General features: G+C 44.5%; 2 protein-coding genes across 2 annotated transcripts in view; both read left to right on the top strand.

Moving 5' to 3' along the window:
• Nucleotides 1-5,995, top strand: part of LOC132869057 (proline-rich transmembrane protein 2) — an 8,002-nt gene extending 2,007 nt beyond the window's left edge. Inside the window, exon 4 of the mRNA XM_060902411.1 lies at nt 5,895-5,995. Within this exon, the coding sequence (XP_060758394.1) occupies nt 5,895-5,995 (101 nt within the window). The remainder of the gene's footprint in view (nt 1-5,894) is intronic.
• A 21,395-nt stretch (nt 5,996-27,390) lies between these two features.
• Nucleotides 27,391-58,976, top strand: zgc:66443 (uncharacterized protein LOC406856 homolog). The gene is made up of 2 exons (XM_060902645.1): nt 27,391-27,662; nt 57,614-58,976. The coding sequence occupies exons 1-2, from the start codon at nt 27,485-27,487 to the stop codon at nt 58,612-58,614; spliced, it is 1,179 nt and encodes a 392-aa protein (XP_060758628.1). The 5' UTR covers nt 27,391-27,484; the 3' UTR covers nt 58,615-58,976.
• Nucleotides 58,977-63,566: the final 4,590 nt, after the last annotated feature.

The following is a 63,566-nucleotide window of genomic DNA, read 5'->3' on the forward strand; positions in this document are numbered from 1 at the left end:
CATTTCAGCCGCTTGTATCCGCGATCTTGTTCTTTCTGTCATTACCCAAAGCTCATGACCATAGGTGAGAGTTGGAACGTAGATCGACCGGTAAATTGAGAGCTTCGCCTTTTGGCTCAGCTCCTTCTTCACCACGACGGACCGGTAAAGCGACCGCATCACTGCGGAGGCTGCACCGATCCGCCTGTCGATCTCACGCTCCATCCTTCCCTCACTCGTGAACAAGATCCCGAGATACTTAAACTCCTCCACTTGAGGCAGGACTTCTCCACCAACCTGGAGAGGGCAAGCCACCCTTTTCCGGTCGAGAACCATGGCCTCGGACTTGGAGGTGCTGATTCTCATCCCAGCCGCTTCACACTCGACTGCAAACCGCCCCAGTGCATGCTGAAGGTCCTGGTTTGAAGAAGCCAACAGGACAACATCATCCGCAAAAAGCAGAGATGAAATCCTGTGGTTCCCAAACAGGATTCCTTCCGGCCCCTGGCTGCGCCTAGAAATTCTGTCCATAAAAATTATGAACAGAACCGGTGACAAAGGGCAGCCCTGACGGAGTCCAACATGCACTGGGAACAGGTCTGACTTACTGCCGGCAATGCGAACCAGACTCCTGCTCCGTTCGTACAGGGACCGGACAGCCCTTAGCAAAGAGCCCCGAACCCCATACTCCCGAAGCACCCCCCACAGAATACCATGGGGGACACGGTCGAATGCCTTCTCCAGATCCACAAAGCACATGTGGACTGGTTGGGCAAACTCCCATGAACCCTCGAGCACCCTATGAAGGGTATAGAGCTGGTCCAGTGTTCCGCGACCAGGACGAAAACCGCATTGTTCCTCCTGGATCCGAGGTTCGACTATTGGTCGAATTCTCCTCTCCAGTACCCTGGAGTAAACTTTCCCTGGGAGGCTGAGAAGTGTGATTCCCCTATAATTGGAGCACACTCTCCGGTCCCCTTTCTTAAAAAGAGGGACCACCACCCCAGTCTGCCACTCCAGAGGCACTGTCCCCGACCGCCACGCGATGTTGCAGAGGCGTGTCAACCAAGACAGCCCCACAACATCCAGAGACTTGAGATACTCAGGGCGGATCTCATCCACCCCCGGTGCCTTGCCACCGAGGAGCTTGCAAACCACCTCAGTGACTTCGGCTTGGGTAATGGACGAGTCCACCTCTGAGTCATCAGCCTCAGTCTCCTCAGTGGAAGACATGACGGTGGGATTGAGGAGATCCTCAAAGTATTCCTTCCACCGCCCGACAATGTCCCCAGTCGAGGTCAACAGCTCCCCACCCGCACTGTAAACAGTGTTGGCAGAGTACTGCTTCCCCCTCCTGAGGCGCCGGACGGTTTGCCAGAATTTCTTCGAGGCCGACCGATAGTCCTTCTCCATGGCCTCCCCGAACTCCTCCCAGTTCCGAGTTTTTGCCTCTGCAACTGCCCGAGCTGCAGCACGCCTGGCCTGCCGATACCCGTCGGCTGCCTCAGGAGTCCCGGAGGTCAACATGGCCCGATAGGACTCCTTCTTCAGCTTGACGGCATCCCTTACTTCCGGTGTCCACCACCGGGTTCGGGGATTGCCGCCACGACAGGCACCGGAGACCTTGCGGCCACAGCTCCGAACAGCTGCGTCCACAATGGAGGTAGAGAACATGGTCCACTCAGACTCAATGTCCCCCGCCTCCCTCGGAAGCTGGGAAAAGCTCTCCCGGAGGTGGGAGTTAAAGACCTCCCCAACAGAGTGCTCGGCCAGACGTTCCCAGCAGACCCTCACCATACGTTTGGGCCTGCCAGGTCTGTCCAGCTTCCTCCTCCGCCAGCGGATCCAACTCACCACCAGGTGGTGATCAGTTGACAACTCAGCCCCTCTCTTCACCCGAGTGTCCAAGACATAGGGTCGGAGATCAGATGACACGACTACAAAGTCGATCATCGACCTCCGACCTAAGGTGTCCTGGTGCCACGTGCACTTATGGACACCCCTATGCTCGAACATGGTGTTTGTTATGGACAAACTGTGACTAGCACAGAAGTCCAATAACAAAACACCACTCGGGTTCAGATCGGGGAGGCCGTTCCTCCCAACCACGCCCCTCCAGGTGTCACTGTCGTCGCCCACGTGAGCATTGAAGTCCCCCAGTAGCACAATGGAGTCCCCAGTCTGAGCACCCCTCAGTACCTCTCCCAGGGACTCCAAGAAGGCCGGATACTCTATACTGCTATTTGGCCCGTAGGCACAAACAACAGCAAGAGCCCTCTCCCCAATCCGAAGGCGCAGAGAGGCGACCCTCTCGTTCACTGGGGTAAACTCCAACACATGGCGGCTGAGCTGGGGAGCTATAAGGAAGCCCACACCAGCCCACCGCCGCTCACCACGGGCGACTCCAGAGAAGTGGAAAGTCCAGCCCCTCTCGAGGAGCTGGGTTCCAGAGCCCAAGCTGTGCGTGGAGGTGAGCCCGACTATCTCTAGCCGGTACCTCTCAACCTCCCGCACAAGCTCAGGCTCCTTCCCCCCCAGCGAAGTGACATTCCATGTCCCAACAGCCAGCCGCTGTGTCCGGGGATCAGGTCGTCGAGGCCCCTGCCTTCGACTGCCACCCAATCCACACTGCACCAAACCCCTACTGCTACCTCTGTGGGTGGTGAACCCACAGGAGGTCGGGCCCACGTCACCTCTTCGGGCTGAGCCCGGCCGGGCCCCATGGGCAAAGGCCCGGCCACCAAGCGCTCGCATACGAGCCCCAACCCCAGGCCTGGCTCCAGGGTGGGGCCCCGGCTGCGTCCTACCGGGCGACGTCACGGTCCTGGATTTTTTCTCCATAGGGGTTTTTTGGTGAACTGCTCTTGGTCTGGCCTGTCACCTAGGACCTGTCTGCCTTGGGAAACCCTAACAGGGGCATAATGCCCCCGACAACATAGCTCCTAGGATCATTCAAGCACACAAACCCCTCCACCACAATAAGGTGGCAGTTCTAGGAGGGGGTGAGCAAATGTGTTATTATTAATGAATGTATTAATCATATTCTTGCCATTTAGTCTTGCTTTGAGTTTTGTGCTGCTAGTGCCATATCTAACAAACCTCCTTCCATCTGTTCCAGTGATATTAAAGTCCTGAGGGTTGCCATGACAATCAGACCAAGGAGGAATTTCTGACCAACCAACTGATCCATGACCATCATCCTCCTCTCACCCTGCATTCCCACATATTACTAAAGCACCTCAAAATTTATTTTTCACTTCTTTTCTACTCTATATCAAGTTACCAAGATCAGACAACCCCCTTTTCATCTGTAGAAACTAAATCAGCAAAATCAGGAGTGAAGACTTCCCCAGCATTTTGAATAGAGGTATAAATGACTGAAGCCAGCGGAATTGTAACATGCATGTTTTATGTTTTGTTTTTGTTTTTTTTCCAGCAAAAAGGACTGATTGCTTTTTAAATGATGTCAGCTAAGAGGCATTCAGTATGATCTCATTTCCTGTTTAAAGTCCTTTGTGTGTGTGTGTGTGTGTGTGTGTGAGAGAGAGAGAGAGAGAGAGAGAGAGAGAGAGAGATGCTTGATGAAGGCACACTTTATGAATAATGGCATCAGACTCAGATAAAGAGAATAGCTAATATTAAACCTAATGTAGATTAATGGCAGGAAAGGTAAAGTAGATGAACTGTGGATGATGAAGCAGGAATAGTGAAAACGAAATGGGATGAGCATCTGATAAAACCAGCAAGCAGAATCTCCATCCAGCATTCTCTACTAGACACGATCGAAATCCCAAAGGAGCAAGACAATAAAAGAAAATAGTATGCACACTCCTACAGTGCATCTCTTGTGTGAGAGAAACAAATGCAGGTGAACACACACCACGCAAACAGACAGCACAGACATGACCTTCCTAATCGGTTGACAGTAACTAAAGCACATTGATAGTGTGGAGAAGGGAGATGTGTGTGTGTGTGTGTGTGTGTGTGTGTATGGGGGGGTGAACTGGGCTGCAGTCCTTTGTTTCACACAGATGGAGAGATGAGAGTGGGAGAAAGGATGGGAGGGAAGGTGGCAAACTGCTTATGAAAAGATACTCTAGAGATGGAAAGATGCAAGGAATTGCAGTAGAGAAGGACACAAACACGCCTTCTGATTGGTCTTGTATTGTATGTGTGTGAGAAAGTGTGTGAGTGTGTACAAGGGAGGGGGTTATGCGGTATTCCTTCTGCACCCTTTCCCCCTCTCACCATTCCTATCGAGCCAGACCACCAGTGTAATCATGTGCAGAGGAATTAGTGCTAAGGTAGCATTATTGTCTTTTTTTGTTTGTTTGTTTGTTTGTGCAGTAGATCTTAATGTTCACAAGACCAGGCCTGCACAATCACATCCCATAAACGCAAACCCAACACAGCTGAATCTATTCCCTTGATTTTATGTCACTCAACAGTGTGATACCTGATTCACTTCTGTTTGGGTAGCTTTGCCAAAACAGAATTTGTGCCAAGTCTCTGAAAGCTAGTTTTTTTTTTTTCTTTTCTTCGGATCAGAAGATATTTCTGTGTGCGTGTGTGTGTGTGTGTGTGTGTGTGAGAGAGAGAGAGAGAGAGAGAGAGAGAGGAAGACGCAACTGATGACACTCCTGAATTACTCAGAATATCTAAATTCCCAAAATGTGGTATTTCAACATTGCTTATCACTTCATATACTTCTTATGATGTATTATTATATATGGGAGAGTCTAAATGTACCTCCTTGTTTAATTGTTGAAGAAATAATATTACAAACTGCTCATAGACCCCCTGTTTTACATGGTTGATGTTTACAGTGGAATGGGTTTTTGACGAAAGACAAAAGGAAGTGGCGTGTTTTTTGATCTTTTGTGAAAGTTTTCAGAAGGCAAGTCCTTCATTTTGTAGCACTTTGTAAATACATGATATTAAAAACAAACCTCTGTACAAGATTTACAGCATTGTTAAGCACCACATGCTGGGTCCAGTGGCATGCAGGTTGCAGAGCCTGTTATGTATTTGAGGTTTTAAAGCTGCACAAATGAGGTTTTGTCCACTAGAGGGCAAGGGGGCACTAGAGTAAGCACCTGGAAAACTGAAGTGTGCAAAGGCAAGTATTCTGGACTTTTGTCTTTCAGAACCAATGAACTGGGTCTAAGACTGGACTTGAATGCAACTGGAGGTCAGTTGAGAGATGAATACTTGATACATTAGCACACAATGTTCAGGGACCCTTTTTTGTTCTGTATTATTGGTGGACAAAATCTATAAACGTGCATGTTTTGGGAATGAATGAATGAATGAATGAATGAATTAGCAGAAATTGTGTTGAACTGAAATTCTTGCTGCATTTGACCTAACAATGACAACTTCTATTATGAGTTGAATTGTGCACCATTTTTGTTCAGTTATTTTGCTTCTCTCAAATATTAATAACCTGTAGCATGCATATTTTTTAATTAGCATTAATCCAAAACATAGCCTACTGTGCAGCAATGTGAGAACCTTGGTTTTGTTTTTGTTCTCTTGAAATGCTTTAAGTGGCTGAAGATATTTACTCTGCCTGCACTGCTAGCTTTCTCAATGTATATACTAATGTACATATTTATATGTATATATTTATACTGCTACCTTCTGCCTAAGCGTTATTCTTTGATGAATATTAGACTATTAGTAATGCAATTTCTTGACTGTTATCAGTACAGTGATTTCACGCATTCTGTTGTTTATTATATTTATCGTTAAACATATTTTTATGGTTATGTACTTCAGAATTATTGCCTCTGAGTGTATACATACATATATACTGAATATATGCACCATAGCTTTGCAGTCAATTGTTTGGCTGTCAGGTTTTACTGGTACAGTTTCCGAGGTGTGAGCTTTGACCTCACGTGTTTACACAGTTTATTACAGAATCCACATGCTGCTTAGTGACATTCAGAAGGAGGACTCATTCAATGTTTCAGTGACACCAGCAGAGTATCAGTCTCTGGGTTGCATTTGAGTTTCACCAGTTCTCCAAATCCATTCACTTCTAGCTCACCAAAATATGTATTTTTAATGACCCGGGGGGGCACAGCACTCTATGCCAGTTTTTTGTTCTTCTTGTTCAGTGAATGTACTTTCCTTCACTGCATAATCTCACCCTTATGTTGGGTAAGCCACCAGTGCCAGAGGCTGATGCTTTTTTCTGTATGAAATTAATATTTCTTGCATTATGACGAGCCCTACTGCTTCTATAATCCTGACTTTGTGCAGACTTGCCTGTGCATGCCTTAATGGATTGCTTTGAACCGACAATATGTGATGTACACTGTATGTAGAATAAGGGCCTTTGATAAAGCCCTGTGTATTGATCTTGCTTCAGACCTGACTGATACTAATAATGAGCATTGTGAATAAACACTTCCTCATTAGTGGCACTTCTGTGTTGTCTGAAATACAAACACCCTATGAGATGGTATACATGTACACAGCTACGCAAACTTTTTTTTCCATTCTCCACTCTGTCAACAACCAGAGAAAAAGAAAAAAAACCTCCTTACTGAACCGCGAGCTGGCTTAGTGGTTCGCATGTCTACCTCTTGACCAGGAGATTGCAAGTTTTACTCACGGTCGGGTCATACCAAAGACCATCATATAAATGGTACCTACTGCCATCTGGCAAGGCACGCTGCAATACAGATGCGAGTGGGGAGTCAAACTCTTGCGGTTACCAGAGGACTATCCCCCCACTGTAACCCTAGCTATATGAGAGGCTGAGGGCTACTGAAACAGAGATCAGTGCTACACCTGAAGAGCCGGGTAGTAATGGGATAGGAGACTGTCTGAGAAGACCAGATCCTGGCATGGGAGGGGGACTCCTTATTGATTTTGCAAAACATAACCTTTCATTTGACATGTTTGTTTAAACAAACCACCACTGTGCTGTGGCCTGTGCGACTCTGTTATTTGCTGGACCCCATGATCTATTGATGCAGAATAGTTTTAAAAAAACTACAGTATTTCTACGAGATGAATTAATTAGCATGGCAAAATGCATGACTGTCAAAATCAGGAACACAAAGGGATGTGGAAAGAATGACACCTGAGAAAAATACTGTACAGTATGCACAAAAACAGTTCTACAATGAGGGGAAATAAGTATTCAGACAATATTGTCCTTGTTTTATTTAATATACGTCCAGTGCATGGTACTGTGTAACCACTTCAAATTTACATCCATAATGTCTTTTGACTTATAATGAAATGAAAAAAGTCTGTATTCCTAAACATAAACAAAGATAGAATGCTGCTAAAACGTTTGTGAACCCTTTAAAATTTTCTGTATTTCTGCATAAATTTGATCCGAAATGTGATCAGACATTCATCTTAATCCTAAAACTAGATGAAGAGAACCCAATTAAACAAATTATGCAAAACAGTATCGTTTTTACATTTATTTATTGAACAAAAATCAACCAAATCTTTGTTGGAAAAAGTATGTGAACCTCTAGGAGTGTGAGTTAATTTAAAGGGGTAATTGAACTCAGGTGTTCTGGTCCAGTGGTTAGCACTGTCACCTCACAGCAAGAAGGTTCCAGGTTCGAAGCTGACGGGGGCCTTTCTGTGTAGAGTTTGCATGTTCTCCCCGTGTCTGTGTGGGTTTCCTCCGGGTGCTCTGGTTTCCTCCCACAGTAAAATACCCAGCCACTGGAATTGCACAAGCCAGTGCATACTTCATGCCAGTCCCAAGCCCAGGTAGATTGGGGAGGGTTGCATCAGGAAAGGCATCAATCAAGGGGATGGTAATCAGCCATGAGTTTAGCAGGCCATCCCATGTTTCAAGAACATAAACTTGTGGTCTTCACTATCAAAGTCTGGTCTTGACCACACAGGTTTATGGAAGTGTACCATATTTTGATCAAAGGAGAATCTTTCTTTCATCTCAGAAATATTGCTCAGATAAGAAATTTAATGTCACTACATGACGCGGAAAAACTAGTTCATGCTTTTCTTACCTCCAGGTTGGATTATTGTAATGCCTTACTGTCTGGATGTTTTAATAAGTGCATAAACAAGCTCCAGTTAGTTCAAAATGCAGTAGCAAGAGTCCTTACTAGAACTAGAAAATATGACCACATCACCCCTGTCTTATCCACACTGCACTGGCTCCCAATCAAATTTCGTATTGATTATAAAATATTGCTATTGACCTTTAAAGCACTGAATGGTCTCGCTCCACAGTACCTGAGTGAACTTCTGGTCCTCTATGACCCGTCACGCCTACTTCGATCAAAAGGTGCAGGCTATCTGCTGGTACCTCGTATAGTGAAGGCTACATCAGGGGGCAGAGCCTTTTCTTACAAAGCCCCACAGTTATGGAACACCCTTCCAAGTAATGTTTGGGAATCAGACACAGTCTCAGCGTTTAAGTCTAGGCTGAAAACATATCTGTTTAGTCAAGCCTTTTGTTAATGGTGTTTATGAGGTAAGGGTGTAGATCTGGAGGGTCCTCAGACATAGAGTGTTTTGGTAAACTGGGATGTATGGATGCTGTCAGTCCCCCACTCACTTGTTCCCTCGAGTTTGTTGATGGTGTAGTGGCTGGCTGCTTTATGTCCCGGGGCTCCCTCATGACTGTGTTACCTTCTGGCTCTCCCCTTTTAGTTATGCTGTCATAGTTAGTTTTGCCTGAGTCCCTGCTTGTACTCAGTGCAATATGTATACTGTTCCTACTTATTCAGGTGACATTGGCCATACCTAACAACCTTTGTTTTCTCCCCCCCCCCCAATCTGTCTCTTTGAGTTACATGTCAGTCCTGGGATCGAGATGCTGACCTCTTCTACTCCTTGGACCTGCCTGATCCATCCTGGTGCCCTGTGTCTGGTTGGAGTGTCATCGCATCGCTCCTGTGGAGGATGGCCCCATGTGGACAGTTGAAAGTCACACTTGGAGGACGCTCTGAACACTTACAGTAAAGCTTTTATGGCTGAGGACTACAGTTGACTTGCTAACTTTAGGACTGCAGTTGTCATGAACAGTTTTGCACTCAAGTTTCCATCAATGAAGAGTTTATAACATCAACAAAACAGACTTCATGTTAAAACTGTTAATGTTATAGTCATGTTGTCTGTTGTTGCCCAAATGAGGATGGGTTCCCTTTTGAGTCTGGTTCCTCTCGAGGTTTCTTCCTCATGTTGTTTGAGGGAGTTTTTCCTTGCCACCGTCGCCACAGGTTTGCTCATTAGGGATAAATTAGGAATAAAATTAGCTCGTGTTTTAAGTCGTTCAAATTCTGTAAAGCTGCTTTGCGACAATGTTTATTGTTAAAAGCGCTATACAAATAAACTTGACTTGACTATTGGGGGCCCCCCAGTTTGGCACACTAACATCGGATTTCTCCCCAGTAAATGAAAGGACTGTTTCCCTGTGCCTTCAGGTCGGGGAACGGTCTCTGACTGTCATTTGCGCTTATGCGCCAAATGGTAGTTCAGAGTACCTGGCCTTACTTGGAGTCCTTAAGTGGGGTACTAGACAGTGCACCATGAGGGGACTCCATTGTTTTACTTGGGGACTTCAATGCTCACGTGGGCAATGACAGTGAGACCTGGAGGGGTGTGATTGGGAGGAACAGCCTGCCCGATCTGAACCTGAGTGGTGTTCTGTTGTTGGACTTCTGTGCCATGCACAGTTTGGCCATAATGAACACCATGTAGGAGCATAAGGGTGTCCATAAGTGTACGTTGCACGAGGACACCCTAGGCAGTAGATCAATAATTGACTTTGTAGTCATTTCATCTGATCTGCCACCATATGTCTTGGACACTCAGGTGAAGAGAGGAGCAGAGCTGCTAACTGATCACTACCTGGTGGCGAGCTGGATCAGATGACGGGGGAGGAGGCCGGACAGACCTGGTAGGCCCAAACGTGTAGTGACGTTATGCTGGGAACGTCTGGCAGAAGCCCCCATCTGTCGGGGTCTTCAACTGCATACCGGGGGAGGATAGGGACATTGCATCTGAGTGGACCATGTTCTGTACCTCCATTGCTGAGTTGGCCATGCGGAGCTGCGGCTGCAAGGTTGTTGGTGCCTGTCATGGTAGTAATCCCCAAACCTGGTGGTGGACACCTGCAGTGAGGGGAGCCGTCAAGCTGAAGAAGGAGTCATATCGGGCTTGGTTAGCCTGTGGGTCTCCAGAGGCAGCTGACAGATATCAATGGATCAAGCGGAATGTGGTTCTGGCGATCGCTGAAGCAAAAAATCGGGTGTGGGAGGAGTTCGATGAGGCCATGGAAAGCGACTTTTGGTTAGCCTCGAAGAGATTCTGGCAAACTGTCTGGCGGCTCAGGAAGGGGAAGCAGTGCTCTGTCCCGACTGTTTACAGTGGGGATGCAGTGCTGTCGACCTCAACTGGGGACATCACCTGGCGGTGGAAGGAATACTTCGAGGATCTCCTCAATCCCACCTTCATGTCATCCGAGGAGGACACAGAGTCTGAGGGTGCTTGGAAGGACTCATCCATCACAGGGGCTGAGGTTGCCGAGGTGGTTAAAAAGCTCTTCGGTGGCCAGGCTCCAGGGGTGGATGAGATTCGTCCTGAGTTCCTGAAGGCGCTGGATGTTGTTGGGCTGTCTTGGCTGACACGCCTCTTCAACATTGTGTGGAGGTCGGGGACAGTGCCTCTGGATTGGCAGACTGGGGTGGTGGTCCCCCTTTTTAAAAAGGGGGACCAGAGAGTGTGTTTCAACTATAGGGGGATCACACTTCTCAGCCTCCCCGGGAAAGCTGGGGTGCTGGAGAGGAGAGTCTGGTTGATAGTTGAACCTTGGATTCAGGAGAAACAATGTGGTTTTCATCCTAGTCGTGGAACACTGGGCCAGCTCTTTACCCTTGCAAGGGTACTGGAAGGTGCATGGGAGTTTGCCCAACCGGTCTACATGTGTTTGTGGACCTGGAGAAGGCTTACAACCGTGTCCCTCGGGATGCCCTGTGGGGGGTGCTTCAGGAGTACGGGGTTTGGGGCCCACTGCTGTGGGCCATTCGGACCCTGTATGACCAGAGCAGGAGTTTTGTTCGCATTGCCGGAAGTAAGTTGGACTTGTTCCCAGTGCATGTGGGATGGCTACCCTTTGTCACCAGTTCTGTTCATAACTTTTATGGACAGAATTTCTAGGTGCAGACAAGGAGCGGAGGGTGTCCGGTTTGGTGGCATCAGGATTGTGTCTCTTCTTTTTGTGGATGATGTGGTCCTGTTGGCTTCATCAACCTGTGACCTACAGCATGCATTGAGACAGTTTGCAGCCAAGTGTGAAGTGGCTGGGATGAGGATCAGCACCTCCAAGTCTGTGGCCATGGTGCTCAGCCAGAAATGGGTGGAGTGCCTACTTTGGGTCGGGGGGAGTTGCTACCTCAAGTGGAGGAGTTTAAGTATCTCGGGGTCTTGTTCATGAGTGAGGGTAGGGGGGAGCGGGAGTTGGACAGACAGATAGGGGCAGCATCAGCAGTGACGTGGATGCTAAACTGGTCTGTTGTGATAAAGAGAGAACTGAGCCAAAAGGCAAAGCTCTCAATTTACTGGTCCATCTACATTCCCACCCTCACCTATGGTCACGAGCTGTGGGTAGTGACCAAAGTAATGAGGTCGTGGATACAAGCAGTCAAAATTAGTTTTCTCCACAGGGTGGCTGGGCTCTCCCTTAGAGACAGGGTGAGAAGCTTGGTCATTCAGGAGAGACTCCAAGCAGAACCGCTGCTCCTCCACATCGAAAGGAGTCAGTTGAGGTGGTTTGGGCACCTTGTTAGGATGCCCCCTGGACATCTCCCAGGGGAGGTTCTCTGCACTGTAAAAAAAGAATAGTCGAGAATACTTGAAATTTCAAGGCAACAGTCTGCATTAATAATTTTATGTTTTGCCAACGATGTATGCCCATGATAATCCAAATAATGATAACACTGTTATCTTTATTAAGAATTCTTAATTAAGTCAATTTTCAATTCCTCATTCTGCCAACATAGATTTCTCTTTTTGCTGAACAGTGGCATTCACAGTAGTACAAAAAGGCAATTGAGGTTCTCACAATTTTTGGGGGGGCTTTTTTTTACCTTTACTTGGATAGGACAGTGTAGAGACAGGAAATGAGCGGGAGAGAGAGACGGAGAGGGAAATGACCTCAGGTCGGAATTGAACCCGGGTCCCCGGACTTATGGTATGGCGCCTTATCCACCTGAGCCACGACAACATGAGCTTCAACCGGAGAGAGAACCACATTGCCCAGCCCTTGCATTTGGGAGAGGAAACCCCGTGTCTTGGTCATTAAGAGCATGTGCTGAATAAACACCTGTGGCAATTATGTATTTTCAATTCAGATTATTCACTATTGCATATTTACACATCATTGAGGTGCACCCTATCAGTTTGATGTGGATTTTTCTGTTCGTTAATAATTATTCATATTTTCTTGTCCATTCAATTGTGAATATGGAATTACTTGAACAAAGCATAATTCTATTTTTTAGAATTATCCACATCAAGAAAAATCCACGGCGGCACGGTGGTGTAGTGGTTAGTGCTGTCGCCTCACAGCAAGAAGGTCCTGGGTTCAAGCCCCGGGGCCGGCGAGGGCCTTTCTGTGTGGAGTTTGCATGTTCTCCCCGTGTCTGCGTGGGTTTCCTCCGGGTGCTCCGGTTTCCCCCACAGTCCAAAGACATGCAGGTTAGGTTAACTGGTGACTCTAAATTGACTGTAGGTGTGAATGGTTGTCTGTGTCTATGTGTCAGCCCTGTGATGACCTGGCGACTTGTCCAGGGTGTACCCCGCCTTTCGCCCGTAGTCAGCTGGGATAGGCTCCAGCTTGCCTGCGACCCTGTAGAAGGATAAAGCGGCTAGAGATAATGAGAATGAGAAGAAAAATCCACATCAAACTGATAGGGTGCACCTCAATGATGTGTAAATATACAATAGTGAATAATCTGAACTGAAAATACATAATTGTCACAGGTGTTTATTCAGCGCATGCTCTGAATGACCAAGACACGTGGGTTCCTCTCCCAAATGCAAGGGCTGGGCAATGTGGTTCTCTCTCCGGTTGAAGTTCATGTTGTTGTGGCTCAGGTGGATAAGGTGCCATACCATAAATCCGGGGGCCTGGGTTTGATTCCGACCTGAGGTCATTTCTTGATCTCTCTCTCCTGCTCATTTCCTGTCTCTACACTGTCCTATCCAAATAAAGGTGAAAAAAGCCCCCCAAAAAATTGTGATAACCTCAATTGCCTTTTTGTACTACTGTGAATGCCACTGTTCAGCAAAAAGAGAAATCTATGTTGGCAGAATGAGGAATTGAAAATTGACTTAATTAAGAATTCTTAATAAAGATAACAGTGTTATCATAGTTTGGATTATCATGAGCACATCGTTGGCAAAACATAAAATTATTAATGCAGACTGTTGCCTTGAAATTTCAAGTATTCTCAACTATTCTTTTTTACAGTGTGGGCACGCCACACTGGGAGGAGACCCCGGGGCAGACCCAGGACACGCTGGAGAGATTACATCTCTTGGCTGGCCTGGGAACACCTTGGTATTCCCCCAGAAGAACTGGTGGAGGTAGCCGGGGAGAAGGAAGTCTGGGCTGCTCTGCTTAGGCTGCTACCCCCACGACCCAGACCTGGATAAGTGGCAGAAAATGGATGGGTGGATGGATGGAATGCACCAAAATTTCTTCGACCCCTTGTGCAGGATTGATCAGCAGTTACTGGAAATATTTGATATTTAATGTTGGATAATTTTGCTCAATAAATAAATATAAAAACAAACGGCACAATGTTGTAGTGGTTAGCACTGTCACCTCACAACAAGAAGGTTCTGGGTTCAAGCCCAATGGCCAGCAGGGGCCTTTCTGTGTTGAGTTTGCATGTTCTCCCCGTGTCTGCGTGGGTTTCCTCTGGGTGCTCTGGTTTCCCCCACAGTCTAAAGACATGCAGGTTAGGCTAATTGGTGTCTCTAAATTGACTACAGGTGTGAATGTAAGTGTAAATGGTTGTTTGTCTCTATGTGTCAGCCCTGCGATGATCCGGTAACTTGTCCAGGGTGTACCCCACCTTTCACCCATAGCCAGCTGGGATAGGCTCCAGCTTGCCTGCGACCCTGCACAGGATAAGCGGTTATGGATAATGGATGGATGGATAAATATAAAAACTATAATGCTTTGGTGTAATTGGGTTTTCTTTACCTAGTTTTAGAACTTACCTGAAAGTCTGATCATATTTCAGATCAAATTTATGCAGAAATACAGAAAGTTGTAAACTTTCTAGCAGCACTATATGTTCAAAAATAAAATCAATATGGGAAAAAAGTATTCAGACACCGCAAATTACCAACATTAGTAGTTTGTTGCAAAGCAGATATTGGTGATTAGGTTTGAGATGCCTACAGTAAGAACTAATTAACCTTGTGCAGCATTGTGGTACAGTTTTAGACCATTTCTCTTGGTAAATTGTCTTCAGTTCTCCACAGTTATGAGGGTTCTGCTGACAGACTCACAATTTTAAAAGAGCTCATAAACAAAATCAGGAGATTGGCTAGGAAGCAAAGATGTTCACCTTCATTTTTAGGAACTTAATTTATTTTTGCTGTATGTTTGGGGTTGTTGTCTTGTTGACAACAGTCTTCTCCCTGGATTCAGTTTCATGGCTAATGAGATTAAATTCTTTATATGAATTGCTCTATTTATGCTCCTTTGATGGTCTGCAATGCACCAGTAGATCTCACAAAGAAAACAGCTCCATATCATGATGCTTCCACCTCCATACTTTCACTGTGGGTATGGTGTTCTTGGGATCACATGTACAACCCTTCTGCTTCCAAAAATGGCTAACTGAATTATTGCCAAGGAGATCTATTTTAGTTTCGTCTTTTGTTTCTAAGGAGTTCAGATTTGTCTAAAAGCTTGTGTGCAAATCTTTGATGCACATTTCTGTGCTTCTTTTCTAGCAAAGGAGTTTTGTGTGGGATGTAGAAATGGATCAGTGCAGTTCATTGCTGATTGTTCTCTGTTTAACTGTTGTTCCTTGAGTTTTCTGGTTGTTCTGCAACTCTTTTCGAGAGTGCTGTTTTCTCTCGTGCTTTCCTACTCATTAGTCTGAAAGTGTGTCATGAAATCCTGTGTGCACACCTGTCCAGAGATGATTAGTTGTGATTCCATGAACTTTCCACCTGCATGTACTGTATCATTCAACAAATTGTATTAACAGGAATGCTTAAGGTCTTCCCAATGGCAATATCTTATTATTTGCCTGCGAATATTTTTTGCAGCATTTATATCTAGAATATGATTTATCGTTATGCAACCTTTACATGTTTGAAATAGTGTCTAAATACTGTTTTTCAAAATCAACCTTTTGAAAATTTGAAAAGACATTATGTGTGTAAATTTGAACTGGATATACTAGCTTCAAAGTTCAAAATCCCTTTTCTGTGCCAGGACCTGATCTTCCCAGGCAGTTTCCTGTCCCACTACTAACCAGGCCCTTGAGGCGTGTTGGGTGGTGCCAATCTCTGTTTCACACTGCAAAAAATGGCCTTTCAAAAATAAGAAATAAAAGATTAAAACAAAGCATATTTGCTTGAATCAGGTGAAAAAAATCTGCCAATGGAACTAGTCAAATTTGACTTGGTAAGATTTCTTAAAGTAAGATGAAAAATCTAACCTGTTTTTAGATGAAATAATTCTAAAATAAGATTGGGGAACTTATTATGCGAGATCTGATTAACTCAAAATAATCAAAATAGTTCTTATAACAAGATCGTACTTCTTACATTTAGCCATTCAAGTCATTTTTATTTATTTCATTTTAAGGGTATTTCACTTAAATTCATGACAAAGTCTTAGCAGTAAAAACTGAATTTAAGATAAATATACTAATATTAGGATTGTTAAATTCTACAACTAAGCATTGCTAGCTTAAAAGATTATCCTTTTGTGACCTGTAATTAGTAAAATACTCTAGATATGAGACCAGAGACTATCTTGAATCAAGTTGACGACACGTGTAGCATTGCAACAAGTTTATTTTTTTTCCCATTTCAACATTCAAACATTAAAACATCTCTTAAGATTCCACTTCCCCAGGACCTCAGGCACCAAAAATCTCATTCATCTCATCTCATTATCTCTAGCCGCTTTATCCTTCTACAGGGTCGCAGGCAAGCTGGAGCCTATCCCAGCTGACTACGGGCAAAAGGCGGGGTACACCCTGGACAAGTCGCCAGGTCATCACAGGGCTGACACAGAGACAACCATTCACACTCACATTCACACCTACGGTCAATTTAGAGTCACCAGTTAACCTAACCTGCATGTCTTTGGACTGTGGGGGAAACCGGAGCACCCGGAGGAAACCCACGCGGACACGGGGAGAACATGCAAACTCCACACAGAAAGGCCCTCGCCGGCCCCTGGGCTCGAACCCAGGACCTTCTTGCTGTGAGGCGACAGCGCTAACCACTACACCACCGTGCCGCCCGGCACCAAAAATAATAATAATAATAATTAAAAAAAAAGTCTACGCATTTTGACTTACAGTGCTTACACAATGCCAAAGCAACAGTGCAGTGTACGAGGGGTTTACAAGATCAGGCACAAAAAAAAAAAAGTCTACGCATTTTGACTTACAGTGCTTACACAACGCCAAAGCAACAGTGCATTTTGGGGGCACTGACTATTCATGTGTACGAGGGGTTTACAAGATCAGGCACAAAACAAACAAACAAACAAAAAACACTGAACTTAACTCACAGCATTCCAAAAAGACCTCAATAAAACGCCCTCCACTCACTCATAGCCTTTTTGAAGGCACTTGTCTGGTCTAGAGTATGTACAGCATCTAGAAGGATCTCACTCTGAATGACTGAGAAAACAGTCGCAGTAAACTTAGGATATGTAAGGTGGAGTTGAATTGTAATGAAAGATTCAAAGATTTCAGTAAAGTTCATTTATTCCCAAAACAAGCATACTTTGTTTGTTTTTTTCTTGAAACAAGATGAACCGCATTTGACAAATGTCCAAAATGTACTTACTTGTTTTAAAAACAACTTGTTTTATTTTCAAAGGTGCTCCAAATAAGACTTTTTCAAGACATTTTGTCTATACAAGATTTTCAAGATGGACTGTCTAAAAACTAGCCTTTCTAGCTAAATGAGGTTTTGCTTGTTGGGCAATTATGTCTTATAATAAGGGTGGCTAGATGTTTTGACTTGAAAATAGATAAATAAACTTCCTAAGATTTTTTTTTTTTTTTTTGCAGTGCAGTCTCTCGCCTATTACATAGTTGTCGGGGGCCCTCTGGTAACCATGAGAGTTTGACTCCCTACTCACACCTGCTTTGCGGTGTGCCTTGTTAGATGGCAGTAGGTACCATTTTGATAATGGTCTTTAGTATGACCCGATCACAAGTAGAACTCACGATCTCCCGGTCAAGAAGTGGACACGCTAGCCACTAGGCCAGCTGGATATACTATGTACTCTAACTATATTCAATAACAAAAACAAAAGTGTCTGAATGCTTATTTTTCCTCACTGTATAACTCTAATACTAGTATAACACTTCACATATAGACACATCATAATTATTGAGTAAAAATGAAGAAGGAAGCCAGAATTCAGTAATGTCTTTATGTGATACAAGAGAACACCACTCATAGTTAAAATGTTAGCCAAAGACTTGTCAAGGGCACAAACATGATGCTTTATCACCAAAGAGATTATCATGACAGGAGAAAGACTGCATCTATTATAGCGAAGGTTTATCCTCCCAGGGGTTTAATACTCATACTGCAAACAGTATCATCTTAGCAAGTTAGAAAATCTTGAATATAGTCAAACTTATCTAGTATTTCCTATTATAACATTACAATAAACCTAATTTAAGATTAATAAACCTATTTGTAGACTTTTTTTTTTACCAATTTGAAGTTTAAAATGTTCTTGTTTTATTAAAAGATAATTTTGCTTAATTCTAAGATGAAATGCTTAAAATGAGTGACATTATCTGCAGATAAAGCAAGACTATTTCAAGTTTGAAATTAGTAACATTGTCTAGAAATAGGGGCGGCACGGTGGTGTAGTGGCTAAAGATAATGGATGGAAGTACCCTTTAGGCTAGGATAAGTGGCTAAAGATGATGGATGGAAGTTCAAATTTTATTGCGTTTTCTCTCTCTCTCTCTCTCTCTCTCACACACACACACAAACAACCATATGCAGTATGTTGTGCAGTGAAATGCTTTTATAACTGTCTGGTGACATAAATATGCACAAAAAAATTGGTTTAATGGTTTTGTAATGAGTTCATTATAAACTTAATAAATATAATAGGAAATACTAGATATATTGTACTATATTTAAGATATTTCCACTCGCTAAGATTTCTTTTTTTTTCAGTATATTTTCCAGTTTTGTATACTTTGAGCAGTAGTTGCTGATTTTGTCCTAATTTTGATCGAGGCTTCTGAATAAACAAACACATTTGACATTTGACTTGTCTGATAGATGAGGTAATAAAATGATTTGCCCACCCCTTTCAAGATAATGAAAACCTATAATTGTCTTACAGTTGTTACTAGTCAGTGATAGTATCAACTGTAGGACAACAGTACTGTGCAAAAGTCTTAGGCAGCTGGGCCATAGAAGGTTCACGCTGCATGCTGCATGCTACACGCTACACGTTCACGTGAAGAACCGGACCCTGGGCCATTAAACTTCAACTTTTCTCGGTAGTCGTCCATTTTATCTCCCTAGACCCGTTCTGATTGGCTGGCGCGGCGGTGACCTTGGGGTCGTGCATGCATTGACTGGAATTTCCATCTTCACGCCTAGAAAAAAGTGTGCATGTTCATTTCTCGCTTCACGCGTGAAGTGTGCAGCGTGCAACGTGAACGCCGTTCTATGGCCCAGAGCAAGTCATGCTACGTTTGTCCACTTTTCTTTACACGCGTGTAGCGTGTAGCGTGCAGCATGCAGCGTGAACCTTCTATGGCCCAGCTGCCTTAGGCACATGTAAAGAAATGCTGTAGACCAAAAAAAATAACGAAATTAAGTGTTTCAATATTAAAAAAAATAGCAGTAAGCCATAATAAATGAAACAAAGTCAATATTTGGTGTGAGACAATCCTTTGCTTTAAACTAGATAGAACTCGACGCCAATGGCGTCGATGGGGATGCCTCCGCCCGGTAGACTACACGCCTTATTAAGTTGTGATTTGGGGATGGACATTTGACCTCACAGTAATCTTGACCTGGTGAAATTACTTGTATCAGCCTTGAAGATATTGTGTTCGCAAGGTTTTCGGACAGACATTTGACCTCACAGTGACCTTGACCTTAGACCTTTTGATCTCAAAATCTAATTAGTTTATCTTTGTCCCCAAATCCACAAACGGTGAAAGTTTGGTGAAATTCCTTTCATTCGCCATGGAGATATTGTGTTCACAATGTTTGCGGACCGACATTTGACCTCACAGTGACCTTGACCTCACAGTGACCTTGACCTTTTGATCTCAAAATCTAATCAGTTCATGTTTGTCCCAAAGCGCACAAATGGTGAAAGTTTGGTGAAATTCCTTTCATTAGCCTTTGAGATATCGCGTTCACAAGGTTTCGGGACGGACGGACGCACACACGGACGGACAACCTGAAAACATAATGCCTCCTGCACCTTACGGTGGTGGAGGCATAAAAATAGTAGTCTCAGGTACAATGAGTGCAGTTTGATAAGGAAATGAGCCGTAGGTTTTACTGAGCGTCTTACAGAACCAGCCACAGTTCTTCTGGACACTTTGACTGTCACACTCGCTTCTTCATTTTGCACCAAAACCCAGCAGCCTTCATTATGTTTTCTTTTTTAACCTGAAAAGTGCTCTCTTATGTAATATGCTGCTCAGATACAAACTTTTTTTTTCTGTAACATTTAATTTTGGGCTGGAAAATGAAAGTTTGGACTCTAAAATGTTTTTGTACTGACTCGATAATGTACAGTATAAGTCATAAAATAGATTCAAGATTCAAAGATTTTTTTATATATCCAGGACATATAGGAGAATCGAAATGCCGTTTCTCTCTCACCTTACTTGTAAAATCAGATAAAAATATTTATGTTAAGAAAAACAATATATATAGATATTTATAAAATATACACTACCGTTCAAAAGTTTGGGGTCACTTTGAAATGTCCTTATTTTTGAAAGAAAAGCACTGTTCTTTTCAATGAAGATCACTTTAAACTAATCAGAAATCCACTCTATACATTGCTAATGTGGTAAATGACTATTCCAGCTGCAAATGTCTGGTTTTTGGTGCAATATCTCCATAGGTGTATAGAGGCCCATTTCCAGCAACTCTCACTCCAGTGTTCTAATGGTACAGTGTGTTTGCTCATTGCCTCAGAAGGCTAATGGATGATTAGAAAACCCTTGTACAATCATGTTAGCACAGCTGAAAACAGCTTAGCTCTTTAGAGAAGCTATAAAACTGACCTTCCTTTGAGCAGATTGAGTTTCTGGAGCATCATATTTGTGGGGTCGATTAAATGCTCAAAATGGGCAGAAAAATGTCTTGACTATATTTTCTATTCATTTTACAACTTATGGTGGTAAATAAAAATGTGACTTTTCATGGAAAACACAAAATTGTCTGGGTGACCCCAAACTTTTGAACTGTAGTGTACATAATATAGGTAAAAATACACTCTAAAATCAAACAATGTACAAAATAGCAGTAGTGCAAATACAGTACAATATCTGTAACGGAGAATGTGCTAAGAAGAGTAGCTTATGAGGTGTATATGAGCAGATAGAAATCTATAACAAAGATTGTGTGAAAAAAAAAATAGGGTACCTAAGACTTTTGCACAGCACTGTATGTTGTGTCCTACAAGTGCCTAATTAAAGTGATCCAGATCAGCCTTTTTACATTAGAGCTAGATTATTTTTCCAATTAAATAATAAAAATATTTCTCAGATAACTTGTTAAAAAAATCACAAAAAAGTTTGACTAGCAGTGGATGTCTCAGATTGTCCACTCATTAAGTTGTTTTCTCTCTCTCTCTCTTCTTTTTCTACTCCCACTACATCATGCACTTCCAGGATGTTTCAGTTGCCAGGGCAACGGTTGGTAAGGAGCAGAAAGGAGTGAGGGACTGAGAAAACATGGATGTGCTAAAGGGAGTGTACTCTGATGCTAGTGTGTTAGTTAAAAAATCTCTCTTGAATTTTAAAGCTAGATGAATAATTCAAAGATTCTGCCAGTGCGACTGGAAATGAAAAAAAAAGGAAAAATTGGGACAGGATGAGGCTCGGATGCTGTAAACGGTGATGGCTGGAGAGTGATGCAGGAGCTTGGAATGGAGGGAGTGAAAATGCATGATAGAGAGTTGGAGGTTGAAGTAGGAGGAAGACAGTACAGATTTATACTCAAGGAGACAAAATACTGCCACAGCACACAATAGAAGCACACCGTCAGCGAAAAAAAAGGAAAAAACCTTTTTCATAGTGTCCTATTAGAAAGTTACATAAGTATATACATAAGATCACTGGCCTTGGATGGATGATCAGTAATGAAGATCAAGAGGTAGTACAAGCACAATTAATGGGGATAGTTTGGGTGGAAAAACTATCATAATGCAGATGAAGCTCAGAAGTGGGGAAAACATGCAAGGGGTCTGAAAAAAATGAAGCTTTAGGCCAAAAGAGTGAGATGGGAAAAAAAGGCAAGACTGGGTGTATTTAAAAAAAAAAACTCATCCCATTTTTTTCCAATTGCAAAAGACTGCTCTGTACATGTGGTTTCATACAGTAGCGAACTGTTACTATTAGAGCTGGGACTTCAGCTCAGCCAAAACTTAGCCAGACACACTAAAAAAGCAACAGGGCAAAGGGTTTTGCAAGGGATTAGCACCAGGCTGCCAGGCAGCTCCGTGGTGTATAGCTGTCGATGTTGATTTTAAAAGTAACTAAGTAAATTATATCGTGAAATGAATACTTCAGTACGAGTGGAAAATACTGCGGCGAGCATGTGTGGAGGAAGAGTCTGGAGACAGAAATCTTAGTTTCTCGGTCATTAGCCTGTGCTACTTGCTCTTGATAGCACTGGCTTGATCACATTATTAGCATTCGTTAACACTACTGATGAACGCTACACCGGCTGGAAGGCTACATCACTGCTGCACTGATTTACTGTTAAGCTCGCGTTGGACTTCGAGAAGGCCCAGGGCAATACATTTTTGGTCCCTCCCACTATAAATCAAAACCTGATTGGTTAATTCATCCATCACTTACTACAGAAACATACACTGCCATGGCCTTCTGTCCCGGCAATGAAGTCCTAATCAGTGAGTGAGCCAGCTCTAAACTCTTCTCAGCCTAGAGACAACAAACAAAAAAAAATCTCATTGGATAACTCAATTTTAATGTTTTCAGGACAGTAACCCTTTCATTTCTGAAGCAAATTTGATAGAAAATGAGACCAAATTAGAAGAGAATAAGTAGAATGAAGGAAATGAAATATCTCATCTCATCTCATTATCTCTAGCCGCTTTATCCTTCTACAGGGTCGCAGGCAAGCTGGAGCCTATCCCAGCTGACTACGGGCGAAAGGCGGGGTACACCCTGGACAAGTCGCCAGGTCATTACAGGGCTGACACATAGACACAGACAACCATTCACACTCACACCTACGGTCAATTTAGAGTCACCAGTTAACCTAACCTGCATGTCTTTGGACTGTGGGGGAAACCAGAGCACCCGGAGGAAACCCACGCGGACACGGGGAGAACATGCAAACTCCACACAGAAAGGCCCTCGCCGGCCCCGGGGCTCGAACCCAGGACCTTCTTGCTGTGAGGCGACAGTGCTAACCACTACACCACCGTGCCGCCCGGAAATGAAATATAACATTTGAAATACTGATATGTTTGGGCCTTCTCTGAAGGCCCTGATGGTTCCCTTCTAGTTTAGTATAATACTGGTTTTAACTGCTAATATAAATATATCAGTTAAAACAGAAGAGCTGTGTAATGTATGTGTATATGTATGATGATTAGCAACACCACACACCACTTAACATTACATCCCTATTTCCATAGTGATCTGTTTAAAATGATATTTAAAAAGCTATTTATATAGCTATATAGCTTTTTATTAGCTGGGATTATTTTTGTTTTCCTTTTCCTTGTGCTTCAGCGATATTATAACAAGGACTTTTCCTCTCCAAGCTACCCATATCCATGCTTGTGCTTTCCCTCCCACTTTATCTTCATTATGGTTTATCCATAAGTTAATGAGTACATTAACTGTTGACTTTTCACTAACTCTCTGTTATTGCAGTACTGTGATAACCAGGTTTTCGCTGTGGACACGCTCTCCATCACATAATGGAGTGAGAGCAGAGAGAAAGGGACACTGATTAGAAAATGTCAGAGTAGATAAACAAGCTGCCTGGGAGCACAAATAAATTAACCTAGTGGGATTTAATTATACATTCTAACCAAATTACCCAATCAATGAATCTGATACAAGTAGGAAAGGCTGTGTCCCTGCCCTCGTGTTTGGCAAGCTCTAAGCCTCGGGTTTGACAGTAATAGGATCTGAAGACTACGTGAAAATTGAGACCTGGGGTAGATACACGACAATTACTCTCACAGGTCAAACTCTCCATTCAGCTCTGACAGACTACCTGTCTAATTCTGCTCAACCCTCATACAAAAACAAACAAACAGTCTGATTAGATGTGATACTGTAATGGTCTTCCTGATCCTGATCTCAATTAAAACAAGGAAGAGCCTATTCAGCCAAAAGAGCATTAGTACTGATGGAGCATGATATCAGGTGAGGAGGTCTGGTGCACAATCAGCATTCCAGTTCATCCCAAAGGTGTTCAGTGGGGTTGAGGTCAGGGTTCTCTGTAGACCATTCAAGTGCTTCCACTCCATCTTGGGCAAATAATGTCTTCATGAAACTCGCTTTGTGCACAGGGGCACTGTCATGCTGGAATAGGTTTGGACTCTAGTTCCAGTGAAGAGAAATTACTATACTACAACATACAAAAACATTACAGACAATTCTGTGCTTCCAACTTTGTGGAAACAGTATGAGCAAAGCTCATATGTGGCTGTGATGGTCAGGGGTACACATACTTGTGGCCATGTAGTGTACCTGCAGTTATATAACATGACATCAAATCTATAGATATATAGTATCTGTTTATAATAATTCCTTTTTCCAGTTAGACTGACAAACAATATGGTATCAACTCAAACTATGTTAAAAAAGGTTTTGATTATTGATTATTTCACCTGTCAAGTTATGGAAGGTGTAGTAAAAAGTGTCCGACTTTATTCACACTTCTTTTTGTTTGTATTGCATTGTGTTTTGACATCCGTAGTAGAAATATCTATTCACACTCGTGGTTTGGCAGTGGATTGCCTTTCTGAGTAGTAAGTCAAAGTGCCTCGCGTAGAGTGTCAATAAGATTCATAGAAGGACCTGTAAGCAGACATTTTTAAATGCTATATATAGAGCCCGTCCGACCAGTAAATTGGCATGCGTATATTATCAGCGAATGTTAGGCTCACTACAGATAAATCAGTATCATCATTTATAATGGCTGACTAATGACAATTAAAAACAGAAATGGAAAGATAGAAGAAGGATCCTTCAACCATGTTAAGAGTGTTGTCATTACATTGTTTGACCAACAGAGGGCACACTGCAACTCCACTGTTGGCAACACACGTTTGAAATTTGAAATGCCACGAATCATAACAATCAGCTAACCCAAGCAGAGTGGACCTCATCTCATCTCATTATCTATAGCTGCTTTATCCTGTTCTACAGGGTCACAGGCAAGCTGGAGCCTATCCCAGCTGACTACGGGCGAAAGGCGGGGTACACCCTGGACAAGTCGCCAAGTCATTGCAGGGCTGACACATAGACACAAACAACCATTCACACTCACATTCACACCTACGGTCAATTTAGTGTCACCAGTTAACCTAACCTGCATGTCTTTGGACTGCGGGGGAAACCGGAGCACCCGGAGGAAACCCACGCGGACAACATGCAAACTCCACACAGAAAGGCCCTCGCTGGCCACGGGGCTCGAACCCAGACCTTCTTGCTGTGAGGCGACAGCGCTAACCACTACACCACCATGCCGCCCCAGAGTGGACCTGATAAAAAAAAATAGAAAAAGTAAAAAATACAAAAAAAAAATTTTTTAATACAAAAAATGAGTAAAAAAAATACAAAAAAAGTTATATACACACAGGCAGCAGGGTGGTGTAGTGGTTAGCACTGTCACCTCACAGCAAGAAGGTCCTGGGTTCGAGCCCAGCGGCCGACGAGGGCCTTTCTGTGTGGAGTTTGCATGTTCTCCCCGTTTCTGCGGGGGTTTCCTCCGGGTGCTCCGGTTTCCCCCACAGTCCAAAGACATGCAGGTTGGGCTAACTGGTGGCTCTAAATTGACTGTACCCGTAGGTGCAAATGGTTGTTTGTCTCTGTGTCAGCCCTGCGATGACCTGGCAACTTGTCCAGGGTGTACCCTGCCTTTTGCCCATATTCAGCTGGGATAGGCTCCAGCTTGCCTGTGACCCTGTACAAGATAAGTGGCTACAGATAATGGATGGATGGGTTTTATATATATAACTTCCCCAGCAAGGGGGTTATGTTTTTGGTGTGGTTTGTTTGTCTGTCTGTCCTTTGGTTTTGTTTTGTTTTTTGTAGGCTAGTTGCTTGGAAAGCAGTTCTCATGAGCCACTTGTAGACAGTGATTTCAAAGTATTTCTTCATGGAACAAAAGCAAAGCTGCAGAATCATTATCAGTAAGTATGACTCATCCAGACATAATAAGTGGTTACAGTTACAGATTGGCAAATCATGTAAGAGCTGACTATTGTCCTTGGCAAAGGTCTCCATTCTCTGAATGCCCTTCTAGTTATACTTTTGACTCCATCCATCCATTCATCATCTATACCGCTTATTCATCAGGGTCATGTATTGGTCGGTATTTTCAAGACCTCGGTCACAGTATTTCACGATACGGACCGACCTTAAGCTGGTAAATAATATATTTATTTTTTTCTTTACCAAATTCTAACAGAAAACGAGCGCGCCCGAACAAACCTACTTCAAGCTCGTTTTCGACTTTCTCTTGAAACGTTTTCTTTTATTTCGTCTTCATCAGGGTAGTAAAACTCGCTTTCGCTGTGAACACTGTCGTTATCGCTATCCATGCTGTAAAATTAATGCTATTATACTGAGAAATGCGAAAATAAATGTTGATAAAAAAAGGGCTTGTGAACGAACGAGTCGCCAAAGGTCTGTAACCGGGGTCCGGATCGTAGGATTCCGGACCGCTCACGAGCCAATCGGACTTGAAAATACTGACTTCGGCCTATTTTCAAGACCTCAGTCACGGTATTTCACAATACGGACCGACCTTAAGCTGGTAAATAATTTTTTTTTCTTTACCAAATTCTAACAGAAAACGAGAGCGCCCGAACAAACCTGCTAGAAGCTCGTTTTCTCCTGAAACGTTTTCTTTTATTTCGTCTTCATCAGGGTAGTAAAACTCGCTTTCGCTGTGAACACTGTCGTTATCGCTATCCATGCTGTAAAATTAATGCTATTATACTGAGAAATGCGAAAATAAACCTTGACAAAAAAATTAAAATAAAGCTTGTGAACGAACGAGTCGCCAAAGGTCTGGAACCGGGGTCCGGATCGTAGGATTCCGGACCGCTCACGAACCAGTCGGACTTGAAAATACTGACTTCGGCCTATTTTCAAGACCTCGGTCACGGTATTTCACGATATGGACCGACCTTAAGCTGGAAGATAATATATTTATTTTTTTCTTTACCAAATTCTAATAGAAAACGAGAGCGCCCGAACAAACCTGCTACAAGCTCGTTTTCTCCTGAAACGTTTTCTTTTATTTCGTCTTCATCAGGGTAGTAAAACTCGCTTTCGCTGTGAACACTGTCGTTATCGCTATCCATGCTGTAAAATTAATGCTGAGAAATGCGAAAATAAACATTGACAAAAAAAATTACAATAAAGCTTGTGAACGAATGAGTCGCCAAAGGTCTGTAACCGGGGTCCGGATCGTAGGATTCCGGACTGGTCGCGAGCCAATCAGAGCGCATGATTTGATGGAAACCGGACTGCTGCGAAAAAAAAGAAATAAAAGGGAATATGAACTGTCAAGCTGTACAGTATTTGTATCTTTACTTCCATGGATATGGGTGTTATTTATTTTTTTATTTAGATGGCGTTTTTAATCGGCTCCGCTCTCTGGCGCCACCTGGTGGCTGTGCAGTATGACTCCTGCTCTACGCCACAAATCCATTCTGCTGACAGCCGGAAGTGATTCGCTGAGTGAAGCTTCTCGCTGAAACACATACTGATTCGTCGGCCAAAGGCCACCCTGGTGTTTCTTTCACCCTTAAGTAAACAGTAAAATGTCTAAGTTAGAGCTGTTAAACTCGTATCTGATGGAGCGGCTCGCTGTGGCTGTTCGGGAGATTGTGGAGGCGGTGGACGCCACGGTGACCGAGTACCGCACAGAGACCGCGCAGACACGCATCGAAAACGAAACCCTCAAACAGCAGCTCCGAGAGCTTCTCACTCCAGCGCCAGGTAAACACACTGCACCCAGCTGCTCCGCTCCCACACGCTGCCTTACACGCAGGAAGTCAGGAACGATAACATTACAAACTGCATCACGTTTCTTGTTTGAGAAAACCGTCAAATCTGATTGGCTGAGCTCCCACAGGAACACAGCTCGCGCATTCCGACTTCAACGAGCCAATTAAAGCGCATGTTTACGTCACATGACCTCACAGTGACCGTCCAGACAGCACGACTTTTTAAAGCAAAAGTTCTCTGACATTAAAAACTTTTACAGTCTGCATTTGACAAAGAACCTTCTTTTTCTTCTGTGGGGTCACCACAGCGGATCTTTCGTCTCCATCACACCTGCCATTTTCATGCCCTCTCTCACCACGTCCATGTATCTCCTCTTTGGCCTTCCTTGGTTTCGTCGGCCTGGCAGCTCCATCCTCAACGTTCTCCTTCCCACATGCTCTGCATCTCAGTCTCATCTCTCTTAGCTCTCCACATGTGCTGTCCCTCTGATGTGCTCGTTCCTTATCCTGTCCAACCTCCCATCGCAAACCTGTCTTCGTTAAGGGTACGGTCTCCAATCCGTACATCACCGCTGGTCTCACTACTGTCTTATACATCTTACCTTTCACTTTTGCTGGGACTTTCCTATCATAAATGACTCCTGAAATCCTTCTCCATCTAACTGCTCCACCCTGCCTGCACTCTCTTTCTCACCTCACTATCGCAGCCCCCATTTTCCCGCACAGTTGACTCCAGGTACTTGAACTTTCTTTACGTCTACTCCTTGTATCTTCACTACACTCTCATCTCCATTCTCATTGATGCACAATTATTCTGTTTTGCTCCTGCTCACCTTCATTCATACCTCCATCTCTCCAAACCCAGCTCAACCTCCTTTCTACTTTCACCACATATCACAATCTCATCTCCTTTCATTATCTCTAGCCGCTTTATCCTGTTCTACAGGGTCGCAGGCAAGCTGGAGCCTATCCCAGCTGACTACGGGCGAAAGGCGGGGTACACCCTGGACAAGTCACCAGGTCATCACACTAGGGTTGGGCGGTATTACGGTAAGAAGGTATCCCGAGGTATCCAAAAGTACCAACGGTATCGGTCTCATTACCGTCATTTTAAAAAAATATATAATATCTAAATAAATATGGAGTACATGAGGTCATAATATAAAATAATAAATTGAAGATCATCCCGAATAACTGTGTGATCGTATTTTCACTAATTCTATCAATTTCCTAAAGAAGTTCTCATCGCGTGCAGGGTTGTTTATGTCGTTACCATGGCAACCCTGCGTGACATTTGGAGTCTGACAGAAAGCTTCGCAAGAGACTGAGACCGCGGTTGAAAGATGGCAAGTCAAGATAACGAGTTAGTGGCAAAAAAAAATACAAGATCGGCAGTGTGGCAGTATTTTGGTTTCAAACCAAACGAAAAGGAAGAGCCAGCAATAATGTAAATGACCGCGCAAAATCGAAAAAAATCTAATATGTCCCCTAAGGCACACCATAGCCTGGGGTACTCCACTTCCACGAGATCTCTCCAATGAGTTGTGTTTTGAGTAGGTTACATGAGTAACAACAAGGTAAAATAATATAACGTATGACATTTGGGATGTGGGTAATAAACGTTTGAAATGTCATCTACTGAAGAAACGGAAGAAAACATCGTAGCGTAAACTGTTAGGTTTCTGGTGGGAATTAGCAATGCGCTTGCTATCTTTGTTGGGTGTGTTAAACCGTATGGATTTAAGTGGAATAATTGTAAGGAGTTATGTGATCAAGACAACGTTTTAAGCAAGGTAAGGCCATTTGATTATTAATTTCCCCGCCATGGCATGACGTGGGCCCATATGATTTTGCCTTGTGCAGCTATCACGCATTTGAATTAGGTTCGCCTCATTTGCGCTGAAGAATATGGTTTATCGCGCAGTCTAAACGGACTTGGGTGTTGGTTGATTCTTTTTCTTTTATTTATTTCCCATGCTTGAAAGGGTATGATCCTGCTCATCGTGTACTTTTTTTGATGGAGTAGGTGAAATAGTGCTGCAAATGGCGTTTCAACGCAGACATGTGTAAACGACAGTTGAATGCTATTTTCAAGATGAAGGAAGAGTTGCGTGATGCTTTGAAATATCTCTTAATCCATTCATCAATGCACAAAATTCGCTTTGCTGCTTAATCCATACCACAATGCACATAATTCGCTATGCTGCTTTTAAATAGTACATTTGAGGCATAGGCGCAGGTCTGGACAAGGTCCGCCGGTATAGGCGCACGTTACACAGTAGGCCGAAACAAAATATTATTTTTTTCTCGGTAATACCGTATACCCCGGGAAAACACAGAGACAGTTTAAAGGTATCAAAATTTGGATACCGCCCAACCCTACATCACACATAGACACAGACAACCATTCACACCTACGGTCAGTTTAGAGTCACCAGTTAACCTAACCTGCATGCCTTTGGACTGTGGGGGAAACTGGAGCACCTGGAGGAAACCCACGGGGAGAACATGCAAACTCCACACAGAAAGGCCCTCGCCGGCCACAGGGCTCGAACCCGGACCTTCTTGCTGTGAGGCGACAGTGCTAACCACTACACCATCGTGCCGCCCGACATATCACGGTATCATCTGCAAACATCATGTTCCATGGTGACTCTTGCCTCACTTCGTCCGTCAAGCTATCCATCACTATGGCAAACAAGAAAGGACTCAAAGCAGATCCTTGATGGAGTCCCACCTTCACCTTGAACCATTCAGTTGTTCCAACTGCACACCTCACTGCTGTTTCACTGTTCTCGTACATGTCTTGCACCACTCTAATATACTTCTCATTTACTCCACTCTTTCTCATACAATACCATAACTCATCTCTCGGCATTCTATCGTATGCCTTTTCCAGGTCTACAAAGAACCTTCTAAAATGGTTAATTTGTCAAAATTATAATTAAATAATGTTCAAATTAATTGATAAAACATGACGGAGCGTGCTATTAGAGAAAACCAGTCCACTATGGAGTGGTGAGATACCAACAATGACCCTAACCCATAACTACGTCTTCGCTTGTTTACCGCAGTGCATTATGGGCGCTACCTGGGGTCCGGTCCGCTATAGATGACTTGCAACCACGTGATCAAAATGTCCTACGTCATGAGTGTCCGCCATGCTGGTGGATCTACAAAGCAACTTGGATAGCAGGCGCTCAAAGCGTGTCTATAAACAATGCTGAATTTTCTCAGTATTACCACGATTTGAACGATCAAACGAAGATTGATATGTGTACTTTTGACCCATATTATTTAAAAGAGAACTGAAGGCAATTTTTTATCATCAAAATTCTATTTATCTCATTTTATTAAATACAGGAATGCATTTTTGATAGCTACAGTGGCATGCAAAAGTTTGGGCACCCTTACTGAAAATGTCTGTTACTGTGAGTAGTTAAGTGAGCAGAAGATGAACTGATCACCAAAAGGCATGAAGGTAAAGACGACATTTCTTTTCAGCGTTTTCTGCAAGATCTGTGTATTATTTTTGTTTTTTTACAATTGGAGAGTGATAAAAGAAAAGGAACACCATGCAAAAGTTTGGGCACCCCAATACATTTGAGTTCTCAGGTAACTTTTACCAAGGTTCCAGACCTTAATTAGCTTATTGAGCTGTGGCTTGTTCAAATTCTTCATTAGGAAAGGTCAGATGATGCAGATTTCAAAGCTGTATAAATTCTCTGACTCCTCAAACTTGTCCCTAAAATCAACAGCCATGGGCTCCTCTAAGCATCTCCATCACATTCTGAATAATAAAATAATTGATGCTCACAAAGCAGGAGAAGGCTACAAGAACGTAGCAAAGTGTTTTCAGGTAGCTGTTTCCTCAGATTGTAATGTTATTAAGAAATGGCAGTTAACAGAAACAGTGGAGATCAAGGTGAGGTCTGGAAGATGAAGAAAACTGTCTGAAAGAACTGCTCGTTGGATTGCTAGAAAGGCAAATAAAAACCCCTGTTTGACTGCAAAAGACCTTCAGAAAGATTTAGCAGACCCTGGAGTGGTGGTGCACTGTTCTACTATGCAGCGACACCTGAACAAATATGATCTTCATGGAAGAGTCATCAGAAGAAAACCGTTTCTGCGTCCTAGCCACAAAATTCGGGGTCTGAAGTTTGCAAATGAACATCTAAATAAGCCTGATGCGTTTTGGAAACAAGTCCTGTGGACTGATGAAATCAAAATAGAACTTTTTGGCCACAATGTGCAAAGGTATGTTTGGAGAAAAAAGGGTGCCAAATTCCAGGAAAAGAACACCTCTCCAACTCTGAAGCATGGGTGTGGATCGATCATGCTTTGGGGTTGTGTTGCAGCCAGTGGCACAGGGCACATTTCATTGGTCGAGGGAAGCATGGATTCGAATAAATACCAGCAAATTCTGGAGCAAACATCACACCATCTGTAAAAAAGTTGAAGTTAAAAAGAGGATGGGTCCTACAATAAGATGATGATCCAAAACACACCTCAAAATCTACAATGGAATACCTCAAGAGGCACAAGCTGAAGATTTTGCCCTGGCCCTCACAGTCCCCTGACCTAAACATCATTGAAAATCTGTGGATAGATCTCAAAAGAGCAGTGCATGCAAGACAGCCCAAGAAACTTGTAGAACTGGAAGACTTTTGCACGGACGAATGTGTGAAAATCCCCCAGGTAAGAACTGAAAGATTATTAGCTGGCTACAGAAAGTGTTTACAAGCTGTGATACTTGCCAAAGGGGGTGTTACTAGGTACTAACCATGCAGGGTGCCCAAACTTTTGCTTCAGGCCCTTTTCCTTTTTTGTCATTTTGAAAATGTAAAACATGAAAATAAAAATTAGTTTTTTGCTTTAAATATAAAGGGAATGAGTCATCTTTAACTTTATGCCTTTTGGAGATCATTTCATCTTCAACTTGCTTAACTGTTCATGGTAACAGCAATTTTGACCAGGGGTGCCCAAACTTTTGCATGCCACTTTATTTTGTCACTGCTATAGCAAGTGATGAGTGTTTGAAATCTCATCTCATTATCTATAGCTGCTTTATCCTGTTCTACAGGGTCGCAGGCAAGCTGGAGCCTATCCCAGCTGACTACGGGCGAAAGGCGGGGTACACCCTGGACAAGTCGCCAGGTCATCACAGGGCTGACACATAGACACAGACAACCATTCACACTCACATTCACACCTACGGTCAATTTAGAGTCACCAGTTAACCTAACCTGCATGTCTTTGGACTGTGGGGGAAACCGGAGCACCCAGAGGAAACCCACGCGGACACAGGGAGAACATGCAAACTCCACACAGAAAGGCCCTCACCGGCCGCGGGGCTCGAACCCGGACCTTCTTGCTGTGAGGCGACAGCACTAACCACTACACCACCGTGCCACCCTGTGTTTGAAATATACTATGTAATATATATCAGTCCAGGCGGCACGGTGGTGTAGTGGTTAGCACTGTTGCCTCACAGCAAGAAGGTCCGGGTTCGAGCCCCGTGGCCGGCGAGGGCCTTTCTGTGTGGAGTTTGCGTGTTCTCCCCGTGTCTGTGTGGGTTTCTTTCGGGTGCTCCGGTTTCCCCCACAGTCCAAAGACATGCAGGTTAGGCTAATTGGTGGCTCTAAATTGACCATAGGTGTGAATGTGAAGATGTGTGAATGGTTGTTTGTCTCTCTGTATTAGCCCTGCGATAACCTGGCGACTTGTCCAGGGTGTACCCCGCCTCTCGCCCATAGTCAGGTGGGATAGGCTCTCGCTTGCCTGCAACCCTGTAGGACAGGATAAGCGGCTACAGATAATGGATGGATGGATGGAATAGATCAGTCCATATGTCGAAGCAATGGCCATAAACAAGATGTGTTGAGACCTGTGCGAGACATCGTAGGACGGAAGTAAAACGTAGAGCGGAAATCAAATTGACCAACATCTGCCAACGTTGTCAAAAGACGTGCGTGCCCTCTTTCGAATGCTGACATAATCAAGCCGGAAGTTTTGTTTGTTTTGATAGCAATTGGGAAAGTTTGAAAAAAGTTGGCAGTAATCGTCATTTTAAACTTGTTTGTGTAATATTTCGTTTGGAAAACAGTTTTCAAAATGGCGACACTGACACCTGGCTGACACTTAACGTTTCAAAGTCTCGCACAAGTCTCGTGAAGATCACGCGGATAAGTGGCGCCTGCCGTGGACCAAATGAACTAAATTCAACATGGCTAAAAACCAAATAGGCCGATAAGTATAATATTTAATTGCAATTAGTTGCCAATACAAGTCACGATATAAGGTTACTAAAACCGAAAACGTAATTGAATAACACGGTAATTAAGAAATAAAGCAAGTTTAAAAATGACTTCAGTTCTCCTTTAAAAAAAGTCAGGCTTTTCTGAAGTTAAGACACTTCTACCGACCATTGAGTACGAATACAGGTCATTTCGTCCCATGACCATTTCGTCCAAAGGCTTTTTCATACACACTATCAATTATTTTATATTTCAGGTGTTTGTTTGTTTGAAAAAAGGAGAAATTCTCAATGGAATTTGATTGAAGAAAAACACATTTTTGGAAAGCAAATGAGTGCCATAGTATGGATCATATTAAATCTTTAGGCGCTGAGCAGTGCTCTTGCGGGGGCTTTGTTCGCAAATCCCGGGCCGAGGCGCGGTCCTACCAACTTAAGATCATGCTCTTTCCAAGGGGGAGGCTTAGAGGGAGGTGCCTGTCAAATATGGCTTCGTTGCATGCTCCGTTGGCAGAGTTATTAATTTTTAAAGCCGGCTGGATAATGTTAAAGCTTTAGGTGTAGAGCAGTGCTCTCGCAGGGGCTTTCATTAGCAAACACAGGAATACCTGAAATATTAAATAATTGATAGCGTGTATGAAAAAGGCTTTAGATGGAATGTCTTAATTATTGGACGAAATGGTCATTGGAAAAAAGCGTCCTGATCCCCTCATCTCCTCTCCGTACTAAGCCTCAGAGTTTCCTGTTTCCGAATCACGGACGGGATTCTAAAAAATCGGAATGTGCCATGGTCATGAGTACTGTTGATATGACATAGCTAAAAGAATGCCTAAAGCAGTGGAAAAACAAAGAGAGTTGCGCACGCGTAACTATGTTTTGTATGGGCTGTCACTTGACCCTGCATTTGTATTTCCACCAACATGGCCGACATCCGGGTTGCTAGTTTGCTTTGACGTCACTTGCAAGTCAAGGATATTGGTTACTTTCGCCTTTGTTAAACACTGCATTGTTCTGTCTAACTGGTTTTAACAATGCCTAAAGTGAACTGCTGTGTGCCTTACTGTGTCTCCACAACAAAGAGAACATCTAATTTGAGCTTTTGTCAGCTGCCAGTCGAGGAGAAGAGAAGAAAGAAATGAATAAGTTTAATCCGCAATGAAAACCTTCGTACTGAATTGAAATGGACAAGTGTTTGTAGCTTACATTTCTCTGGTGGGAAAAAGATGTACTTAAACTGTGACCCAGCAATATTTCCATGGTCTGCGGAATGGCCTTCGGTTATAGAAGATTATAACAATCTACACTGTTCATCGTCTGAAACTTGATATGCCAAAGCCTGTAAAACACAGAAGCATTCTTCGGTCTTTGCCTCTCAACGTACCAAAGCACTCGGCAGCCAAATGAGCCTGTCGGACTGACAAAACTCCCAAACCATGAAGGGTTCTCTTTCGGGTATGGATAATGTTCATGAATCCCGTTCGCGAAACTTGATGTGCATTGTCAAATAGTGAACCAGTTCAAAATTTTGATGAACTTGTGTAATTTTTTGTGGATGTGTCTACAACCCCGATTCCAAGAAAGTTGGGACAAAGTACAAATTGTAAATAAAAACGGAATGCAATGATGTGGAAGTTTTAAAATTCCATATTTTATTCAGAATAGAACATAGATGACATATCAAATGTTTAAACTGAGAAAATGTATCATTTAAAGAGAAAAATTAGGTGATTTTAAATTTCATGACAAGAACACCATACCTGTCAACTTTGAGGTTTGAAAAAAAGGGATATTTCCCAGATTTTTAACTCAAAATAAGGGAAAATTTCGGAAAGTCATACCCTTCACCAAAAGTGGGTGTGTAGTTGAATGGGGGGCAATTTTCTATCTAGTATTTGTGATTTCCTGTACTCTGGTGCATGTTGATGATAGCCAAGACCCAAACTCAATATGCTTATGGTTTATAGAGTGCATTTGTGAATAAACTATACATTTATTTTTATTTGCTTTCAGTGGTACCAGTTATTTCTCAAATGAAGGGCTAAAATACGTATCTTATGTTAAAATAAGAAAGGTCATTATATAACCAGTCAATAAATTCAATTTCATTGCAATTTATTATGGTTTTACCATAGTCATGGCCTCGGAACACTAGATAGATAGATGGATGGATGGATGGATGGATGGATGGATGGATGGATAGAGTAATAAAGAGTAATATAAGATATTAAACCAAGAGTGATTTAAAATGGGTAAGTTTCAGATAGAAAATAAAATAGACAATGAGTGGATAAAACAGTTAATACACCAATTAGTTTACACTAGGCTATTTATGAGGTCTTAGCCAGGACATACTTAATGTAAACATGTGTAGCTTACCTTTGATTATTTGGGAGGCTTTCGTTTTCCCCATGGAAAATTTCTTTGCGATGGAAGAGTCTGGGAACATTCCAGCCACGCACTTGTTGAAATCATCAAAGAAAGAGAGGCTAATGTTTTTCTTAGCTATTAGCATCGCCATCTTCACCTCAGACCTAATCAGTGTTGCTAGATACTGCTGACGTTTTCCATCCCAAAATATGTTCAAAACCCGCCAAAATGCACTTGAAACCGCCCAACTTCGGTGGGAAACCGCCCAATCTGGCAACACTGGACCTAATCACTTGTTCAGCCTCGCCTCCGGACGTAGTTATGTAATTACTGATGCCTGAGAGGGTGGGGACGTGAATTCATGGTCCGACTTCCTGCTGTAAACTCCTGTCAGAGGCGCGTCATGAATTCTGGACCTACCGACTTTTTTATATTGTGAAAATACGGGATATTTTCGGGAAAATAAAAAAACAGGAAGACAGCGGGAAATAAGTCAAAATAAGAGATTTCCTGGGAAAAACGGGAGGGTTGACAGGTATGAAGAACACATCTCAAAAAAGTTGGACAAGGCCATGTTTACCACTGTGAGACATCCCCTTTTCTCTTTACAACAGTCTGTAAACATCTGGGGACTGAGGAGACAAGTTGTTCAAGTTTAGGGAGAGGAATGTTAACCCATTCTTGTCTAATGTAGGATTCTAGTTGCTCAACTGTCTTAGGTCTTTTTTGTCGTATCTTCCGTTTTATGATGCGCCAAATGTTTTCTATGGGTGAAAGATCTGGACTGCAGGCTGGCCAGTTCAGTACCCGGACCCTTCTTCTACGCAGCCATGATGCTGTAATTGATACAGTATGTGGTTTGGCATTGTCGTGTTGGAAAATGCAAGGTCTTCCCTGAAAGAGACGTCATCTGGATGGGAGCATATGTTGCTCTAGAACCTGGATATACCTTTCAGCATTGATGGTGTCTTTCCAGATGTGTAAGCTGCCCATGCCACACGCACTAATGCAACCCCATACCATCAGAGATGCAGGCTTCTGAACTGAGCGTTGGTCACAACTTGGGTTGTCCTTCTCCTCTTTAGTCCGAATGACACGGCGTCCCTGATTTCCATAAAGAACTTCAAATTTTGATTCGTCTGACCACAGAACAGTTTTCCACTTTGCCACAGTCCATTTTAAATGAGCCTTGGCCCAGAGAAAATGTCTGCGCTTCTGGATCATGTTTAGATACGGCTTCTTCTTTGAACTATAGAGTTTTAGCTGGCAATGGCGGATGGCACGGTGAATTGTGTTCACAGATAATGTTCTCTGGAAATATCCCTGAGCCCATTTTGTGATTTCCAATACAGAAGCATGCCTGTATGTGATGCAGTGCCGTCTAAGGGCCCGAAGATCACGGGCACCCAGTATGGTTTTCTGGCCTTGACCCTTACGCACAGAGATTCTTCCAGATTCTCTGAATCTTTTGATGATATTATCCACTGTAGATGATGATATGTTCAAACTCTTTGCAATTTTACACTGTCGAACTCCTTTCTGATATTGCTCCACTATTTGTCGGCGCAGAATTAGGGGGATTGGTGATCCTCTTCCCATCTTTACTTCTGAGAGCCGCTGCCACTCCAAGATGCTCTTTTTATACCCAGTCATGTTAATGACCTATTGCCAGTTGACCTAATGAGTTGCAGTTTGGTCCTCCAGCTGTTCCTTTTTTGTACCTTTAACTTTTCCAGCCTCTTATTGCCCCTGTCCCAACTTTTTTGAGATGTGTTGCTGTAATGAAATTTCAAATGAGCCAATATTTGGCATGAAATTTCAAAATGTCTCACTTTCGGCATTTGATATGTTGTCTATGTTCTATTGTTAATACAATATCAGTTTTTGAGATTTGTAAATTATTGCATTCCGTTTTTATTTACAATTTGTACTTTGTCCCAACTTTTTTGGAATTGGGGTTGTATATAATATAAAGAACATTACACGGTTGCGTGAAGATATGAAATTTATCTTCTCGTCTTGAAAAATGTATCACTTGTTTGCTTCACTCATTCGTGATATGTTATTTACCAGCTGGGAGATCCGTATCGTGAAATACCGTGACCGAGGTCTTGAAAGTACTGACCGAGGCCCTGTGGGCCGAGGTCAGTATTCAAGGCCAAGGGCACGGTATTTCACCATACGGACCGACCTTAAGCTGGTAAATAATATATTTATTTTTTTCTTTACCAAATTCTAACAGAAAACGAGAGCGCCCGAAAGGGAAAACCGAGCTGAGCCGCCATTTTGAATCCTCATTCACGGCTGTAATGCAAATGGCATTACATCCTTGGTATACAAGTGCACTTCCTTGGCAGGAAAAAAAACTACATTTTGCCACCTATGTAGTCCCCTATTTATACAAAATTGAGTCATTCAGGATTCAGCCATGTTTTTGCTCGGCACTAGCAACAGTTACAGGTTTTTAGCTTTCTCCTGAAATGTTTTCTTTTATATCTTTTTCCTCAGGGTAGTAAAACTCACTTTCGCTGTGAAGACTGTCGTTATCGCTATCCATGCTGTAAAATTAATGCTATTCTCCTGAGAAATACTGGCAAAAATCTCATCTCATCTCATTATCTGTAGCCGCTTTATCCTTCTACAGGGTCGCAGGCAAGCTGGAGCCTATCCCAGCTGACTGGCAAAAATTTCTAAGATTTTTGATAATCTTATAAATAAATCTTATTTTTAAAAAAAAGGTAAATGTTGACAAAAAATGCTACTATGTTTGTTGTTGTGAACGAGCGAGTCGCCAGAGGTCCGTAACTGGGGTCCGTATCGTAGGATACGGACCCGCTCGCCAGCCAATCAGAGCACAGGATTTGATGGAAACCGGACTGTGAAAAAAAAAAAATATATATATATATATATATATATATATATATTCATCACTCGAAAATAAACTTCATATCTTTGCACAGTCGTGTAATATCTTCTATATCTTTTTAAGTTAATCCTTGACTGCACACATTTTGATGGTACATCATAAAAATGATTCCAGATCATTTCTTGGTTCATTTTGGGATATTTTATTGATAAAACTTAATTTAAAAAAAACCTTTTTTTTTGAGCATCTCTCCCAACCCCAAAGTATTTTTGTGCAACAGTGGTACAGAATCATAAAGAAAATTATGAATGAACATATCACAAGACATTGATCAAAGAGCAATACAAAAATCTCATTCTTTTTTTTTTTAAATGTCAATGAATCATTAAGTCTCATCTCATCTCTCATTAAGTAAAGAATGAAAAACACTTCAGACATATTTCCATATTGGATTTGATACAGACGTACTGGAGGTTTGTATCATGTAGTGCAGGGGTCTTCAATCCTATCCACAAAGGGCCAGTGTGGCTGCAGGCTTTCATTCCAACCAAGCAGGAGCTACACCTGATTTCACTTGTTTAATCATTTCACCCTCGTCTCCAATCAACAATCAAGTGAGCCTCCAATTTGGCTGTAATGAAAGCCTGCAGCCACACTGGCCCTTTGTGGATAGGATTGAAGACCCCTGATGTAGTGTGTCATGTCACATCATATGTACTTCAGGTAATGAAATTTCACTCCGTGTGAAACTTCAAAAAGCACTTCTTCTGTGCTGTGAAACAGAGGTGTACATCATATTACTTTCTGCGCATCACTTTGGGTGTTCCTGGAAGACCAAGGAACCCTGCATCTTCCCTTCTTGTCGCACATTATTTACCAGTGTGATGTACTTTCCAAGCAGACATCTTGGTTAGGGATGGGAGCCGTGGACTCCTGCTTCATCCTCTTCTCCTAACACTGTTGGGAAGTCCCACCACCGGTTCGCCATCTCTTCCTGGCATCTTTTTGGATTTGCTCAGACTGTGTGCAATTTGGGACTTGAAAGCATAAAGGCACCTGTGGTCACTTCTCATTAGCGCAAATCCCTCTGTCCTGAAGACTCCCATTGCAGAAGACTTGCTGACCAATCCAAACTGCTGACACTGGAGATGTCTTCTGTAAATATTATTATAAATGTGTCTTTACAAAACGCGTCACCGTGTTAATGATGTTTCTTTGCCGAATAACACCACATTTTGAATACGTTTATTATGAGGCTGAGATTACATGGAGCCAATTCCCTGTGAATTAGCTGTTACTGTTTAAACAACAACATATTAGAACAAGCACTATCATCAGAGCTGCTGTTATAGAAATTTAATCAACACCTTCTGACTGATCAGATTCAAGGATTCATCAGCACTTTCATGAATCTGCGATTGTATGTGTAAATTTGGACACCCCTGTCCATATTACATGTTTTATTGATTTTTGAATTAAAAAGAAGTAAGCTCCATGCAAATTATTTATTTATTGCAAACAATAATGGACTTCATATTTGATTAACTTTAAAAATTGAAGAAAAAAGTCATTGTGGCATGTGCAAAAGTTTGGATACTCTACTAAGTCAGAACTTAGTAACACCCTTTTTCCTATATATCAGAGCCAACAAACACTTTTTGCAGCCAGCTAGGAATATTTATATTCTTGTTTTAGGAATTTTTAATCAGTGTTCCTTGCAGAATACCATGTAATATCTAGTTCTGTGTTGGACTATCTTGCATGCACACCATGTTTAAGATCTCCCCACAGATTTTCAATGATGTTCAGGTCAGGGAACTGTGAAAGCCATTCCAAAAGCTTCAGCTTGCATTTCTTGAAGTAATTCATGTTGGATTTTGAGATGTATTTTGGATCATTGTCCTACTATAGAATTCAGTCTCTTTCTGCTCCAGTTTCTTGACTGACGTTTTTACATTTACTTCCAGAATTTGCTCCACCTGTGCAATGTTTCCTGTGCTACTGGCTGCCACACATCCTCAAATCATAATAGATTCACCATCACGCTTCACAATTGCAAAGGTGTCCTTGTCATCAAATGCTGCTCCTTTTTCCAAACAAACCATTGGTGATTGTGGCCAAAGAGTTCCATTTTTACTCCATCAGCCCACAACACTATGTTCCAAAAAGCCTCTGGCTTACCCAGATATTAGGCTTATTTAAGTTACAGATAAGGTTTCCTTGTGATGTCTCAGCCATGCAGATCCTGTTTGTGCAACACTGCACAATGGTGCAACAACACTCCTTAGCTAAACTTTCCTGCAGGTCCTTGTGTTAGTCTGTTTATTTTACTTTGACGTTCTGCTTAGCATACTGGCAGCTCTACTTAAGAGTTTTCTTGGTCTTGCAGATCTTGCCTTGACTTCCACATTTCCCCTGAAAGGCCATTCCTTAATGACATTTTTGACAGTGGAAATTGTAAACTGGAAGCACTCCGATATCTTTTTATAGCCTTCCCCTGCTTTGTAAGCATCAATTCAATCAAGTTCCTATTTTAATATACCTGGAATTGGGAATGGAACTGTGCTTTAACATCTCATCTCATTATCTCTAGCCGCTTTATCCTGTTCTACAGGGTCGCAGGCAAGCTGGAGCCTATCCCAGCTGACTACGGGTGAGAGGCGGGGTACACCCTGGACAAGTTGCCAGGTCATCACAGGGCTGACACATAGACACAGACAACCATTCACACTCACACCTACGGTCAATTTAGAGTCACCACTTAACCTAACCTGCATGTCTTTGGACTGTGGGGGAAACCGGTGGAAACTCACGCGGACACGGGGAGAACATGCAAACTCCGCACAGAAAGGCCCTCGCCGGCCACGGGGCTCGAACCTGGACCTTCTTGCTGTGAGGCGACACCACTAACCCCTACACCACCGTGCTGCCCCGTGCTTTAACATTTTGCAAAAAAAAAAAAGGTACTTTTAAAAATAATTTGCTGCAGAAGATGTGTTTACTTCTTTTCACTTTAAAAATCAACAAAATATGTGATTTGGTCATGGGGTGCCCAGACTTTTGCATACAACTGTACATATGTTCTCAGACATTAAATTAATCAGTTTAGTGATGCTCTGAATATTATTTAAATTCAAGCTGTGTTGCACTTCATTTTAAACATGGCCCAAAAAATCCTTGATTAAAATCTTAACTTCTGATTAAACCCACAATTTGTAACTACAATGTTTAAAGTAATGGAGTAACAGGATAAAAATACCGCAAACAAAAACTAGAAATAAATAATGGCTTCAGTGTAGCCCTTAATATGTTCAAACTGTGCTTAAAATGTGATGTAGTTAGATTAATAAACAAATGTTTTCATCAACTAAATTGATGAAGTAGGTTAGAAATTACTGTAGGTTGCTAATAAAAATGTTAAAACTTTTTATTGTGCAGAAAAAACTTCTGTTAACGCCATCAGAATAAGACTGGTGCTAACAACACATTTGTAGATCAGTCTGTATATTTACTATTGTGTAGTGTATGCTGTTTTTATTACTATAATCAAGAATAAATAGGAACGGGGATGTTAGACTGACCTGGCATCTGTGCTGACCAGGGTTCCTGCTGTGTCTCTATTGCCGCTTTTCCACTACAAACGCGGCTGAGCCGTGCCGTGCTGAGTCGAGCTGAGTCGAGCTGAGCGGGGCTGTTGGAGTTGCATTTCGACTACAACCGCGCTGAACCGTGCTGGCTGGAAGTGGGTGGACACATTGGGTGGAGTTAGCGAAAGTGGGTGGACGTCACGTGATGTCACTGTTTGCGCTGCTTAACGACATCAGTGAGCTTTTAAGCGGTAGTCTCACGACCCGAATAGTAAACAATAAACATGGAGGACATGGAGTCATTAGTGTTGCTGGTCTTGGTGCTGTGGCTTGTAGTCACCGACAACGCCAACAGATACTGGCAAGAGCATATAGATGAGGCGAGGCGCATAAGGCTTCAGAAATTCTCGTAATTCGTAATTATTCTTCTTCCGGGTTTGCGGTGTTTACAGATCCCAGCGTGCTCGCGGGGCGTGTGTGGGCATGTGAGGACACTCCTCCTCACCAATCAGTGCACAGGGGAGTGTCTCCTCACGCCCCCAGCCTCACTCGGCTCGCTTTGGCTCGCTTCAGCCCCACTCCAAAACGGTGTGAGTTTTAGGGGCTAAGCAGGGCTGAAGCGAGCCGAGTCGTGCTGTTTTTTGGTAGTCGAAACGCGAGCCGTGTCGGGCTGAAGTGAGCTGACAAAGGGTAGTGGAAAAGGGCCATATGGGAGCCTCATCTCCATCTGAACTTAGCAACCCTTACCAGGAAAAGAAAGAGGACATTATCCCACTCTTATTCGATTTCCATTGGCTTCTAACAGACATTAAAGCTTGCTCTTGATATTCATAACTCTTAATGGTTTATTGCTGACTGACTTCCTGAAGCACTCGAGCTATTCATCCACTTTGTTCTACTACTGCTGTCTTTCTGCCAATTCATAGAATCACAGATTAGTTGGGGGAAGATGTTTTTCTTATATATACGTTACCTATGTATTTCTCTGCAAAACGTTCTGATATTTGAATCTAATTATGATCTCAAACATTATCAAACACCTACACATAGCTTCAGGCTATAATCGAATGTGTGACTTAGGAATTGTAACATTATAAGGTACAACAATTGTAACAATTATAAGGTATAATTGCTTTTGCACAAATCCATTTTTTAATTCTCTATATGACGCGGTACGCGGTGGTCCGGATCACCGTATTTTCCATACAAAACGAGGGCATTAATTAATTATTTTTCCTGGATTGTGGTCCGGTTCACCGTATGCTGTATTATATTACGATATAAATAAAAACTTACCAAAATCATACTGTGTTTGTCATTTAATACGAGTTTTTTTACAAAGTCGTACATCATTTGTTATTTTTTCTCAAACCGGAAGAGAAATGCATGCGTAAAACACACGCGCAATAAAAGATACCAGTTCTAACGCATGTAAAAAAGCGGGAGCTGCCACGAGGGAAGTGAAAAATAATTTATCTTTATGGATAGGCCTAAACCATGCAACATCACAGTAAGACTTTTTATTTGTCTTCTGAACTTGGTGGTCCGGACCACACCTGAAAACGGCGTGGTCCGGACCACAACGGTAGTCCGGACCACCGCGTACCGCGTCATATACAAGTCGGGCAGCACGGTGGTGTAGTGGTTAGCACTGTCACCTCACAGCAAGAAGGTCCTGGGTTTGAGCCCAGCGGCTGATGAGGGCCTTTCTGTGTAGAGTTTGCATGTTCTCCCCGTATCCGTGTGGGTTTCCTCCAGGTGCTCCGGTTTCCCCCAGAGTCCAAAGGCATGCAGGTTAGGCTAATTGGTGGCTCTAAATTTACCATAGGTGTGAATGTGAGTGTGAATGGTTGTCTGTGTATTAGCCCTGTGATGACCTGGTGACTTGTCCAGGGTGTACCCCACCTCTCGCCCATAGTCAGCTGGGATAGGCTCCAGCTTGCCTGCGACCCTGTAGGACAGGATAAGTGGCTACAGATAATGGATGGATGGATATATACAAGTCACATGGAGCTAGGACTGTGTAAATATAGAAGCCTGTTACTGGTTTTATTTGATCGGTTTACACCTTCTACAGCTAATTCCATCCTTTTTGGCAATGTTAAGAGAATATTGGGCTGAGAAGGTCAGCACAGACTTTCTAGTGCTGGCCACAAATTCCAGCTCCTCCTGGGATGTTCCCTAGCCAACGGGGAAATATAATCTCTCCAGTAGGTAAAAACATCTAGAGGGACATGCCTGGTAAGTACCAGCTCTCAGGGGTCATTACCAAAAACTTCAATCTTTCCTTGATGCAAGCCATCTGTAGTAATCCCCGATGTGGGTGGAGCACAGAAGCACGGCAGGCGAGAGTTTGTGTTTACACGCACTTTATTCGGCTTTTCAGCTTACTTTCGTTCTTTCTTTCACTCATTCATTCATTCATTCACTCACGTATGCACACGTGTTATGGTCGGGGAGCGAATTCCTCTTCTCTCCTCTTCCCCTCCCTTTATACTCCATCCCTGCAACAAACACACACACACACACACACACACACACACACACACACACACACACAAATTGACATCAGGTGTAATGACCTAGCCACTTACCTTCCCTGACCCCGGCCTGTGGATCACCTCGAACTTAAATGGCTGGAGAGCGAGATACCAACGGGTGATCCGCGCATTGGCATCCTTCATGCGGTGGAGCCACTGGAGGGGCGCGTGGTCCGAACAGAGAGTGAAAGGGCGTCCCAGCAGGTAGTATCAGAGGGCGAGGACCGCCCACTTGATGGCGAGACACTCCTTTTCAATTGTGCTGTACTTGCTTTCGCGCACCGACAGCTTTCGGCTGATGTACAGCACCGGGCGCTCCTCACCCTCCACCTCCTGGGACAGAACGGCCCCCAGCCCCCTGTCCGATGCATCAGTCTGCAAAATAAAGGGGAGAGAGAAGTCAGGGGAGTGTAAAAGTGGCCCCCCACACAGTGCAGCTTTTACCTCAGAGAAGGTCTGTTGGCATTGCTCCGTCCACTGGACCGGATCTGGAGCCCCCCTTTTAGTGAGGTCGGTTAGCGGGCTGGTGACGTCCGAATAGTTAGGTATAAACCTACGATAATAGTCAGCCAGCCCCAAGAACCGCCTCACCTCCTTTTTGGTCTTGGGCCTCGGGCAGGCCGCAATCGCTGCAGTCTTGTTAATTTGGGGACGCACCTGCCCATGACCCAAGTGGAACCCCAGATACCGTACTTCCACCCGCCCAATTGCACACTTTTTCGGGTTAGCTGTGAGGCCCGCTCGCCTCAGCGACTTTAGAACAGCCCTCAGGTGTTCCAGGTGCCGCGGCCAATCATGACTGTAGATTATTATGTCATCTAGATAGGCGGCCGCGTAGGCAGCATGAGGGCGGAGGACCCTGTCCATAAGCTGCTGGAACGTAGCGGGCGCCCCAAATAACCCAAAGTGGAGCGTGACAAATTGGTGTAAACCAAACGGTGTGGAAAAGGCCGTTTTCTCTCGGGATAGAGGAGTCAAGGGGATCTGCCAATATCCCTTGGTTAGATCCAGTGTCGAATAAAAGTGAGCAGCGCCTAACCGATCAAGCAACTCATCAATGCGAGGCATTGGGTACGCGTCAAATTTAGACACCGCGTTGACCTTTCTATAGTCCACACAGAACCGGACCGACCCATCGGTCTTGGGAACCAGGACCACTGGGCTGCTCCAGTCACTATGGGACTCTTCGATTATGCCCATTTCGAGCATGGCCTTGAGTTCATCCCGAACCACCTTTTTCTTGTGTTCGGGCAAGCGGTAAGGGCAGCTACGCACTACCACCCCCGGGGGCGTTTCGATGTGGTGTTCTATGAGGTGGGTACGACCCGGAAGGGGCGAGAACACGTCGGAAAATTCCTTCTGCAACTTGGCTACCTCCGTGAGTTGGGTCGGCGAGAGGTGGTCTCCACAAGGGACCGGAATGGCCTGAGATGTTATCTTTTTTACCTCCGGCCCCAGCTCCGCCTTCTCTGGGACTACCGACGCCAACGCCACGGGGACCCCCTCATTCCAGCGTTTTAAAAGGTTGAGGTGGTAGACTTGCAGTGCCCCGCCCCTATCCGTTTGCTTTACCTCATAGTCGACGTCCCCGACTCGCCGTGTGACCTCGAAGGGCCCTTGCCACTTGGCGACTAATTTAGAACTCGACATGGGCAATAATACGAGTACTTTTTCTCCCGGCGTGAATTCTCTAAGGCGCGTGCCCCTGTCATACAGCCAGCTTTGACGTTCTTGTGCCTGCCATAAATTCTCCTGGGTTAATTGCGTGAGGGTGTGGAGTTTTGAGTGCAGGTCAAGAATGTACTGGATCTCATTTTTACTTGGTGAAGGTCCCTCCTCCCAATTTTCCCGCAGCACATCCAGAATGCCACACGGCTTACGCCCATATAATAATTCAAAGGGAGAAAACCCTGTGGAGGCTTGCGGGACCTCTCATACTGCGAACAACAGGGGTTCGAGCCACTTATCCCAATTACGCGCATCTTCACTAACGAATTTCCGGATTATGTTTTTGAGTGTCTGGTTGAATCGCTCTACTAATCCATCCGTTTGTGGGTGATAGACACTGATGCGGATAGACTTAATCCCCAGTAACCCATACAGCTTGCGCAGTGTGCGTGACATAAACAAGGTGCCTTGGTCTGTCAGGATTTCTTTCGGAATCCCGACCCGGGAGATAATGCGGAAGAGTGCTTCCGCAATACTGCGTGCTGAGATATTGCAGAGAGGCACTGCCTCCGGATATCGTGTTGCATAGTCCACTAGAACTAAAATAAAGCGATATCCCCGTGCTGACCGATCTAATGGCCCGACAAGATCCATCCCAATTCGCTCAAATGGGGTCTCGATTAGAGGAAGAGGGCGCAATGGCGCTTTTGGAGTGGCTGCGGGATTTACTAATTGGCATTCACGGCACGCCGCACACCACCGACGGACATCCCTGCGAATCCCTGGCCAATAGAACCAGGCCATTATTCGGGCTAGTGTTTTGTCTTGCCCCAAGTGTCCGGCCATGGGATTAAAGTGAGCCACATGGAATACGAGTTCCCTACGGCTCTTTGGGATTAACAACTGGGTTACTCGTTCCTTAGTTTGAGTGTCCTGCGTCACTCGGTACAATCTATCTTTAATAATGGCAAAATAGGGGAAGGTCGGTGCCGCGCTTGGCTGAAGAGTTTGACCATCAATTACTCTCACTTGGTTAAACGCATGCCGCAGAGTCTCGTCTTGTGACTGCTCTAACGGGAAATCCCCAAGGGACTCCCCGAGAGAGGGAGGAGGAGCGGGGTGCTCCTCAATCTGACGCGATGTTGACGCAGACGGCTCTGTGACCGCTTCTCCAGCCAATGCCACACCAGGATCTTCCCGTGACCTACTAGGGCAGGACCCACTACATGTTAAATACTCCATTAATTCTTTAAATCCCAGCCAATCAGTACCCAAGATCAATGAGTGGGTAAGGCGAGGATTAACCGCCGCCTTCATTTTATGCGTTTGGCCCCGGAATAGAATCTGGACCGACACTAGAGGGTAATGGTGAACATCCCCGTGCGCACACAACACCTTCACTGCTTGTGCTCCCCCCAATGCCTCACCTTGCACCAGGCATTGGTGAATTGAGGTCTGATTGCAACCGAAATTCACCAAAGCGTGATATGTATCCCCTTGAATACTCACCGGTACACGATACATTCCGGCCCGATCGGGGGCAGTTTCTGGCGCGTCGGGGATCCGGATGACAGCCCCCACCTCCCTTGCCGGGCTCTGACTCGGGAGACGCTCCGATTCCCCGCCGCACCAGCACACCAGCCCAGGCTTTCCCTCTGCACTGGTGTTATGGGTGTCACTCACCTGAGGGGGAGACAACACAGACACAGAAGAGGGAGATGGGAGGACACCACGGGTGCGACGGGCCAGCTGGGGAGGAGCCAGCCACCGCCTCCGTGGCAGGGGAACAGGATGGGGAGGGGGACAAGAGACAGGGGGGAAGAGAGAGAAGAGAATTGAGGGGAGACACCTCGTCTGCCTGCCGTCGGAGCCGCCTCCAGATGGTCCTCCACCAGCTCGATGGCTCGTTCCAGCGACGCCGGGCGGTGACACTGGACCCATTCTGCCGTTCCTTCCGGAAGTTGAGAGATGAACTGCTCCAGTGCCACCAGATCGGTGACCTCCTTGGCGTCGCGGTCTTCCGCCCTCAGCCACCGCCGGCAGACGTCCCAGAGTTGCTGGCCGAATGCAAACGGCTGGCCGACCTCCTCCAGTGTCAGCGTCCGGAAGTGCTGACGGTGTTGCTCCGGGGAGCGGCCGAGCCGCTGCAGGATGGCTTTCCTCAGGTCCGTATAGACCAGCCGGCTGTCAGCAGGGAGCTGCTGCGCTGCGAGCTGCGCCTTGCCAGTCAGGAGCGGGAGGAGGCGCACCGCTCCAGCGGCCACCCCCACGCCTCGGCTGCTTGCTCAAAGAGAGCGAGGAATGCTTCCGGATCGTCCTGCAGTCCCATCTTCGTGAGGGTGGCGGCAGCGGTGGCCGGCGGCTCTGCTGACATGAGCCGGTGCCAGAACGCCTGGCGATCTTCCTGCTAGGCCAGCATCAAGGCTTCGAAGCGCTGCTGCTGCTCCTTCCGGAGGGTGATCAGCTCTTGATGCTGGTTCTGCTGGGTGGTAGCGAGGGCAAGGATGAGCTCTTTGAACAGGGAGGACTCCATGGGGTGGTTCCCTTCTGTGCGTTCCGGGTTTCGGCACCACTGTAGTAATCCCCGATGTGGGTGGAGCACAGAAGCACGGCAGGCGAGAATTTGTGTTTACACACACACACACTTTATTCGGCTTTTCAGCTTTCTTTTGTTCTTTCTTTCACTCATTCATTCATTCACTTACGCACGCACACGTGTTATGGTTGGGAGCGAATTCCTCTTCTCTCCTCTTCCCCTCCCTTTATACTCCATCCCTGCAACACACACACACACACACACACACACACACACACACACACACACACACACACACACACAAATTGACATCAGATGTAATGACCTAGCCACTTACCTTCCCTGACCCCGCCCTCCATTCACAGACTGCTGCTTGGCCATGCACCCGCTGCCACACCATCATCTCACCCTGTCTCAAATCAACTATCATTATCCCCGTCCCCAAAAAGCCAGCCATCAGCAACCTCAATGACTACAGTCCCATTGCACTTACATCTGTAGTTATGAAATGTTTTGAAAGACTCATCTCTAACCATATCAAAGCCTGTCTTCCTCCAACCTTCGACCCCCACCAGTTTGCATACAAAGCAAACAGCTCTATGGACAATGCCATCTCCATAGCCCTCCACACTGCTCTGACCCACCTGGGGAACTCTATAAGGTTGCTTTTCACTGACTATAGCTCAGCCTTCAACACAATCATCCCCGACATCCTCACTGACAAGCTGGCTGCCCTGGACTTCCCCCCTTACATTTGTGCCTGGATTAAGAACTTCCTTTCAGACCACCCACAGACTGTCAAAATTGGACCTCACAGCTCTATCACCCTTTCATTCAGCACTGGCTCTCCACAGGGCTGAGCCCACTCCTGTACACCCTATACACCTCACACACCCCACCAATGCCATCATTAATTTTGCAGATGACATTACCATCGTGGGGCTCATAACTGGAGGAGATGAGTTGACCTACAGGGATGAGGTGCAGCGGCTAGCAGAGTGGTGCACCAGGAAAAACTTGGCGCTCAGCACCAAAAAAAAAACAAAGAAATGGTCATTGACTTTAGGAGGCACAAAGCTGAACCTGCCCCAGTTGACATCACTTGATGATGTCTGAAGTAATACCAAAGCCCAAACTTCTACTGACGGTTTATAAGGGGTTTCAGCTCCATTGCTACCCTTCTTACTGCTCTCTGAAGAAAGGCCCCAAGTGCCTAAAATGGACCCAAGTAGCAGAAGAGGCTTTCCCCAGATTTAAAACTGCTTTCACCATGGCTCACATTCTTCATCGCCCTGATCTGGCCAAACCCTTTATCACTGAGGTGGATGCCTCAGAGACAGGTGTAAGAGTTGTATTGGCCCAGTGCTTGCAGGAGAACCCCAAACTCAGTCCAGTAGCCTTTTATGCCAAGAAGCTGACCATGGCTGAATAAAACTATGACATCACCCTTTCATTCTATTCCTGGACCATAAGAACTTTGAATATTTGAACACAGCCAAGTGCCTGAATTCAACTTCAGGCTCTTGTACAGACCAGGCTCCAAGAATACCATGGCTGACTCACTGTCCCACCTTTACCCCGGATCATCCCAACCAAAGTCACTTATCAGTACTCCCTCCTACCTGCTTTGTAAGAGCCATAACATGGGAGTTCGATGGAGAAATTGCTAATTCTGCACATGGAATCCCCTTTGCCTGTCCTTCCAACTTAACCTTCATATCTGACCAGCTTTACATTATATTACTAGTATTTAGCAGATGATCCCATCCCATCCGGGGCCGGGTCGCGGAGGCAGCACTCTGAGCATGGAAGCCCAAACTTCCCTCTCCCCAGACACCTCAGCCAGCTCCTCGGGAAGAACACTGAGGCGTTCCCAGGCCAGCCGAGAGACATAGTCCCTCCAGCGTGTCCTGGGTCTTCCCCGGGGCCTCCTCCCGGGGGGACATGCCTGGAACACCTCCCCAGGGAGGCATCCAGGAGGCATCTGAAAGAGATGCCCAAGCCACCTCAGCTGATTCCTTTTGATGTGGAGGAGCAGCGGCTCTACTCCGAGCTCCTCCCGAGTGACTGTGCTTTTCACCCTATCTCTAAGGGAGTGCCCAGCCACCCTGTGAAGGAAATTCATTTCAGCCACTTGTATCTGCAATCTTGTTCTTTCGGTCATTACCCAAAGCTCATGACCATAGATGAGTGTCGGAACGTAGATTGACCGATAAATTGAGAGCTTCGTCTTTTGGCTCAGCTCCTTCTTCACCATGACGGACCGGTAAAGCGACCGCATCACTGCGGAGGCTGCACCAATCCGCCTGTCGATCTCATGCTCCATCCTTCCGTCACTCATGAACAAGATTCCGAGATACTTAAACTCCTCCACTTGAGGCAGGACTTCTCCACCAACATGAAGAGGGCAAGCCACCCTTTTCCAGTCAAGAACCATGGCCTCGGACTTGGAGGTGCTGATTCTCATCCCAGCCGCTTCACACTCGACTGCAAACCGCCCCAGTGCATACTGAAGGTTCTGGTTTGAAGAAGCCAACAGGACAACATCATCCGCAAAAAGCAGAGATGAAATCCTGTGGTTCCCAAACAGGATTCCCTCCGGCCCCTGGCTGCACCTAGAAATTCTGTCCATAAAAATTATGAACAGAACTGGTGACAAAGGGCAGCCCTGCTGGAGTCCAAGATGCACTGGGAACAGGTCTGACTTACTGCTGGCAATGCGAACCAGACTCCTGCTCCATTCGTACAGAGACCGGACAGCCCTTAGCAAAGAGCCCCGAACCCCATACTCCCGAAGCACCCCCCCACAGGATACCACTAGGGACATGGTTGAATGCCTTCTCCAGATCCACAAAGCACATGTGGACTGGTTGGGCAAACTTCCATGAACCCTCGAGCACCCTGTGAAGGGTATAGAGCTGGTCCAGTGTTCCACGACCAGGACGAAAACCGCATTGTTCCTCCTGGATCCGAGGTTCGACTATTGGCTGAATTCTCCTCTCCAGTACCCTGGAGTAAACCTTCTTGGGGAGGATGAGAAGTGTGATTCCCCTATAATTGGAGCACACTCTCCACTCCCCTTTCTTAAAAAGAGGAACCACCACCCCGATCTGCCACTCCAGAGGCACTGTCCCCAACCGCCATGCGATGTTGCAGAGGCGTGTCAGCCAAGACAGCCCCACAACATCCAGAGACTTGAGATACTCAGGCCGGATTTCATCCACCCCTGGTGCCTTGCCACTGAGGAGCTTGCAAACCACCTCAGTGACTTCGGCTTGTGTAATGGACGAGTCCACCTCTGAGTCATCAGCCTCCACTTCCTCAATGGAAGACGTGACGGTGGGATTGAGGAGATCCTCGAAGTATTCCTTCCACCGCCTGACAATATCCCCAGTTGAGGTCAACAGCTCCCCACCTGCACTGTCAACAGTGTTGGCAGAGTACTGCTTCCCCCTCCTGAGGCGCCGGATGGTTTGCCAGAATTTCCTCGAGGCCGACCGATAGTCCTCCTCCATGGCCTCACCGAACTCCTCCCAGTTCCGAGTTTTTGCCTCCGCAACTGCCCAAGCTGCGGCATGCCTGGCCTGCTGATACCCGTCAGCTGCCTCAGGAGTCCTGGAGGCCAACATGGCCCTATAGGACTCCTTCAGCTTGACGGCATCCCTTACTTCCGGTGTCCACCACCGGGTTTGGGGATTGCTGCCCCGACAGGCACCGGAGACCTTGCGGCCACAGCTCCGAACAGCTGCATCGACAATGGAGGCAGAGAACATGGTCCACTCAGACTTAATGTCCCCTGCCTCCCTTGGAAGCTGGGAGAAACTCTCCCGGAGGTGGGAGTTAAAGACCTCCCTGACAGAGTGCTTGGTCAGACGTTCCCAGCAGACCCTCACCATGTGTTTGGGTCTGCCAGGTCTGTCTGGCTTCCTCCTCCGCTAGTGGATCCAACACACCACCAGGTGGTGAGCAGTTGACAGCTCAGCCCCTCTCTTCACCCGAGTGTCCAAGACATCGGGCCGGAGATCAGATGAAACGACAACAAAGTCGATCATCGACCTCCGACCTAAGGTGTCCTGGTGCCACGTGCAGTTATGGACACCCCTATGCTCAAACATGGTCTTCGTTATGGACAAACCGTCACTAGCACAGAAGTCCAATAATAAACCACCAATCGGGTTCAGATCGGGGAGGCCGTTCCTCCCAATCACACCCCTCCAGGTGTCACTGTCGTCACCCATGTGAGCATTAAAGTCCCCCAGTAGAACAATAGAGTCCCCAGTCTGAGCACCTCTCAGTACCTCTCCCAGGGACTTCAAGAAGGCCGGATACTCTATACTGCTATTCAGCCCTTAGGCACAAACAACAGCAAGAGCCCTTTCCCTGACCCGAAGGCGCTGAGAGGCGACCCTCTTGTTCACTGGGGTAAACTGCAACACATGGCGGCTGAGCTGGGGAGCTATAAGGAAGCCCACACCAGCCCGCCGCCGCTCACCATGAGCAACTCCAGAGAAGTGGAGAGTCCAGCCCCTCTCGAGGAGCTGGGTTCCGGAGCCCAAGCTGTGCATGGAGGTGAGCCCAACTATATCTAGCCGGTACCTCTCAACCTCCCGCACAAGCTCAGGCTCTTTCCCCCCCCCCCCCCCCCCCCCCCCCCAGCGAAGTGACATTCCATGTCCCAACAGCTAGCCACTGTGTTTGGGGATCAGGTCATCAAGCCCCCTGCCTTCGACTGCCGCCCAATCCACACTGCACCGGCCCCCTACGGCTACCTCTGTGCGTGGTGAACCTACAGGAGGTCGGTCCCACGTCACCACTTCGGGCTGAGCCTGGCCGGGCCCTGTGGGCAAAGGCCCAGCCACCAGGCGCTCGCATACGAGCCCCAACCCCAGGCCTGGCTCCAGGGTGGGGCCCTGGCTGCGCCATACCGGGCGACGTCATGGTCCTTGATTTTTTTTTTTTTCATTTCCATAAGGGGGTTTGGTGAACTGCTCTTGGTCTGGCCTGTCACCTAGGACCTGTCTGCCTTGGGAAACCCTAACGGGCGTAATGCCCCCAACAACATAGCTCCTAGGATCATTCAAGCACACAAACCCCTTCACCACAATAAGGTGGCAGTTCTAGGAGGGGGCAGATGATCTTATCCAGAGCAACGTACAACATCTTCAGAGTAGTTGGGGGTTGGAGCACTTCAGCCATTCCTGCTGGTCCAGGGAATCAAAACGGTGACCTTTTGATCCCAAAGCTGCTTCTCTAACTATTAGGTTATGACTTCCTCATCTTTGAGGCAAACTGATAACTTGGGCTCAAGAAGAAAAAGCCTTTATTTGTCACATGCATACTCAAGCACAGTGAAATTCATCCTCTACATTTAACCCATCTGAAGCAGTGAGCACATGCATGCGCGCACACACACACAAGTGAGCAATAAGCACACACACATACCCAGATCAGTGAGCAGCTATGCTACAGCACCCGGGGAGCAGCTGGGTGTTAATTGCCTTGCTCAAGGGCACTTCAGCACAAGGCTTCCCCATGTTAGCCTAACCACATGTCTTTGAACTGTGGGGGAAACTGGAGCATCCGGAGGAACTTGGTTATTATGTATATTGACAGTGGGGGTGACCAGTGGTTGGAATTGGACGGCAAGGTGGTGTAGTGGTTAGCACTGTTGCCTTACAGTAAGACTGTTCTGGGTTCAAGCCCAGCGGCTGATGGGGGCCTTTCTGTGTGGAGTTTGCATGTTCTCCCCGTGTCTGTGTGGGTTTCCTCCAGGTGCTCCAGTTTCCCCCACAGTTCAAAGACATATGGTTAGGCTAATTGGTGGCTCTAAATTGACCGTAGATGTGAATGTGTGTGTGAATGGTTGTTTGTCTCTATGTGTCAGCCCTGCGATGATCTAGTGACTTGTCCAGGGTATACCCCGCCTCTAGCCCATAGTCAGCTGGGATAGGCTCCAGCTTGCCTGCGACCCTGCACAGAATAAGCGGTTACAGATAATGGATGGATGCTTCACATTCAACAGTGAAATATTCATGTGCATGTGAGAGGTCCACTTAGGCTACATCCACACGACAACGGCAACGAGATGTTATTTAAAAATATATCGCGTCCAAATGGGCAACAATCAGTAAAATATCAGGTCCATATGGCAATGCAACGCTTGCTGAAAACGATGCAATACACATGCCACACCTCTAGGGGCGCTGTAAGACGGTCCCTTCTGAGACACCAGAACAATAGAAGAAGTAACGACGCATGCGCATAAACTATTATGCGCGAGACTTCATATTAGCCACAAAGTCAGGAAAATCTGTTTGTAAAATTACATTATAATGACCAAATACAATGAAAAGTATTTTTCCAGTCTCACCTGTGAAAGGTAATCCCATGTGATCTCGTTTGGACAGAAAACCTGTTGGTACAGTTAAACGCAGCTAATCTTTATTCTCCGCTTTGACCTATCCAAAATGGCGGCGAGGATGACGTATGATTCTACGCGGAAGGCGGCGTCTTCAATGGTCCAGAATAAATTGAATGATACACGTTGATGGATTAATTTGTTGTTTCTCACTTGTGAAAGGTAATCCCATATGATCTCGTTTGGACGGTAAACCTGTTGGTACAGTTAAACGCAGCTAATCTTTATTCTCCGCTTTGACCTCTCCAATATGGCGGCGAGGATGACGTATGATTCTACGCGGAAGGCGGCGTCTTTTATGGTCCGGAATAAATTGGATTAATTTGCTCCTCTACGCCCTTTTTGAGGAATGTATTGTCGGACTTAAATCAACATCTGAAGAGTTGAGATCGCTCCTTTTTCCCCCTATTTTTGCTGGAGGGATTGCACCATTACACAATAAATATTCACAGTGAAAATATTTTGTAAGCGCGTTTCATGAACCAAGTTATAGGATTTGTTGACAACTCGCATCGCAATGAGAAGATCATTGGCACTACTGGTGTTAAGAATCAGACCATTTCATAAATGAATATTTTGCTGTAGAGCTGCAGTGTTTGTACAATTGCATGTTTTTGCTTCACTATTACTGTCACTATTCTGCTTCTTGCATTACTACTGTGAACTAACACTGAACATAATAATAATAATAATAATAATAATAATAATATCCAAGCTCGTGTTTCACTCTCACTAGTGCTCTGTAAGGCTTTTTCCTGGTGATATTCGTTACACTTCTACCCGGCGTGAAGCACCCTCAGTCATGTGGTTGTGACATCATCATAAACAAATCCATTCTACTCATCCAGACGACTTCACAACGGCAACGTTGCCAGATCTTTCCACTCTGGAACCCGTTCTCAAAAAGATTGCGTTTTGGGCACCCAAAACGCCGGTGCCGTGTGGACGCCAGGCCTAAACGATAAGCAATTGTATCGGAGTCACCTGAATCCGTTGCCGTGTGGACAGGGCCTTAGTATCGTACCAAAAGGACACCATCTGCAAACAACCAGGTTATTGTTTCTAGCTTAATGTACTGGACAATTCTCCAACCGTGGCTTTGTCTTGATATCCTTTCCAGGAAAACCACAAGGAGGAATGGAGACAAGACATATCCTTGACAGAGTCACTCACCGGAAATGGTTTTGAATTAATCCCAAGAATGCCTTTTCCAAATCCAATGTTAAAAATAAGTGTAAACAAATTATCATCTTTGAATAAAATAGAATTTAATTGCTCTCGGTGTGTAGGAGGTATATTATTGCCTTTATACCTGTATTTTGCTGTTTTCCCATGATGTTAAAAAATTTAAAATCTCAATCACAATCAGTGCCATCATAAAAATATTTAAAAGCAAATTATTTAGAAAGAGGGTGCTCTTTTTTTAAAATGACATGCGAAATATCCCTTCATTGCATGTGACTTTCAACTTCTTTCTCCATTTTTTTTTTTTTTATTTTCAGTAAGAGTGCCACTAATTCTAGAGATGATATTGTTACTATATTAATGCACCCACACAGACTTCTGAATTGATTGTAAACTGTAGGAACAAAGGTACCCTGTACTTAATATCCCAGAGTTTGTTGCTTATTAGCACTTTACAATTAAAATAGCATTGCTCCTTATTAAAATAATATTCACTAATTGTTTTCTTTTGACTGTCCAGAACCAGCCCAGAAGTCCTCCAAATCTGGCTCAGAGGAAATCTCTCCATGTGGACAAAAGGAGTGGGGCTTGAACCTGGAACAACAAGCAGAACCTCTAGAAGTGAACCAGAACCAAGTATTAAGTGAAGGTTCAGTTGGGCAGAAGATGCCACAGACACAAGACCTGGTACCAGTTTGCAAAAAAGACCCAGATCCTGAGGTTAAAACCCTCAATGTGGACTTGTGCACAGAGAATCCCCCTTCTGCAAACACAGATGAGAACACCTTTCAAGAAGTGTTGTTGCCCGTTGTAAAACTGCACAGAGTGAAGCTTGAACCAGAAGAGAAGCAAATTCCAGTATCATTACCAGACACTAACCTTCCTACAGATCCGGGTCATTCATATAGCCCTGAATCCTCTCAGAGAATGGGCAGTCCCAGCACAGGCAGTCATAATGTATTGATCTCAGAGGTAACAGAGAGAGGAGAGCTCCACAACACAGCTCAGCCGAATCAGACAAGGAGCTTGGAGAATGTGAGTAAAGAGGTGCACAATGACGTGCTGTATAAATGTTCACATTGCCGAAAGACATTCACAGAACTGAAAAAGCTACAGATGCACCAGCAAGCTCATGAGAGAGCCTTCGGCTGCAACTGGTGTGGCAAGGGTTTCTACCAGTCAGCTGACCTTCGGCGCCATTTGCGCACACACACTGGAGAGAGGCCCTACTTATGCACCTGGTGCTCCAAGAGCTTTAGCCAAAGAAGCAACCTGCGGCGACACGTGCGTATTCACACAGGAGAGAGGCCGTATCGGTGCGCTCATTGTGAGCGCAGTTTCAGTGACAGCCACACACTGAAGAAACACCAACGCAAACATTATGATGAGCGATACAATTGCTCTCTCTGTGACCAGAGCTTCACTGTAGCCAGGTCACTGCAGCTTCACCTGTTAAAGCAGCATCTCATCGACAAAGACAGTCAAAGTATACAGCAAACTGGCTTTCAGACTCAAACATAGAGTATACTCCTCCTTTACCAACCCGTTGTTCTGGAGTACTGAACTGTTTGATATTTTTAAGTATTATTATTGTGTGTTTTGCAAAAGTTCACAGTTTGAATATGCAGTCATGTAGAAAAGTCAGACTGCCTTCTGTAACACATGATACATTGATATGTCAGTCTGATCCTAGTATGATCTAATTATACATGTTATAAACTTATCTGCCCCAGGATTTTTATTTTATGTAAATCTCTCAGTTAAAAAGATAAAATATCTATTTATCCTCAAAGTATACTCCTTTTTCTGACTTCACCCTTCATCTGAAGATGTGTAAGATTTGTGGCTTGTTTAACACGTTGCAACTCAAGATCAAAATTTAATGGATTTTTGTCAATGCTGCAGTGTTTATTTTGTTTTCTCATTTCCCTTGGCTTTAATTATCATGCCGCATCACATCAATTTGGAGGTGTTGTGCCTCCAACACTTGAAAAAAGCCTGCTTATGAAGAACTGCTGAAGCTGCAAAGAAGGAAGAACAGCTCCACCAGTTTTTTTTTTTTCAAAACTAATTACTATGATTTTTTTTTGGTGTATATGTAGCAAATAGTAACAACACGCTCAGTAAATTAGGGCAATAATATTTACATGTGCACATGAAAGCACAAAAGCAGGAAATAAAATGTTTTTTTATTTCTAAAATGATGTAGGATTTGTATTTCACAGATTTGAGATTTATCAATAAACTAAAATTGCACTGAGTGAATCATCAGACACTTCATACATGCAATAAACATGCAATAAACACGTTGGGCTTTGGGGTGAAGTTTCTCCTTAAGCCTTGTTTGGGATGAAATTAATTTCCAAGGTCTGTTTTTAATGCTTTTAATAAAGTATTAAGCAGTTTACATGCCTGAGTAGTTCTGCTTCAACAAGGAGCATCACTAATGCTACAGTGTGTAATTTTTTAACAGTGCTGCGTACTTTGAGAAAAAGTATGATTTTTTTTATCGTTGCCATGCAACAAATATTGCGAACGGCTTTGTTCACTTCTGTTTGTGCATATGTAATTTCAGCAGAGGGGAAAGTGTCACTTGGAGAGAAGAACAGGGTTTGCAAATGATTTCACTGCAATTTACTTTATAAGCAACAGATGACTCTAAATTTTAGAAACTGTATATTTAATGAACAAACTAGGCAAGAGCAGCTGCTTTGCAATATTCCAAATCACTTTCAAATGGTAATAGAAACTGTTATGTAATATACAGTAGTACTTGAAGGTTTGTGAACCCTTCAGAATTTTCTATATTTCTGCATAAATATGACCTAAAACATCATCAGATTTTCACACAAGTCCTAAAAGTAGATAAAGAGAACCCAGTTAAACAAATGAGACAAAAATATTGCACTTGGTCATTTATTTATTTAGGGAAATTATCCAATGTTACATATCTGTGAGTGGCAAAAGTATGTGAACCTTTGCTTTCAGTATCTGGTGTGACCCCCTTGTGCAGCAATAACTGCAACTAAATGTTTCCGGTAACTGTTGATCAGTCCTGCACACCGGCTTGGAGGAATTTTAGCCCATTCCTCCGTACAGAACAGCTTCAACTCTGGGATGTTGGTGGGTTTCCCCACATGAACTGCTCGCTTCAGGTCCTTTCACAACATTTCAGTTGGATTAAGGTCAGGACTTTGACTTGGCCATTCCAAAACATTAACTTTATTCTTCTTTAACCATTCTTTGGTAGAATGACTTGTGTGCTTAGGGTCGTTGTCTTGCTGCATGACCCACCTTCTCTTGAGATTCAGTTCATGGACAGATGTCCTGACATTTTCCTTTAGAATTCGCTGGTATAATTCAGAATTCATTGTTCCATTAATGATGGCAAGCCGTCCTGGCCCAGATGCAGCAAAACAGGCCCAAACCATGAAACTACCACCACCATGTTTCACAGATGGGATAAGGTTCTCATGCTGGAATGCAGTGTTTTCCTTTCTCCAAACATAACGCTTCTCATTTAAACCAAAAAGTTCTATTTTGGTCTCATCCATCCACAAAAGTTTTTCCAATAGCCTTCTGGCTTGTCCACGTGATCTTTAGCAAACTGCAGACGAGCAGCAATGTTCTTTTTGGAGAGCAGTGGCTTTCTTCTTGCAACTCTGTCATGCACACCATTGTTGTTCAGTGTTCTCCTGATGGTGGACTCATGAACATTAACATTAGCCAATGTGAGAGAGGCCTTCAGTTGCTTAGAAGTTATCCTGGGGTCCTTTGTGACCTCCCCAACTATTACACGCCTTGCTCTTGGAGTAATCTTTATTGGTCGACCACTCCTGGGGAGGGTAACAGTGGTCTTGAATTTCTTCCATTTGTACGCAATCTGTCTGACTGTGGATTGGTGGAGTCCAAGCTCTTTAGAGATGGTTTTGTAACCTTTTCCAGCCTGATGAGCATCAACAACACTTTTTCTGAGGTCCTCAGAAATCTCCTTTGTTTGTGCCATGATACACTTCCACAAACATGTGTTGTGAAGATCAGACTTTGATAGATCCCTGTTCTTTAATTAAAACAGGGTGCCCACTCACACCTGATTGTCATCCCATTGATTGAAAACACCGACTCTAATTTCACCTTCAAATTAACTGCTAATCCTAGAGGTTCACATACTTTTGCCACTCACAGATATGTAATATTGGATCATTTTCTTCAATAAATAAACAACCAAGTATAATATTTTTGTCTCATTTGTTTAACTGGGTTCTCTTTATCTACTTTTAGGACTTGTGTGAAAATCTGATGATGTTTTAGATCATATTTATACAGAAATATAGAAAATTCTAAAGAGTTCACAAACTTTCAAGCACCGCTGTAAACTACCTTTAAGTGTTTGTTTACACGCTTATCTTGCAACTTGTAAGTGGTTGCTTTAATGGGAAGGCGAATAACTGGCAGAGGTTCTAGCCAGACTGCTTTCAAGACAAGAACGAATTATTTTCCCCTAATGTGGTTTATTTCTAAGTGAGTCAGGACATTTGGCTGGAAGATATTGAATGGGTTTATGATTTTTTTTTATACACCTGGCTTTGAGTGAATTGTGAAACATAAGAACAGGTTGAGGTTGTTTTTTTTTTGCTCATTTGGGAATGGGATGATGGAATGGATGAGTGGTATAAAGCTAATGTATAAAAAGTATTATTATTAATAATAGTATCAATAATAATATCTTAAGTATGTTGGTGTAGCGGTTAGCACTTTTGCCTCATAGCAAGGAGGTTATAGGTTTGAACCTTGCGGCTGACTGGGGCCTTTCTGTGTGGAGTCCGCATGTTCTCCTCATACCTGTGTGGGTTTCCTTCGGGTGCTCCAGTTCCCTCCCACAGTCCAAAGACATGTAGACTAGGTTAACTGGCTACTCTAAATTATCCATAGGTGTAAACATGAGTATGAATGGTTGTTCATCACTGCAGTCGCCCTGCGATAGATTGGTGACCTGCCCAGGGTGTACCTCATCTCTCACTCGAAGTCATGACGGATGAACGGTATAAACGATGGATGGATAATGATAAGTTATATAATAAAAAGAAGGGTGAAAATAATGTTTCATCGGGGTGGCACGGTGGTGTAGTGGTTAGCACTATCGCCTCACAGCAAGAAGGTCCTGGGTTTGAGCCCAGCGTCCGGCGAGGGCCTTTCTGTGTGGAGTTTGCATGTTCTCCCCGTGTTTATCTGGGTTTCCTCCAGGTGCTCCGGTTTCCCCCACAGTCCAAAGACATGCAGGTTAGGCTAATTGGTGGCTCTAAATTGACCATAGATGTGAGTGTGAATGGTTGTTTGTCTCTGTGTCAACCATGTGATAACCTGGCAACTTGTCCAGGATGTACCCTGCCTCTCACCCATAGTCAGCTGGGATAGGATCCAGCTTGCCTGAGACCCTGGAGGACAGGATAAGCGGCTACAGATAATGGATGGATGGATAATGTTTCATCATGATTTTATTGGGGGCAGCACGGTGGTGTAGTGGTTAGCGCTGTCGCCTCACAGCAAGAAGGTCCGGGTTTGAGCCCCGTGGCCGGCAAGGGCCTTTCTGTGCGGAGTTTGCATGTTCTCCCCGTGTCTGCGTGGGTTTCCTCCGGGTGCTCCGGTTTACTCCACAGTCCAAAGACATGCAGGTTAGGTTAACTGGCAACTCTAAATTGACCGTAGGTGTGAATGTGAGTGTGAATGGTTGTCTGTGTCTATGTGTCAGCCCTGTGATGACCTGGCGACTTGTCCAGGGTGCAGACTTGTCCTGCCTTTCACCCGTAGTCAGCTGGGATAGGCTCCTGCGACCCTGTAGAACAGGATAAAGCGGCTAGAGATAATGAGATGAGATGATTTTATTGGTCAATACTATTTTCTCCGCCTGTGCGTACATCGCAACACAGTCAAGAATCAAAGAATAAGAGATGTTCAGACAGATAATTATGGAAAATTTTGAAAATATTTGAAACTGACTTAGACACTAAGGTTTCATCTAGCACCCTAAAGCACAAGTTTCCAATGCTGAACAAGGAGTACCCCCTATCCAGTACATTTTATGCCGGGATCAGACTACACAATATTTTTGTCTTTCACAATGGTTACCATATTAGAACATTCCTAACGTTCATATTTGGGCCAACACTGGAAGTTTGTTGGCCTTGACAAAATCGTGTCAAAATTGGGTTGAATTTGTGTTGTCTGATCATGGCATTAGTGTTTGTCCTGCTCTAATACACCTGATTCCAGTAGTCCTAGGGAGCAGCCAGGATCAGACAACACAAATTTAGTTTGATTTTGATGGGATTTTGTTGTGGCTGACAAATGGCCTTGTAGCGTGACATAACCAAAGAACATTGATGACAGCCCAACGAAAGGTCTAACATGTCAGAATGTTTTATATTTTGAAAGTGCAAGGAGGTGAATGATGATTTGTTGGGGTCAAACTTGTA

Source organism: Neoarius graeffei, chromosome 20 (assembly GCF_027579695.1).
Source record: "Neoarius graeffei isolate fNeoGra1 chromosome 20, fNeoGra1.pri, whole genome shotgun sequence".
Lineage (NCBI taxonomy): Eukaryota > Metazoa > Chordata > Actinopteri > Siluriformes > Ariidae > Neoarius > Neoarius graeffei.

Coding starts and splice junctions, on each gene's coding strand:
- zgc:66443 (XM_060902645.1), top strand. CDS start 27,485: ATGTCTAAGTTAGAGCTGTTAAACTCGTATCTGATGGAGCGGCTCGCT. Junction 27,663..57,613: donor GCTTCTCACTCCAGCGCCAG/GTAAACACACTG, acceptor TTGACTGTCCAG/AACCAGCCCAGAAGTCCTCC.